We start from the raw sequence: 62,642 nt of genomic DNA, 5'->3' as shown, positions 1-62,642 counted from the left end.
GGTTGGCCCAGGATCGGACATTGTTTCGTTCTGCTGTGCATGGGGTCGCTATGAGTCGGTTCCGACTTGATGGCACCTGAGAACAACAACAACAAAGATATTCGACTGCATGGATCATAGCAAACTATAGGAAACTTGCAAAGAATGAGTATTCCAGAACACTTAATTGTGCTTATGAGGAATCTCATAGATCAAGAGGCAGATGTTTTAACAGAACAAGGGGATACTGGATGATTTAAAATCAGGAAAGGTGTATGCAGGGTTGTATCCTTTTACCATATTTATTCAATTTGCCTGCTAAGAAAATAATTTGAGAAGCTGGATCATATGAGTAAGAACCTGGCATCAGAACTGGTATATGCAATATGCAGTTACTAAAAGTGAAAAGGACTTGAAATACTTACTAATGAAGATCAAAAACTCCATTCTTAAGTATGGATTATACTTCAATGTAAAGAAAATAAAAATCCTCACAACTAGATCAATAAATAACATCATGATATATGCAGAAAAGATTGAAGATGTCAAAGACTTCAATTTGCTTGGATTCACTATCAATGTTCATGGAAGCAGCGGTCAAGAAATCTAACAACATACTGCATTAGACAAATCTGCTGCAAAGGACCTCTTTAAAGTGTTCAAGAGCAAAGATGTCAGTTTGAGGCTTAAGATGCACATGACCCAAACCATGTTCTTTTCAATAGCCTCATATACATGTGAAAGTTGGACAATAAATAAGGAAGACCATATAAAATAAATGCATTGAATTCTGGTGTTGCTGAAGAATATTGATAATACCATGGATGGCCAGAAGAAGAAAAAAATCTGTCTTGGAAGAAATATAGTCAGAATATTAGTCAGAAGCAAGGCTTATAAGACTTTATCTCTTTTACTTTAGACATACTATCAGGTAGGACTAGTTTCTGGAGAAAGAGATCATATTTGGAAAAGTTGAATGTTATTGAAAATGAGGAACACCCCCAGCAAGATGGATTGACATAGTGGCAACAATGATAGGCTCAAACATATCAACAACTGTGAAGATGGTGTAGGATTGGGCAGTGTTTCATCTGTTGTGTTTAGGGTCACTATGAGTTGGACCAGACTTGAAAACCCCTAACAACAACAACAATATCCCTAAAATGTGGGGAAGTATATCATACATGTAAAAGGTCTGAAGGCAGAATAAAACTTTGGTGAATGCATGTGATATATGTTCACTACACATTAATCTGAATATTCAGATTTGAAATTGGATTCTATCTTGAAGGAGCAGAAAGAAACTCACATAATTGGAATGCAGGTTCTGGGGTCCAGGCAGTAAATAATAACATTATTATATTTCACTCTCTCTACTAAGGAGCTCTGGTAGCGTAGTGGTTACGAATCGGGCTGCGAACCTTAAGGTCAGCGGTTCGAAACTACCAGCCGCTCCGCGGGAGAAAGATGAGGCTTTCTACTCCCGTAAAGATTTACACCCTCGAAAACCCTGTACAGGGTCGCTATGGGTCGGAATCGACTTGACGGCACTTATCAACATCAACCCTAAGCAGTCTTAAAGATATAAATTTAGAATTAAAGCAAAGCTACATTGAAACCTCAAAACAATTATGAAGCACTTAAGAAATATGTCATTAAGAAATATCAATTGTTGGAAAAAGCCATCATGATAAAATAGAGAGTCAGAAAAACAAGAGAAGCTCTCAATAAGATGGGTTGACACATGATTTATAACAATGGGCTTGGACTTCCGGTTTTGGTGGTGGCAGAGACAGAGTCAGGTAGGACAGGCTCTGTGGGGGAGGGACTGAAAACCCAGAGAAGCTGCTTTCACAGAACATCCCCAGAGCTCTGGATCAAGCATAAGTTGCAGGTCATCAGCTTCCCATACCCACTGGTGGAAAAATCACAGTATAAAGGAGAATTTTGGGATTTAGGAATTGATCCCGACATGGGACTACCTCTGTGGTCACCCCGCCTGGGCTGAGTTCAGAGGGCAGGGCCACAACCCAACCAGCACTAAAATCCAGTGCAGGAACATTTGAAAAAGGAGGTGTAGGGGGATTCTACACATTTCTTCCTCCTCTTCCCTGTCACGCCTTCACTGCCCAGACCAGACACCTTCAGGCGGGTGGGCATGCGCCCCCAAAAGAGTCCAGCATTGAGCCTGCAGCTTTCCCACAGCACAGAGAGGAACATCTACATTGTTCCCACAGCCAGATTTTTGGCGGCTGCTTATGATGTATGACTCTGGGTCCCAGCCCTAAAGTTAACTTGTGTGGGACCCTTTACTTCTGCCTACCAGCAAGAAACAAGCAGGGCTGGCCTGACAGACAAACCATATGAACAATGTGTAAAACCCTAATATAAAAGGACACAACTAGGGAGGACAGGGATGCAGCCAAGCAGAGGCAGTGACCCAGTGCTAGAAACTGCGGAGCTGCATGTCTGGAGGAGAGGGGTGACTGATTTTCATCTTTCACTTTTCATTTTTCATATCTTTCCTCTTCATTCCGATTGCTCCCTCACTGCCCAGACAAGACACCTTCAGGCAGGCAGGAGCACATGCCCAAAATGGCCCAGGATTGCACCCACAGTTTTCCAACAGCAGAGAGAGAAAACCCACAGGCTGCTTCTTATGACATCTGACCATAGGACCCAGCCCCAAAGTTGACCTGGGCAGGACCCTTTATCCCTGCCTGCACAGCAAAGGCCAGTGGACAATCACAATTTTATTTTTGTTTCTTATTTGTGGTTTCTGTCTCTGCTTCTATATTGTTTCTATCTTTGGTCCTTTTGGTTTCACCCTTTTCCCAGGGGTTGGAGCTTTATCCTCCTACCTTGCCCAAGAAGAGACAGGAACTGTGCTTATACAGCCAAGCTACAAGCAACCCTGTAATACCCCACCATCTGGAAAAGAGCCAAAAGTAGCTGCTGGGCATTACACGTGAAAAAGGAAGGCTATCTCCAGATCATATCCACCAGGAGATGCTTAGTAATCTTAACAACAAAGTAACATGCATCCATTTAAGCATTAAAAACCCACATAACTGCTGAAAATGGCAAAAAAACATAATTAAAGATCTCAACACATGTCCAAAAACAGAAAAAAGTAACTGAGTCAAATGAGCTGGAAGCAGACACTGACTTATCAGTAGAGCAGGCTCTGTATCTGCCTGAGAAGGAATTCAGAAGAATGATATGGAAACCCTCCTAGAATTGAAGAAAGAAATAGACAAATCTACAATTATAGTGGGAAATTTTAATATGCCACTTTTGTAAAGGGATAGAACAACCAGAAAGAAACTCGACAAATTGATTGAGGAACTAAACAGCACAATCAACCAACGTGACCTCATAGACGTGTACAGAGCATTCTTTTCCAGTGCACATGGAATATTCTCCAAAATTGATGATGTGTTAAGTCACAATGAAAGCCTCCATAAATTTACAAATATCAAAATACTACAAAGCATCTTTTCAGACCACAATTCTATCAAACTAGAAATCAACAATAAGAAGACCAAGGAAATAAAGTTTAATACATTCAACCTGAATAACACCTTGCTGAAGAGCGACTGGATATAGAAGAAATTAAATGAGAATTCAGAAAGTTCCTACAAACAAATGAGAACAAAAACACAACATACCAAAATCTTTGGGACACGGCGAAAGTGGTGCTGAGAGGACAATTTATTGCAATAAATGCACATATCCAAAAAGAAGAAAGAATCAAAATTAACACATTAACATAACATGTTATGGGACCCTTTACTTCTGTTCAGCTCTTGGACCGCCTCAATTCTTCCATTTGCTTTAGCTTCTCTATGCTGGAGAGCAAGTTTCAGAGTCTCTTCTGACATCCATTTTGATCTTTTCCTTCTTTCTTGTCTTCTCAATGACTTTTTGCTCTCTTCATGTATGATGTTCTTGATGTCATCCCACAACTCTTCTGGTCTTTGGTCTTTAGTGTTTAATGTATTAAATCTGTTCTTCAGATGATCTCTAAATTCAGGTGGGATAAATTCAAGGTCCTATTTTGGCTCTCGTGAACTTGTTTTCATTTTCTTCAGCTTTAGTTTGAATTTGCATATTAGTAATTGATGGTCTGTTCCACAGTCTGCCCCTGGCCTTGTCTTCACTGATGATATGGAGCATTTCCATCGTCTCTTTCCACAGATGTAGTCAATTTGATTTCTATGTGTTCCATCTGGTGAGGTCCATGTGTATAGTTGTCTGTTAAGCTGTCTAAAGAAGGTATTTGAAATAAACAAATCATTGGTTTTGCAGAAATCTATCATTCATTCTCCAGCATCATTTCTATCACCATGGCCAAATTTTCCTTATGATCTAGCAATTCCTCTACTTGTTATTTATCCACAAGAAATATGAGCCATAACATGAGTAGATATATGCACACCAATGTTCATAGCAGCACTATTTACAATAGCAAAAAGATGGAGACAGTTTAAGTGTCCATCAATGGAAGAATGGATAAACAAACTTTGCTACATACACACAATGGATTATTTTGCTATCCTGAAGAATAAAAAGGAAGCAGCAAGCCACAGCATAACATGGCTTAACCTTGAGGACATTATGCTGAGTGAAATCAGTCAGTCACAAAAGAAGAAATATGGCATAGGACTATTATTGTAAAAGGAAAAAAAGAAAAAGCACCCACACTACAAGGGGGAAGAAAAAAAATTTATTTTTTATTAAAAAAAATTTTTTTGTTGTTGGTTACCAGGGTGTATGAAGTCGGAGGAGGGGAGGGAAGGTGGAGCACAGTGTAGGGAATAGACAGGATAGTTTGGGTGCTGGGTGGAGGCACACACTTGAAGTGGATGGGGAAAGGAAAAACAAGGCAGATGGGAGTATAGCTAGGCAGGTTTACATGGGCTAAATAGGACAGTGGTAAATAACAATGTAAGCCCAACTGTGAAACAACAGGGCTGTGGATACAAAGGTTGATGCATGGTATGAAAGGGTAAAAGTGAGGAAATGATGTTAAAATGCTTGGCTGTCTTTTGAATCTTGGTTTCCTTGCCTACTATTATAAAATAGACACTTGAAGGGGAGAGAGAAGAAAAACCAGAAACATCACCAGAGAAAGCTTGTAAGTCTGTCTTCAGCCTATAACTCAGTGGAATACCTAAAATGGGGCTAGAACTTGCCCAGTGAAGGAGGCTCCATGCAAACTTTGTATTGCACATCCTGATCCCCATCCACAATCTTTTGAGGTGGGACATTTCCACTTGAAAGGACAAGCATACCAGTCTGGAGCAGCTAGAAGAACAGGAGATACTTCTTGAATGAAAGACTAGCAGGAACAAATAAAAAACAATAACAGCAGTCCAATTGACTACTACAAGAACAAGCAAGTTGTTCCCCAGGGAGCCATCAAGGCAAGTGGTCAGGTCCCCTCAAGGCAAACCCCCTTCCAAGACTGAAACTCAATTGGAATTATACTTGCAGGCATGTGGTCCTGGTGCTGACCACGTTGGTCACCCATAAGGGGAAGTGGGGGAAAAACAGCAGTAAAGTTGTGAACTAAGCCCGACCACATTCAATAGACTCCTGTTAACCTGGACTGAGACCTGGTTAACCAGCATTATGATGATACCTGCGGATCCCTGGGCCCAGGGGCAGGGACATGGCCCCAGAGGACTAGAATGGAGTGTGAAGCATCCAGCTGATATGAAGTGAGGAAAGAAGCACAAGAACACCCACACTTGCAGATACTACCCATTTGACCTGGCATCAATGGCTGGATGATCAGAACACGACTAGAGAAAGAAAGAAGAGGAACAAAAAAAAAAAGAAAGAAAGAAAGAAAAGAGTAACCCAGTACAAGTGGATGAAATTGACCTATGCTTGTGGATGCATTATGACAAAGGAGTGGACAAATCTCTACATTGAGAATCATTCCCATTCCCTTGGTACACAGGGTCGACAGGGAGGGGAAACTTAGACATTGGCTACCCAAAATGGGGGGACTACAAAGGCAAAAAGTGACTGACTTACAAGCTTTCAATAGGGAACCTAGCTCCACAGGATACAGGGAAAGGTAGAATCTCCACTGAATTGTTTCCAACCTGTCTGGACCAGATTGATAAAAGGTGAAGGGGATAGGACTCCTGTGGTTCAATAGGGAATGATTGCTATCAGGTCTGACAATGAGTGCTGGAAAGATAAATGTAAATGTTTGTTAACAAAAGGAGAGGAGTGGCTGATTTTGCATTCCAGGAGTGGAGATCCCTGGAAACATCAAGGGAAAAAAGTGAAATGCAAGACCTTGTCTGGAGAGGCAGTGACACTAGGGATGGAGGCAGAGATGGTGATGTGGACAGAAGGAGTGGCTGGGGACTCTAGACTCAGGGAGGCAGAGGGGCTGTGCACTGGCAGCCGGGGGCAGGCATGTGGGGTGTACCCTTTGGGTGTTTGATTATGTATGCAGGGGACTGTGATCATTGCAATTAATCAAAATACAATAGGATGAAGTAAAGATAATGTTCACCCATGTAAGCTAACACATAATTCACAATAAAAGCTTAAACAAACAAACAAAAAAATGGGCTTTTCAATGACCATGAATATGTTACAGAACCAGGCAGCATTTAATTCTGTAATACATAACATCTCTATTCTCAGAGTATATTTGACAACAAATAATAACAAATCATATTATCAAGTGTTTAGGCTTGGGAAGATGTGGTCCCTTAGCTCTCACTATTCAAAAATGGGGAATTTAGGGCTTAAACAGATGATGTCAGGCCCTGAGTCTATTCCATAGCCCAAATTCCACTTGCCAGTATATAAACTTTTCTGCTTAAATGTGTTTCTGGCAGCAGAAACCTACCCACAAAAGACTGGAAGCATCTAAAAAACCTAAGGTTACTTTTTAACAGCTGCCAATCAGTGACTGACAGAACTTGGTACATGAAGACCTCAGTTCCCTCAACCCATGATAGGAATAACTCTTAGGTGCTTGTTATACATTTCCCAGAGGTCTCCCACAGGATTAAATTCCAGTTGCCCACAACAGTAACTTGCTATATGACAAATACTTCATTTACTGCCTTCATTTCTTGTCTTCCTTCCTCATATCCCCTTCCACTGTTCCCTTGGCCCAAATACCCTACTTGCACTCGAATCCTTGCAAGAGAGATTGCTTCTGGGGGAACTTAATCTGATCTGGATTGCTTCTTGGGTGATTTAATCTGAACCAAATATAATCTGACTCTGTTTTTTTCCATTTATCTGATGCCTCCCTGCCTAAATCAGTTCAGAGTTTTCAGGAGACACTGCCAGTAACCATAGGTATATCTCCCCTTCAGAAACTGGGCTGTCTTCATGACTTGTGTAATAGATGTGTGCATTTGTTGCAATAAATTGTCCTCTCAGCACTGCTTTCTCCAAATCCCAAAGATTTTGGTATGTTGTGTTTTTATTCTCATTTGTTTCTCGGACCTTTGTGAATTCACGTTTTATTTCTTCTACTACCTAGTCGCTATTCAGCAGGGTGTTGTTCACTTTCCATGTATTTAACTTTATTTCCTTTATTTCTTCTTATTGTTAATTTCTAATTTGATAGTATTGTGGTCTGAGAAGATGCTTTATAGTATTTTGATATTTGTAAATTTATGTAGGTTTGATTTGTGGCCTAATACATGGTCTATTCTGGAGAATGTTCCATGTGCACTGGAAAAGAATGTGTATTGCACTGTTATTGGGTTGAATGCTCCATACACATCTATGAGGTCCAGTTGGCTGACTGTGTTGTTTAGTTCCTCTGTGTCTTTATCAAGTTTCTTTCTGGTTGTTCTATCCATTTAAAAATCACCCACTATTATTGTAGATTTGTCTATTTCTTTCTTCAAATCTATTAGAGTTTGCTTTATATATTTTGGGATTCTTTCATTGGGAGCATAGATATTTATTATGGTTATGTCATCTTGTTCAATTATCCCTTTAACCATGAAATAATGTCCATCTTTATCTACTATGCTGGTTTTGCCTTAAAGTTCATTTTATCAGAGATTAGTACTACCACTCCTGTTCGTTTTTGACTGCAATTAGTTTGGTATAGTTTTTTCCATCCTTTGACTTTTAATCTGTTTTTGTCTTTGTGTAAAATATGTCTCTTGCAGACAGCATATTGAAGGATTTTGTTTTCTTATCCATTCTCCCACCCTCCGTCTCTTAACTGGTGCATTTAATCCGTTTATATTCAGTGTAATTATCGATATGTATGGATTAGTTGCTGCTATTATGTTTTGTGTGCGGTGTTACTGCTTGCTTTGTTCTGCATGTCTTCCTGTGCTGAGTTCATGCTTTTTGTGTTCTTTCTTGTGCGTTTCCTCATAGTTTTAATGTTTCTATGTTCTTTTTGGATTTTCATTTTCTTGTTATGTTGTGAAGTGTTAATTTTCTTTGAGATTATTTTATATTCCATTAACTTTTCCCTTCATTCAATGCAGTCTGTTTCATCCTGTAGTCTACTTGACCTTCTCATCATCTGGATCTCTGTTCCTACATGTTTACCTTCTTTCATATTATAATTGTTTTGATCATAGACTGACCTCCCAGATTCTCTGAGTTTGTTCTTATAGTTTTGTTCTGTTCTTGACCCTTTGGTCAATTTAGTTCTGGGAGGTGCTGCCACATATGTCAATCTCTGGTTGTTGTCTGTTCTTGTTGGTTCTCAGTCCACAGAATTCCCTTTAAGATGTTTTGTAGCACAGGGTTGGCTTTGGAAAAATCCCTTAGCTTCTGTTTATCCTGTAATGTTTTGATTACACCGTCGTATTTGATTGATAGCTTTGTTGTATAAAGGATTTTTGGTTGGCAGGTTTTTTTCTTTCAGGGTTTTATATATGTCTCCCCATTGCTTTCTTGCCCTCATGGTTTCTGCTGAGAGATCTGAGCTTAATCGGACTTACTTGCCTTTGTATGTATTACTTCTCTTTCCCCTAACTGCTTTCAGGATTGTCTCCTTATCCTTAATTTTGGAGAGCTTGATTATATATGTGTCTTGGTGATTTTCTTTTGGGGTCTATCCTTCCTAGGGTTCACTGAGCTTCTTGAATGCTTATATTTTGACTTTTCAGGATGTTAGTGAAATTTTCTTCTAGAAGCTCCTCAACTATCTCTTCTGTGGACTTCTGTAATTCTTCCTGTTCCCAAAGGCAGATAATTCTTAAGTTATTCCTCTTCATGTTGTCCTACATAAATCTTAGACATTCCTATTTTTTTTTTATCCTTTTTTCTGCTTGCTTGTTTATCTTAGTGGTAGTTAGAAAGTTGTCCTCCAATTCATTAGTTTTGCCTTCCATTTCTTCAATTCTACTCCTTTGCCCTTTCAGTGTATTGTCTATTTTTGATAATCTATTAATTGTTTGAACCTCTTTCTGTAGGTTTTGAATTGTTTCCAATGCTATATCTATATTATTTTATTGTTCCTGTAGCACTTTCCTGACTTCTTCCTTATTTTTCTCAACTCCATTATAAAGTGTTTTGAAACAATTTATAATCACTTTTCTGGATTCCTTCTCAGGGATTTCCAAGACCTGCCCACCTTCCAGAATGTAGTCCAGGTCTACCTCTAGGTCACTTGTCTCAGACATTTTATCTTGTTTCTAGATGTGTGCTGATATGGCATCTATTTTTGCTTTTTGGACATGTTTAGTGTTTAGCTGTGGCCTTAATACTTAACTTGAGTGTTTTGGGTATTTTTTATGCTTTCTGATTGCCTCCAGGTAGTTGTAATCAGGAGGTGGAATCCCCTTTTCACTTTTCTTATTGCTTAACTCACAGTAACTTTCGCAAGTGCTGTCTACCTCCCTGGTGTATGGCAGTTGGTATTGGTTCTTGCCTGGATTGTGGGCCTTTATAGGGTGTGATTGTATATTAACTATATGGCAGAAATTGCTGTCTCTTCTTGAGTAGTATAGAGAGAGAAAGAGCCCCCTATAAATAAAAACAAAAGAACTAAAGAAAAAAAGAAAAAATAACAACAGATTGGATACTGTAGTCTATAGTCATGGGAAAAGGAGAGGAGAGAGAGAGAAGAAGAAAAAAAATTCTGTAGCCTAATATGAGTATGACTTTAATGTCCTCTTTCTTTAATGTCCTCTTTCAGCTTCTTAACGTCTATGCCGTCTGATAAATTTCAAAATGCCACTATCATTGTTATGCTGTACCTCAGGATTTAGTTTTTGGCCTGTTTTGTTTTGAATCTCTCTGCCTCTTTACAACTCCTGTTCTGGCTTTTTCCTTATTAATAAACAGTTGAGGGCTGGCTATGGTTGTTTTGAGCTGCCTTCTTGTAGCGTAGTGGTTATGAATCAGGCCGCTAACCCCAAGGCCGGCAGCTCAAAACCACCATCTGTTCTGCAGGTGAAAGACTAGGCCTTCTGCTCCCTCAAAGATTCACAGCCTCAGAAACCCTGTGCAGGGTCACTATTGGAACCAAGTCCACGTCACCAACAAGTAAGAAGGCAAGTCTCTCTAAATGCTGAGAGGATCTGTGTACATGTGTGGTGGAAGAATCCTCCAGTGGTGGGGTGGAGGGTGTCCACTCACTCAGGCACCCCCTGTAGTCACCAGAATGGAGGTGCCCAGACCACTAGAGCCAATGAACAGATACCAAAAAAAAAAATCTGAACAAAGCAAAACCAAACAGAGAATATTGTCACCTTTGCTCTAAGGTTCCCATGATCATTAATTCCTGGCAGGTCTGTTGTTCCCTGCTTGGTCTTGATGTTTGGTCTCATCCAAGTTGTCGGCTCTAGGCTGCTGAGCCTGGCAGATTCTAAAGTACAAGGTTTCTTACTTCCACTACAAATTTCACTAGCTATAAGCCTTGAAACTTTTAAAAAATATTCCTACCTATTTGGTTAAGAGTTTTGAAGTCCTCCCCTGAACCTGCTTCATCTGGTATTCTGTGGTATTGCTGACAGTGATCTTCACTGCACCTCTACCCTATCCACCAGCTTCCATGTTCTTTTGATGACTTGCGTAATAGAAAACAGAGACAGCACCACTCTATTGCCAGCCCATTCATGATGCCACAACCAAGATTACTGTGACGAAGATTACTAAGCCAAACCAAACTCACTGCCATCAAGTCAATTCTGACTCACAACAACCATATATAGGATTTCTAAGACTAAACCTCATCTTTCTCCCAGGGAGTGGCTGTTAGAGGTGGCCCCAAACTAGTTCATGATAGGCACCCTCTAAGTGGGAGCTTCTTGTATACAGTATTTAGTAAGGATCAATGGGATCCTTTCCAATGTGGAAAGAGGGGAAGAGGTAGAAGTGAGGAAAAAAAGGGAAAAGCTGAGATGTATTTCAAGGCCTCAAATAGTCTCAGTTGATCCTATAAGGGACCAGAGCTAGTAGTCCTTCAGAGTTGCCAGAGGTTGGGCTAAGATGGAGTAATCAGCTTTGAATGTGGGCATTGCAGGAAGGGCCACAGTCTCGAGCAAGATGTTCTCTGTAGCTAAGGCATCTCTTAAGAAACTAGCAGCTGAAGGCACCCCAGTGGTCAAGCTACATGTCCTTCCTTGAAGGGCGACTTGGGATGCTTTATAGTGTCTGTCATATTAGTGGTCCTGATTCCAATCTCACTGTTTCCCACAGTGCTAAAAGCATAATCATTTCAATCCCATATCTGGGCTTGTTTCCCTGGTTCAAATCCTGTCATGGCATCCTATCCTTGAGAAAGGAGTCCAGCTCCTTACGTGGAAGCTTCTCTGCCGGATTCTATCTCCTGCTGTTTGCTACAATTCCCTAAAGGATGCAATGATGCAACCACCTTTGCACTGGAATTTTTTTCTCCCTTCAATCCCTGCAAACTCTTTCTTCTCTTCCATGTTGTTGTCAGGTGCCATCAAGTCAGAACAGACTCATAGTTACCCCATGCACAGCAGAACGAAATAATGTCCGATCCTGGGCCAACCTCGCTACTGTTGCCACACGACACCATCAATGATGCCACCTGCCCAATCCATTTTGTTGGGGGTCTTCCTCTTTTTCTCTGACCCTCCATCTTACCCAGCATGACATCCTTCTCCAGTGACTGTTCCCTCCTGACAATATGTCCAAAGTATGAGAGACGAAGTTTAGCCATCTTGGCCTCCAAGGAGCACTCTGGCTGCACTTCTTCCAAAACAGATCTATTGGTTCTTTTGGCAGTCCATGGCACTTTTAGTATTCTTCTCCAACACCACAACTCAAAGGCATTAATTCTTCTGCGATCTTCCTTATTCACTGTCCAGCTTTTGCATCCATATGAGGTTATTGAAAATACCATGGCTTGGGTCAGGCTCACCTTAGTCCTCAAGCTGACATCTCTGCTCCTCAACACTTACAAAAGTTCCTGTGCAGCATATTTGCCCAATGCAATACGTCGTCTGATCTCCTTGGAATACTCATTCTTCTCAATGTTGTATTGACTTCCATGTATTGACTTGAATATTGCCCAATTAGGTAGCAGTCTTGGCGTGGCACTATAGGATAATCATTGGTCTGCTAACCACAAGGTTAGAGGTTTAAATCCACCACACCCTCCTTTGAATCCGAACCAACCAAAGTCACTTAAAACAAGAAGTAGGAGGTATCTTAGTGCTTCCCATCTGAGAATGAGGATATTGCTGCTACGTTGGTGGTACCTTCTTCTGCTGCACTAGCCACACTGCATTGTTTTTGTACTGGTTTCTAGTATATCCCCACCCTATGAATACCTTGAAGCCATTCCCGGTAGTTCATGAGTTGTGACCATAAGGGATATTGGTGATTTAGTTTGTGTTTGCTGAATGAATATTGGCTGAACTGCTCTAGGGTGGGTGAAGAAAGGTGAAACATATCTCTAAATGAGAACTCAGTCCAGGATTATTACTCCCATCAGGAAATGAAAAGAAAGGAGGGTCATGACAGGAGCTTAGAATCACAGAATTCCTGAGATTGCAAGCAAGGGAGAACCAGGTTCATCGTGGCTTTTGCTTGCAGCTTAGAGGGAAACAGCTTAGATAAAGATGACACTTGAATGTCATATTGACTGGAACTGCTGGTGTTTGAAATATTTGGTGCTGAAGGAAAAATTTTATCCTGACTATAGAGAATTAATACAAGAATATATTCTGTTTGCCAAAAATACAGATAAAGCCAGCCCAATCCAAAAAACTCACTGCCATCTGATTGGTTCTGCATCATACATAGACCCTATAGGACAAAGTAGAACCATTCCTCCATGATTCTGAGGCTGTAAATCATTATGGAAGCAGACAGCCTCATCTTTTACCCATGGAGCAGCGGGAGGGTTCCAATGGCTATCCCTATGGTGAACAGTCCAATGCTTAACCTACTGCATCACCAGGGTTCCAGATAAGGTCAAAGTCCCTTTTACAGTCCTCTTCTTTTTCTCCTCAGAGATGAATTATTACAGGTATGGTGTGGATCTTTCCACTGTGCACTAGAGAACCATACTTATATGAATATGCACACATGTGCAAAAAAATATTAACTGGTCAGAGCTGGGCTGGGCATTGGCCACCAAGTCCACCTAAGGATCAGCCTGGAATCAGTGAGCAGCGGATGGCCTTCAGGAGCAGTCTGGGAAAGAGGAAAAGTCCAATGTCAAGTAGAGGAGACTCCTATGTGCAGAGTTTGTCTCGATGATGAGCTGTGAAGAGTCTATGACTTAGTGCTACCTGACAGAATGACTGTGAAATGGAAAGAACGTTGAATTCCTACTTTGAGGCACTTGTGGATGACAGTGCCTTAGAAAGCCACCCTCAAGCCTTCTCTGAGCCTCAAACCTGTGTTGACCTAACTAATGAAGAAATACTAGTTCTAAAATTAGCCCATCTGAAAATATTCGGGCAGAAGACTACAGTATGGTCTCTTTCATTACCTGGAATATTGGTGGATTGGAACTAAACAACCTGCCAGAGAGAGCTCCAGGGGTATGTTCCTATTTAGCTTTGTACAACCCAAATGTGGTATTTCTTCAAGAAGTTATACCTCCATACTGTAGCTATTTAAGGAAGAGAGCAAGTAGTTATGACATTATCACAGGTATTTCATGACTATTATGTTGAAGAAATCAAGAGTGAAATTAAAATCCAAGAGCTTGTGACTTTCCAAGTACCAAAATAATGAGAAACTTTTTGGGTTTGCATGTGAGTGTCGGAAAATGAACTTTATCTCATGACTCCATATACATAAAGCAACAAAGGGCATGCTGAGAAATGAATCAATCAGTTAAAAATGGTTCTAAAAGTGAGGAGATGCACAAGGATGCCCAAATTTTCAGATAGTGCCCATTGGACCTAGCTTCAATGGCTGGATGTTCAGAACCTAACTAGAGGGAGGAAAAAAAAATTTTTTTTAAAGAAAACAAGTATAAATGTCTGCAATCTGATGGACTTGATCTATGCTTATGGATGTTGTAGCTTAAAATACCAACCAAGAGGAAAAGAATCTTTACAGCAAGGATCATTCCCATCCCCTCTGTACGCAGGGTTGATAGGGATGGGTAACTTAGACATTGGCTACCTGAAATGGGGAGGTGGGGGGGCTGTAAAGACATGAAATGACTGGCTTACAAATCTTTAAGAGGGAGTTTAGATTCAGAGTGTGCAGGACAAGGTAAAATCCCCACTGAGTGGTTTTCATCCTGTCTAGACAGGTTCGGTGAAAGGAGACGGGGACAAGACTCTCATGATTCAATAGTGAGTAATTGTTATCATGACTAATTGCAACTGTTGCAACTATAAAGGTAGAAGTTTTATAGCAAAAAAGGGTGAGTTGTCAATCTTATAGTCCTAGAGCAGAGGACACTGAGGCCATCAAGGAAGAAGAGCAGGAGCGGAGTGTGGGACCTTACCCAGAGAAACAGCGATGCCAGAGATGGAGACAGAGATGAAGACATGGAGAGATGGACCATCTGAGGACTCTAGACTCATGGAGGGAAAAGGGATGTGTGCTGGTGTCTGGGGGTGGGGGGGGGGCAGGCTTGCAGGGTGTGTCCTTTGGCTATTTGAATTATTGTATATTTCTGAGTGTTTTGGTGAACATACAAAAAAAAAAACAAAAAACAACCCAGCAGGAATAGAAGCAAATGCTGTTGAATGAGGAAGCATGCAGGAGTTTGTAATCATTACAATGAATTGAAGAAATGATAGAATAAGTGTAAAATTGATGTTCCCCCATGTAAAGTATCACTCAATTCACAATTTAAAAGAATAAAAAGTGGTTCTAAAGAAAATGCATGAGGCTCCAGAGTCCACTATGGTTATATTTACAAGAGATACAAAAGTAAGAGATCAAGAAGTCACCAAATTTGGTGGTTTACCCAACAACATTTTGGATGTCTGGGCATCTTTGGGCAAACCAGTAGCATTGCCAGTATACATGGAATACACAATGAACTCTAAGCTGGGAATACCCACTACTTGTAAACTTTGTTTTAATTGATTATTTTTCAGAGCAGCAACAAAGAGGAGTCACATTGTACTGCAAATTTTGGACCTACTTGGGCTGGAAAAACTGGACTGTGGCAGATTTCCTAGTAATCACTGGGATCTGCTGTACAGTTTTAGCTATGATATTATGCAATGCTCTTTCAAACACAAGTTTTAAATATACTGTGTAGTTTTGTTACGGATTATTACAAATGTAATTTTTACTCATTTGTAAAGGTAGATTTAATATGGAGGAGTTAGTATACTGGATCATTGCAACAGAAGAAAAAAATTACTTACAATTTTATTTTGTGAATTGTGTCCTGAGATTTCAGAACTAAGCATTGATGTCTACTTAAACTAAAGCATGTTCATTTTCAGAACATGAGGGCCTCTGAATGAAAAAAATACAAAGCACATCAGGGTTTCTAGCAACACTCATGACTGTCAGCTGGATTCCAAGGGGGCAAATATTGTCTCCAGATGAGACTGTACACAGTCAGGAACTAAAATAATTAATATTGTAAATAAGTCCTCAAAAAAATTTTTTTTTTTCAGTGTCATAAATGATTACTCTAAGTCCTTGGTACTAGGTGTTTTAATCATACTTGGCAAATTCAGACAATCTTAAATGAAAAGCCATGATTATCTCTTGACAACAATCCTATATCAGATTTTATTTTTGTCAGTTCAAATTGCATAATTGGTAAGCTGTAAATGAAATCTTATGCTTTAAAATTCCTTGTCTTCATCTCTGCATGTTTGTAGTCATCTCACCACCAGGCAAAGTTTGGCTTGATAATGATTAAAGTCAGTTTTGTAAAGGCATTGGATTGTTTTATCTAAGAGAAAAATAATTGTGTAAAGAGAAATAGCCTTTTATTTCTGTTATTTGAACAACTGAATTCTTTTGCAAGAGGTGAATAATGTATACTTTTAAATATGCTCTAAAAAACATCCCCACCAGAGAAATTTGCCTTAATAATTTTACTTGTTAAAACAAACAAACAAACATACTGGTTGCAGTAACATTTGTAACAGCAAAACTATGCAAGCCTCCCATAACAAACAGAATGCTGATACTCTGCTAAACCAAAGAAAAAGGAAAAAACAAAACCAAAAAAACACTGCCATTGAGTCAATTACAATTCATAGGGTTTCTGAGACTAATTCTGAGACAGCTCTATCTTTCTCCCAAGGAGCATCTGGTGGTTAGTAGTCCAATGCCTAGTCCATAATGCCACCAGAGGTCCTTGGTACTCCACTAGCTTCCCTCAATTACATTTTTACCATTTGCAGGTGGCACAAAAGCAGTCTTCTGCTTCCAATAGCCAGCATTGTGGTTCTTCATCAGAGGACTGCCATTAGGCTATGTAGTCATGTTTGTATATGTGTGTATGCGTGTGTTCACACAGAAGTAGAGGATTCTGGGCCAGGAGAACCCTTAAGCAATGATTGGTACAGGGGTGTGAAAGTTCCAGCAACCATATATTAGGTTGGGAAAAACTTGGATACTTCAGTTACACCCCACAGCACTCGCAGGATCAGGCTGACACTTTATTTTATGGATTTTTGATGAGATGGCTCTTTTGTTTGGCTTCTCTTTCTTTCCTATCTTGCTCCCTCATTCTCTGGCTGATTTCTCTAGGAGCAATTATTGAAAGAATCATTTGTATATTAGTTTTCCCTCATGCCCTGCTTTTGAAATGCCTTGTAAATCAACAATAGAAGAAAAGCAATGGACTAGCTGTTTTTAAGTGCCTTGAGTTGGTTCTGATTTATGTTGTTGTCAGGTGCCATCGATTCAGAACCGACTCATAGTGACCCCATGCACAGCAGAATGAAACAATGTCCGATCCTGGGCCAACCTCACTACCGCCGCCACACTGACACCATCAGTGATGTCACCTGGCGGATCCATCTCGTTGGGGGTCTTCCTCTTTTTCTCTGACCCTCCACCTTACCCAGCATGACATCCTTCTCCAGCAACTGTTCTCTCCGGACAATGTGTCCAAAGTAGGAGAGACGAAGTCTAGCCATCTTGGCCTCCAAGGAGCACTATGGGTGCACTTCTTCCAAAACAGATATATTGGTTTTTTTGGCAGTCCATGGCACTTTCAGTATTCTCCTCCAACACCACAACTCAAAGGCATCAATTCTTCTACGATCTTCCTTATTCACTGTCCAGCTTTCGCATCCATATGAGGTTATTGAAAATACCATGGCTTGGGTCAGGCGCACCTTAGTCCTCAAGCTGACATCTCTGCTCTTCAATACTTTAAAAAGTTCCTGTGCAGTAGATTTGCCCAATGCAATAAGTTGTCTGATCTGTTGACTGCTGCTTCCATAAGTGTTGATAGTTGATCCAAGAAGAATGAAGTCCTTGACAACCTCAATCTTTTCTCCATTGATAAGAATGTTGTGTATTGGTCCAGTGGTGAGGATTTTTGTTTTCTTTACATTGAGTTGTAATCCATACATAAGGCTGTGCTCTTTGATCTTCATCAGTAAATATTTTAAGTCCTCTTCCTCTTCACTTTCAGCAAGCAAGGTTGTATCATCTGCATATCTCAGGTTGTTAATAAGTCTTCCTCCAATCCTGATGCCACGTTTTCCTTCATAGAACCCAGCTTCTCATATTATTTGCTCAGCATACATATTGAACAAGAATGGTGAAAGAACACAAACAACCCTGTCGCACACCTTTCCCAGTTTTAAAACATTCAGTGTTCCCATGCTCTGTTCGAATAACTGCCTCTATACTGACCCTATATTGGGTTTCCGAGGCTATAAATCTTTTTGAGAGCAGAAAGCCTCATCTTTCTTCCATAGAGTGGCTGGTAGACTTGAACCACTCACCTGGTTTGCAATACAGTACTTATCATACAGAACCACAGTGTGCTCAATACAATAGTAGTTGGATGAAATAACTATTGAATATGCATGTTGTTGTTAAGTGCTATTGGGTCTGTAACAATTCACAGAGACCCTGTATAGAGTTTCCAAAACTGTATATCTTTGCAGGAGTAGAAAGCTTCATCTTACTCCCACAGAGCAGCTGGTGGGCTCGAACCTCCAACCTTTGGTTCATAGTCCTATGTTTTTCCTACAGAGCCACTGCTCATCCCTTGAATATGCATAGTACACTAAAACTTTAAGTCGAAGACATATTTTATATGGGAAAACTCATCCACAGCTATCAAGTCAATTCTGACTCAGATTCTGACACATATGATGACCCTGCAGAACAGAGTGAAACTGCTCCTGAAGGTTTCTGAGATTGTAAATCTTTACAGGATAAGACAATCTCATCTTTCTCCTGCCATTGGATTTGAATCACTGAACTTGTGGATATCAATTCAACACTTAGATCACGGTGCCACCAAGAGTCCTTTTATGTGGAAAAGCAAAGTGAAAAGTAATGTGTATGTTAAAATTTAAGGAAATTCACATTAAATTAAAATTTAAGGAAAGTAACACTACTGAGCAATGCTATTGCAAAGTTAAACAGTGAATGCTGGTCTTCCAACCTACACATTTCCTATCTGGTCCCATTCTTCTGTGCCATGTTTAGAGCTTGTTTCTTGTATTTGTCTAAGCAGTAAGCAAGGTAGCTGCTTAACTCAAAGAATGTAGTTCCCACCCATCAAGATCCTTGAAAAATATGAGAGGTTTTCTTTTTGTTTGTTGTTGTTGTTTTTAATCAATAAGAGCAAGATTTTCTTTTTCTTTCCCTCTGAAACAAGTGACTAAGTTGATAGATTTAATAAAATTAAACCTGAATGGATGAATTTAAGCAGAAGTTTTTTTAATCTAATAAATTTTTAATATAATAAGTTTTACCCCAGAATAGATTCACTAGCACCGTCAGCATGGAAGAAGGGTAGCAGGCTTGCTCTGGTGGCTGAAAGTCCTTCTGGGAAGATGAAAGTAGACCTTGGCCAAGTTTGGGTCACCTGAGAGCATCATGTAGTAGAATATGGCCTTACAGGGGGAGATACTAAGGTATATAGAGACTGAGCAGAGCAGGAATCAGGAAGACAAGTGTTCAGCAGTATATTACTAAAGAGGATAGATTGAAAATGGCAAAACCAATTGGAAGCTGAGGCTTCCTGGACCATCCAACCTCAGGGAGAGGATCAGGGGGAATCAAAACAAAACCATTTTAGCCTGATACTGGTGGTAAAGGGTTTAAAAAGAATTGGAAGTAGGAGTCTCTTGGGGTTATTGTCAACAGAAAAAAATGATATGCTGCATTTAACTTTCAGAGTCCAGAGAGGGGAAACTACAAAACTTCATACACTATCTAGCTCTTTGCTAAGAGTCCCAAGTAGGTAGAACTAATCCTGGAGCAGTTGTTGGCCCAGAGCTCAACACAGCTCTTATATCATCCATAGAGACATGACCAATCTTTTCAAACACGTAGTATTATTTTGAGCACATGCAGTTTTTTGAGTGCACTCTATGCAACATGCCTCACACTCTGGGTAACATGGTGGGAGCCATGAAAGCCCTTGATCAGTGTGGCTCCCACAGCATGATGGTAAATGAGAGAACCATGCATGCCTGGATAGCTGTCACCACAGCGCAGAGACCTAAAAGGACCCAGTGTCAGAGGTTCAGGAGATCCTGTACAGGGGTCTTTCCAAAGGCAAAGCAAGGCCCAGTAAGGTCTAGTGGTAAGGCAAAGGCTTTTGGAGTCCTGCAGGCCCTCTGGGTAGGTGGTGACATGTGACAGTGCACTTATCAAGTGACATAAGAAAACACACAGTTTAGGGAAGGGTAAATGTCTCCTCTTTGATAATCTGTTGTTATTGTTTACTATTTATTTTCCATAAATAATAATCATGGCTTTTAGTTTGCCAATCCTGTTTAAGTGTCTTTTTTGTCTAGCTTGATCACAGATGAACATTGTTGTTAACTGCCGTTAAGTCGGTTGGGCTCATAGCGACCCTGTATAGGGTTTCCCAAGAGTGACTAGTGGATTTGAACCACAACGTTGCAATTCAAACTGAACTTGCGGCCTAGTGCTTATCCTTCAGTATCACACTAGTGCTTCAGATGAACGTAGTATCCATGAAATGGCTGCTGTCAGTGCGTGTATGTGCCTCAGTCCTAGGTGTCTTATGGCTGTCTGGAATTTTAAGGTGCAGCCTGTCTTCAAGACAGGCATACATTTACTCTGTGAGATTCATTCCAAAATCCTCTTTTCAATTCTTTTAATTCCCTTTACTTAATGACAGTTTCAATTAACTAAATTATCGCTACAACCCACTGATGGGTCATTGATTGAAGTTTTAAAAACGTCTTCTTAGAATTTATTGTAACCTCATTTTATCCCTCTGAAACCAGTGTTAATAGGTAAACTGTTAATTTTTAAATCAAATCACATAGCATCAGTTCTTCTGTGTTTCCATCCATCCATCCATCCACCTACTCAACTCATCAACCACCTATGTACCCATCCAATAAATATTTATGAACACACAGAAGTTGAAGTAATCTTATGGTCTGTATTGTCTATTACAGAAACCCAGGCTTTCTCATCATCCTGCCCCCTCAAGATGGAAAAACTCAAATCATCAACCTATGCAAGAAATTAGCAAATGACAGATGCAAACTCTAGAAACACCCAACAGAGCAATTAAAAATCCGGTCTAGAACTAACACCTTTGGGTATGAACATTCCACCTCCACCCCTTCTCAAAAAAAAATTCCTTCAGACAGTCACAAAGACTTAGCAAACAAAGCATGCAAAAAAGATAAGTGAAAACAGTCTCTGCCTCCTTTTGAGATGTCAGTATTGGTGGTCCCACATAGCATGCAAATGGAATGAGGAATGAAGAAAACTGAAATCACAATGCAATTCTTGGAGTCTCACTTCCTGCTTCTGAATTTGTTGTGAGTTCTGCTAACCATGACCACAGGCTATTTAAAATTGTACCGTTTGCCTTACTTAATTTTCTTCGGCAGTCATAAATATTAATTAAGTTAAACCACATAGAGCCTGCATTTTATTCCTTTCACTTCCTGAGGACCAATGGCAATTAAGAGCCACAGCAATTTAAGGACTAGCTGGTTCTTTAAGTCTGCCCTGTGACATATATTTTAAAAAATGTTTTTAATTAGGACAGATTTACAAAATCTTAGTGGTTTCTTTTACTTACCTAACTTCTGGCCTGTGGGTATTTCTGATTGAATTCTCTGCTCACACATATGCTGTAAACATCTTCATAACAGGGAATTTGATCCTTTTCTTTAAAACAAGATGCAGAAAAGTATATGTTTAGGTTAATAATGACTATAAATATTTGTGAGCAGCATTTCAGATATTCAGTGGTAAAAACTGTACCCTCAAGTGTGTTTGTTTACAATTGTTTAATGACACAAAGAGAATATGCTAATTGTAAAAAAATAAATAATATATGAATTTAGAAGTGTAAGGGCTCTCCCATTTCCAGGCCCCAAATTCTGGGGATCTCAGTGTTAACAGGTTGGCATGTGGCCTCCAGATTTTTTCTATGCACAAAGAGACTTAGGGTTTAGCTTTTAAAAAATGAAGTAAAATAACACGTTATTGAGTGACGTTGAGTCAATTCCGACTCATTGCAACTCTGTATAGGGTTCCTAAGGAGCAGTAGGTAGGTTTGAACAGCCAACCTTGTGGTTTGCAGTGCAGTGCTATTCTTTGCAACAGCTGCAATAAAAGTAATAAAAGTAAACTTGTAGGATAGACACTAGACCACAAGGTCAGTTTGAACAGCACAGTTGGTGGTTTGAACTTATCAGCCGCTCCTCAGAAATCCTATACAAGACTGCTATGAGTCGGAACCAACTCGACAGCACTTAACAACCATTGTTTATTTGATTGTATACTTCTAGAGTTAAAACCTTGGGCATATCATAGGAAAACTATATATGAACACAAGCACATATACATATGTACACATGCACACATGATACCAATAACCTGTAAACTCTACCTATAAGCATTTTCTTTTTGCCCAGGTTTCTGATGACATCTCTATCTCACTATAGCAATAGTGATAGTTTTGAGAAGGCAATGGAAGACCAATGGTAGAATTCTTGTCTTCCATGCCAGAGACCAGGGCTGGACTCCTGAGCCAATGCACATCAATTGCAGCTACCATCTGTAAGTGGAAGCTTGCATGTTACTATAATGCTGAAAAGTGTTAATAAAGCTTCCAGACTAATATGGACTGGGAAGAAAGCTCTGACAATCCATAATTGAAAATCAGCCAATGAAAATCTACCATAATGTTCCAATCCTGTCGTCCCTTTGGTCACCATGAGTCAGAGACCAACTACATGGTTGGTATTGTTGTTGTTGTTGTTATGTACCATAGCAACCCCATGCACAATAGAATGGTCCTATACCAACCTCACAATTGTTGCTATGTTTGAGCCCATTGCTGCTGCCACTGTGCCAATCCACCTAGTGGGCATCTTACTTTTTTTTCTCTTTCCTTCCATTTACCAAACATGATATACTACTTCAATATGTTCAAAGTATGAAAGATGAAGTCTACCTATCCTGGCTACCAAAGAGTATTCTGGTTGTACTTCTTCCAACACAGATTTGTTTGTTCTTTTGGCAGTCTGAAAAGCTGGATTCAATGAAGAAAAATGTGGTACTGGAGAAAGACTCATTAATGACCTGAGACATGCAGATGATACAACCTTGCTTGCTGAATGCAAAGAAGACTTAAAATACTTACTGAGCGATATGGTAGTCAATAACAAGCAAATACCTTTGTGAAAATGGAGAAAATTGCAAAGTGGAAACCTTGAGTTGGGACCAGGAAGACTAGGTATCTGAGGCAGGCCCTCAATACTGCTCACTGCCATATCTGCAACTACAAAATGAGTTCAACCATGTGAAAGGCCTTTGTGAATCACTAATACATAAAGAGGTCATTAAAATTTGAGTTGTTCCCTCTGATGTCCCTGAGATGCTACTTAACTGGGTAGGCTGTCAGATCTAAGAGGCTAAGCTTCCCCCAACTCCCAGGTGTTCCTCATCATTAGCATCTACTTAGCACTTTATTTTGAAGACTTAGAAACATGAATTTACCAAAGTTTCCGTCTTAAGGAAGGAGCCCTGGCAGCATAGTGGGTTATGCCTTGGGCTGCTAACCTCAAGGTCAGCAGTTCAATTCCACCAGCCAATCTGTGGGAGAAATATAGACTTTCTACTCCCATAAAGATTTACAGCCTAAGAGTTGCTGTGAGTCAGAAGGCACTTGACAGCACATAGCAGTAATGGCAACTCTTAAAGGAAAAAATCAACTCTTAAGATTTTGGCGGATCAATGTTGTGTGGTGCATACAATTTTTTATATGTTGTTGTTGTTAAGTGCTGTGGAGTTGGTTCCGACTCATAGTGACCCTGCACAGGGTTTCTGAGGCTGTAAATCTTCACGGGAGCAGAACACCTCATCTTTCTCTCGTGAAACTGCTTGTAGTTTCCAACTGCTGACCTTGCGGTTCACAGCCCGATTCATAACCACTATGCTTATTAGTATAAAATAATCCATCCAAAGTTAGTTGGCATCGTGTATGTAAATCCTTTAATTTAAAAGAGGCACCTATGGGATGATTTACAGCTGAGTGTTAAAGATACAGGGAGCCCTGGTGGTATAGTGGGTTAAGCATTGGGCTAATAACTACAAAGTTGGCAGTTCAAACCCATCAATTGCTCCACAGGAGAAAGAAGTTTGTCTGCTCCCATAAAGTCTTGGAAAACCTAAGGAGCAATTCTACTCTGTCCTATGTTGTTGTTGATGTTGCTAAGTGATATCGAGTCAGCTCCAACTCATAGGGTCCCTGTAGAGGAGTTCCAAGGAGCAGCTGATGAGTTTGAACCTCCAAACTTGTGGTTCAAACCGATCTTGTGTTCCAGCGCTCATTCTTCATATACATTTATATATGTGATAGAAATGAGAATTTGTCTATAGAAAAAAAAAATTCCCCCCTCACTTTTAACAGGAAAAATGTCCTTTCTGGAATGAACACCTCATTTTAAGTTCTTACAAAGGGAAACATAATTTTATCATTAGTTATCAGTGCATGTTGAAAACTCCTAGTGGGGTGCTGTAGGGTAATGCACTGGAAGGAAAGGTAGGTTTGAACCACAATGTCGGTGGTTCAAACCTACCAGCTGCTCTTCAGAAACCCTGCACGGAGTCACTATGAGTTGGAACAGATTCGACGGCACTCAATAACAACAACGACAACCCAGTGCTTGTCACAAATATAAGAAACATTAAGAAAATTTCTCCCACCTTTGAGGGTCAGATTTTAGCTCCTAAGCAGCTCCTCTCAAAAAAGTTAAGAGTTTGGGAAATAGAGTAAAGGTAATATATGTATTTCCTATTGTTATTGTTGTGTGAAGTGATATTGAGTCAGTTCCAACCTATAGGGACCCTGTAAAGGGTTTCCAAGTTTGAACAGCCAACCTTGCAGTTCAAACAGCTTTGCAGTCTAGCGCATTAACCCACAGTGCCACACCAGGATTCTTACTGGCAGAGGGGGGTAATTTTGGTGTTATCCATGGGTTCAGTTTAATTACTTCTGGTAACACTCTATTCTCATGCAGGAAGTATCTGTTCAGAACAAGGCAAGCTTTGCTTTAAAAAATTCCCATTCCCAGATGCCATCACATATCTTTTAAAGAAGGAAAACTCAAGACTATCTGAAACTCAGCAAATAGGACGTTCCTTACCATTTTCTCTTCTTTTTGCTCTTCTATTTTGTTTCTGAAGTACAAATGAGGATCAATGAGGAGGCTCATGAGATGTTTGGGAGAAGATCAATTCAGTACATTTTTTTTTTAATGGCGAGCCTAGTACAGAGCTGAGGTCTCTTTTTGAAGAAGAGCAAACATTTAAAACAGCCTCAGTGAACATTTTGATTCCACACATAGCCCTAAAATGCTGTGCTCAGGTCTACTCAACTGCTCGGAAAATGAAAGGGTACACATTGCAAGCTAATAATCACCATAGAGCCCCTTTTCACCCTAGTCAATTGGGGAGGTCCCGGTCTAGGGGAGAGAGTGATGGTTCAAGAGCCGAGGTGGGCTAAACTAACAATGTGAGGAGGGTTCCCACACTGCAATTCCTATCCTGCCCCCATTCCTTTCCTGGTAAAATGGATTTCCTCAGGCCTCTCAGACTTTTATGTGCATGCAAAGTCACCTGGGGATCCTGTTAAAATGCAGATTCTGGCACTGGAGGTCCGGATAGGGCACAAGATCTGTGTTTCTAAGGAGCTTACAGTTGTTACCTATGCTGCTGCTCCCTGGACCATACTTTGAGTAGAAAGAAGGTCCTAGATAATGTTTGGTTTTTTCAAAGTAGAAAGTCAAATGACTGGGAAGGAATGTCCTTCAACAGATTACAATATTGCTTCCATAAGGATTGGGGGGTAGGGGAGATCAAGACTCACCTGGATCAGAAGGAAGATGCACAGTCAAGGTCCAAGGTGAAAAAAGCAATTAATGCCATTTGTTTATTAAATAAAAAGATCTTCATTTTTGAAGGACTGGCTCATAATCCAAGGGCCTTGTCTTTTTTAACCCAAATTTCATCCACTCCTCTCCCAATGTTTTCTTCTTCTACCTCAGTCTTCAGGACATTCTGCTTTAAAACATGAACCCATATCACCTGAGTTGGCTAAAATAATCTGAATCCTATGCACTTGGGAAGGTGAACCTGTCTGGGCAAGTATGTATGGGGATGGGTTGTGGTGAGGATGGAATGGAAAACTGAAAAATTGATTGATCTAAATTCTCATTCTATCAAATCCCATCTTCTCATCAAGTGAAGGACATACTACAGAATGAGACAGAGGGGCAGGACTTCAATGTCTGGCTACTCAACCAGGGGTAAACAGACCAATAGCAACACCATCACCTGTGCGGTTGCTAGAAAAACAAAATACCAGGTCCCTCCCCAGACCTGTTAACCAAAATCTGCATTTTAACAAGATACCCAAGGAATTCCTATACAACCTGAGGAGCAGGCCTAGTTAATTTATACCCATCTGAGGAGTCCTGGTGCTGTAGGATAAACACTGGACTGCTAGCCACAAGGTTAGCAGTTCAAATCCAACAGTCACATTTCAGAAATCCTATACAGGGTCTTGATGAGTCTGAACTGAATCGATAGTACTTAACAACAACAAGGGGGTCTCAAGGAGCCTGGGTGGGGCAGTGAGTTAAACAATCAGTTGCTAACAGTAAGGTCTGGGGTTCAAACTCACCAATTGCTCCACAGGAGACAAATGAAGCTGTTTGCTCCTGTAAAGATGTATAGTCTCTGAAATCCTAGAAAGCAGTTAGTTCTTCTCCGTCCTATAAGGGTAATTATGTGTCAAAATCAACTTGATGGCAGTGAGTTTGACAATTTTGGGTGTAACTGAGTCTCTGTTGCTGCATCTCCCTTGTCGCTCCTTGTCCTGGTGGCTTGGGTGTTGCTGTGATTCTGGAAGCTATGTTACAGATAGCTCCCACAAGGAACTCTGGTAGCATAGTGGTTACAAATCTGACTGCTAACCTCAAGGTCAGCAGTTTGAAACTACCAGTTGTTCCAGGGGAGAAAGATGAGGCTTTCTGCTCCCGTAAAGATTTACAGCCTCGGAAACCGAATACAGGGTCACTAGGAATCAGAACTGACTCCATGGCACACCACCAGAGTTACCCACGGTGGATAGGTTTCATCTGAGCTTCTAGACAAAGACAGACTAGGAAGAAGGAGAGACAAACTTCTTTTGGATATTTAATCACTGAAAACCTTATGAACAGCAGTGGAACACTGTCAGCACCAGAATATTGAATACTGAAACATGATGACGAACACCAAAATATCATCAGATATTTGCCAGAAGATGAGCCCCTCAGGTTGGAAGACACTCAAAATATGACTGGGGAAGAATTGCCTTTTCAATGTAGAGTAGACTGTAATGATGAAGATGGAGTACAGCCTTTAGGACCTTCATTCATTGATCAGGCACAATTCAAAATGAAGAGAAACAGCTGTAAATATCCATTAATAATCAGAAAATGGAATGCATGAAGTAGGGATCTAGGAAAATTGGCAATTGTCAAAAATGAAATGGAACACATAAACATTGATATCCTATCCTACGCATTAGTGAGCGCAAATGAACTGGTATTGCCCATTTTGAATCTGACAATCTGACAATCACATGGTTTACTATGCCAGGAATGACAAATTGAAGAAGAATGGCATTGCATTCATCATCGAAAATAAAATAGCAAGATATGTCTTGGAGTTCAGTTTTGTCTGTGATAGGATAATATCCATATGCCTATAGGGAAGATAAGTTAATACCGTGTTATTCAAATTTACACACCAACAATTGAAGCTAGTGATGATGAAATTGAAGATTTCTACCAACTTCTTCAGTCTGAAATTGATCAAGCACACAATCAAGATGTATTGACAATTACTGGTGATTGGAATGCAAACATTGAAAACAATGAGAAAGGAGCAGTAGCTGGAAAATATGGCCTTGGTATAAACAATGCTAGAGATCTTATGATAGAATTTTTCAAAATCAATGACTTCATCATTACAAATACCATTATTAAACAACATAAAAGGTAACTATTCACATGGACCTCACCAGATGGAATGAATACACGGAAATAAATTGACTACATCTGTAGAATGAAATGGTGGAAAAGCTCCTTATCATCAGACAAAACAACTGCTCATGTGCAAAATCAGGCTGAAGCTGAAGAAAATTAAAACAAGTCCTCAAAGTCAAAATATGACCTTGAACATTGCTGTTGTTTTTAAGTGCTGTCTAGTCAGTTCCAACCCATAATGACCTTGTATCCACTGGTGACCATGCAGTTCAAAAGGCTTTGCAGTCTTGAGCATTAACCACAGCACCACACCAGGACCTTGAACATATCCGATGGAATGAATGTAAAACTAGAATTCTCTCATGTAAACTATCATATAATTCACAATAAAATATTGAAAAAAAAGAACATCATATAGGGAAAAAGCAAAAGGTCATTAAGAAGACAAGAAAGAAGGAAAAGACCAAAATAAATGTCAAAAGAGACTTAGAAACTTGCTCTCCAGTGTAGAGATACTAAAGTAAATGGAAAAAAAATGAGAATGTAAAAGAGCTGAACAGAAAATTTCAAAGGTCAGCTCAAGAAAACAAAGTCAAATATTTTAATGAATGTGCAAAGACCTGGTGTTAGAAAACCAAAAGGGAATAACATGCTCATCATTTGTCAACCAGAGGGAAGTGAAGAAAAAATTCAAGTTTCATCTTGGAATATTGAAGTACTCTATCAGCAAAATATTGAATTATACAGAAAACATCAAAAGAAGATGGAAGGATTACACAGTCATTGTATTAAAAATAATTGGTTGATGTTCAGCCATTTTAAGAGATAGCATATAATTAAGAGCCAATGATGCTGAAAGAAGGAGTCCAAGGTGCATTGAATGCATCAGCAAAGAACAAGGTACTGTAAATTGATGGAATACAAATTGAAATCTTTCTACAAACTGATGCAGCATTGGAAGCACTTGTTCATTTATGCCAAGAAATTTGGAAGGCAATGATCGGGCCAACTGACTGGAAGAGACCTATATTTGTACACATTCCAAAGAGAGGTGAGCCAATGGAATGTTAAAATCATCATAAAATATCATTAATATCACATGCAAGTAAATTTTTTCTAAAGATAATTCAAAAACAGCTACAACCATACATTGACAGAGAACTTCCAGAGGTTCAAGCTAGATTTAGAAGAGGGTTTATAATGAGGGATAACACTGCTGACATCAGATGACTCTTGTCTGAAAACAGAGAATAGCAGAAAGAAGTGTACCTGTGCTTTATTGACTATGCAAAGGCTTTCATTTGTGTGGGTCATGACAAGGTATGGACAAAATTATATCAAATGAGTATTTTGGAACACTTCATTGTGTTCATGAGGAACCTATACGTAGACCTGGAGGCAGTTGTTTGAACAGCACAAAGAAACATCGAATTGTTTAAAATCAGTAAAGGTGTTTGCCAAGGTTGTACTAATTCACCCTAATTATTCAACCTGTATGCTGAGCAAAATAATTCGAGAAGCTAGATTATATGCTGAAAAACATTGGAGGAAGACTCACTAACAACCTGCAATATGCAGATGATACAACTTTGCTTGTTGAAAGTGAAGAGGGATTAAAATGCTTACTGATGAAGATCAAAGACCCAGCCTTCGGTATGGGTTGTACCTCAATGTAAGGGAAAAAAAAAAAAAATCCCCACCACTGGACATCCATCTAAATGAAGAAAAAATTGAAGTTGTCAAAGACTTCATTTTGTTCAGATCAACCCTCAATGCTCATGGAAGCAGCAGTCAAGAAATCAAACAACGTATTGCATCAAGCAAATCTGCTGTACAAGAGCTCTTTAAAGTGTTGAAGAGCAAAGATGTCAGTTTGAGAACTAAGGTGCACCTGACTCAAACTATGGTATTTTCAGCAGCCTTATATCATATGAAATTTGGACATTCAATAAAGAAGATAATAGAACTGATGCATATGAATTATGATATTGGAGAAGAATATTAAAAGTACCATGGATTGCCAAAAGAATATACAAATCTGTGTTGAAAATAGTACAGCTAGAATGCTCCTTGGAAGGCTGGAGGGTCAGAATTAATCTCTTACATGTCAGACATATTATCAGGAGGGACCAATCCCTAGACAAGAATATTATGTTTGGTAAAGTGGAGGGTTGGAGAATAAAAGGAAGACCCCAACAAGATGCACTGATACAGTGGAAACAACAATGGGTTCAAATGTGACAGCGATTGTGAGGTTGGCCCAGGACGAGGCAGTGTTTTGTTCTGTTGTGTATAAGAGTGTTATGAGTCAGTATTGACTCAAAGGCACCTAACAACAACAATAACATCTCTCGTTTTTCAAGGAGTTCTACAATTCCTCCTCTCGGATTACTTTTTGAAGTAAGATAGACAAGCAGCTAATTTTTATTTCACATATTTCACAAACACTAGAACTGAGGAGTAGGATAAGCACTGCATTGTTATTCATAAGATTGAGGGTTCAAACCCACCAGCCACTTCTTGGAAACTCCATACTGGGTCCCTATGCATTGGAACTGAATTGATGGTACTTAACAACAATAATAGAGCTAAAAGACCCAAGCAGAACAGAATTTTCTCCATGCTGGACAAGATTCTCAAGTCAACATCCACAACTGCCACCATATATCTACTGCTTACTTCCTTCTTACCTTTCCCAAACCAGGACACTCAAGTATAATTTGATGAAAAATCTTCTACTATAGAAGGGTAACAAATGATGGTGGGACAGGATTGGATGGTGCTTCATCTTGCCTGGTTTCATTCTTATGATACCAGGCTGACTACAACAAAGAATTGAGCCCCTGGATTTGCTATTAATTCTGGGTCCAAATAGGCAGAACATTTCACCTTTGGGGCATAGGAGATGTACGTGCTAGCAGATAGACTAAGATTGGAACGATAAATGTAGATACACTGTTGAAATGGGACTGTGACTCTTAGAAATACTGGGGTTGTGGGTTGGAAGTAGCCTTGATGACATTTAGAGACTTAAAAACTGGAAACTGTGGCAGAGAAGGGAAGAAAACAAGGAAACAAAAGAAGAAAATAGACTACCTCCATAATCACATCTTTATCTATTTCTATAATGGCTTAAACCCCAATATTTGAACATAGAATGAATCCCCATCATCTGAATGTATTAAGTACTTAATGTGCTGGACTGCAAAGTCAGTTCAGACTGCAAGGTTGGTGGTTCGAGCTCACCAGCTGCTCCTTGAAAACCCTATACAGGGCTGCTGTGGGCTGGAACCGACTTTGATGGCATTTAACAACAACAACAAATATTTGCTGAGTGGATCACGAATATATGAACTCTCCTTCATTCTCAATGCTTAATATTTAAATACATTTTGTATCATTTCTTTATCTTTACAAAGAGTCTCTGTAGCACTTTGGAAGAGAAGCAAGAAGCAAATGACTATTAGCAAGCAAAAGGCTCAAAACTCAGGTCTAGTTAACCTCTTGCTGATCTCATATGTGCCTCATCCTATTTATTGAAAATGTATTTGTTTATTCAAGTAAGTAGTGATCCGCTTTTTAATTACCTTTCTTTGTACAGCAAAGATTTCCTAAGAAAAAATGCCTGATGTCTTATCCTTTACCATGACTTCTATTCTTAACAAAGTTTACTGAGATATAGCTCATCTTCAAGAATAACATCCAATTGTTAAAAATAGCTGCCAGAGCCACAAATGTGAAATGCTGTTGAGTTGGTTCTGACCCATAGCGACCCTATGTAGGGTTTCTGAGGAGTAGTTGGTGAGCTTGAACCACCACATCTAATTCAGGCAACCCTCATAAAGCCTTCGTGAGTGGGTTTATTCCCACACCCAACATATTATTGTTCCTATAAGTTGTCATATCTTTATTTTTATCTCTTCTAATAATTTTCCTTACCAGTTATAATAGCCCAATATGTCAGATATGGGCTAAGAACTCAAGAATGAGGGACAGGATGTCAAGTATGCCATAAGTATTTGTCAAACCCTAGATTTAAATAGAGTCCTGGTGGGGTACTTTAAGATAAGCACTGGACTGTGAACCACAAGGTTGCTGGATTAAACCCACCGACCACTTCTTGGAAACCCTATACAGGGTCACTATGAGTGGATATAGACTCAATGGCACTTAATAACAACAGATTCAAATGGGTAAAGCAATTGCCTTCTACCAAGAACAGCCACAGATGAGAGTGGAATAAGGAGCGCCTTCTGAATCCAACCACTGAGAAAGCATGTTCAAGATGAGCAACGCGTAATGAAAATGGAACCTTTCCAATAATACAATAATCACATTATACCTGCATAGAGAAATAGGTAAAAAAAATTTTATCATAACACCCGCTGTCCCAGTCTTTCTCCTTTCTCTACCATAGCTATCTGGGCAGTTTCTACCTGTGATTGAACACACTCCATCCTGATATGGTAGAAAAAATAATATTGCCTTATTTTTCAAAACTCAAACCCTTTGTCACTTTGAATGGTGGCTTTGATGATCTCCTTTAATATATGGAGAACTATTCCAAAGTTTGTTAAAGTTACTCTGCTGTGGTTTCCATGGCGTAAGATCCAATATTATTACATTATGACTATAAAATAATGGAAAACAATATAGTAATAACGATATAAAATTATATGGTCATACTATATTATTGCAGCAAAGTAGAGACTGAAGACATAAATCTACCACCAAACATAGTCAAGAATATTAGCAATGTATTTATTTTCTTATTCATTATTTATTTTCTTGTGCACTTTGGACAAGATAGATAGGTATACTGTATGCAGGTATGTTTTTATATGACATTTACCACAGTCTTTCTTGCTTATCACATCTTTCCTATGTTTTTGCAGAAGTTTGGGACACACGGCATCTTTTTTCATTCCTTCACAGAAATCTTCTGAGATGTTTTGAACTAGCTACCTTTTCACTTGCCTGCTCTATAAAACTACAGAAACCAACAACAACAAAAATTGATGGTATAATTTTTCAAAACTAAATTTCAGAAATAACAACGAGTTGGGCTGCTAACCTTATGGTCAACTGTTCAAAACTACCAGCAGTTCCGCAGGAGAAAGATGAGGCTTTCTGCTTCCATAAAGATTTACAGCCTCGGAAACCCTAAGCAGGGTCACTATGAGTCGGAACCGACTCCAAGGCACACCACCACCACCAGTAGAAAGTGAAATATTGTTTGTAGCCTTTCACACAAGTATATACCTTTCCTTTAATACAGACTTAGACTTCCCCCTGAGAATTGCACCCTGTTAATATGGAAGATGTGGATGTCTGACTTCTACCATGTCAAAAGCTTCTTCGAAAATAAAATATAAATTATTGCAAGACTTTAAGTCACCTTTCCATCTCTTCAGCCATAATCTCACCTGCAGACCTGGCTATGATGCCCTAAACAGGATCACTGGAAACTCTGGTAAGAATGGGGCTTCTTTTCTCCCCTTGACAATCATAGGAGTTATCACTGCTGTCCACTTCACCACCAGCTAGTTTGAAACGAAGAAGAGAGCTTCAAAGGGAGAAGTTTTGCTGAGAGGTGTGGGATCAGAATGTCTTTTCCCAGAGAGAGCAGAAGAGGCCTTGATTTGAGCATAAATTTCCTTTGCGGTTGTGGCTACAAGGAGAATGAAAACATCGCGCTAATCCAAACACAGTCGTTGGTGCACTAAAACTGCTTTTCTAAAGAAATGAGGTAGCACCTAGGTTCTGGAAGAACGGGAGGAAGCAGGCAAATAAAACTTTTGTACCTTGTAGGGCTCTGTTCTAAATGGGGTTAAAATTAGTGTGTGTGTGTGTGTGGGGGGGGGGGTAGAGAAGGTTTGTTTGCAGCCAAAGTGACAAGCGAACTTTTTCTTGGAGAAAAGCTTAGGAAGCAAAGCACAGTATTTCAACTTGAATTTTTCGTGCCAGAAACTCCGAGTAAACGTTTGGAAATCAGAGATGCCGAGACCCGGTGAAGGTGGGAGGTGGGATTGGGGTGTGGGTGTGTGTATGCAGGGACAGGTTAACAGCTCCCCCAAACCGCCGAGTTAAGGGAGGAAAGCGAATCCCAGGCGGTTCCAACTTCCCCTTGGCGACCGGAACTGCCGGACAGACCAGCTTGTGTTTGTGCAGAAAGATCAGAGAAACGCCAAGACATGTCAGGTCTGCTAGGAGAGCTGGAGAAAAGGTGCTGGACGTAAAGGCGGGCAAAGGTAGACCTTGCGGGCAGCGCAGCCTACAGGGGGCGCACAGTCACTGTGGAAACAAACCCGTGCCTAAGGCTCGGCGGGACCTAAAATCCCACGGCGCAAGCAGCTACTGGGCGTTGGCGGCTGGGATGGAGGTGGGGTGGGGATAGGAGTTCGGGCGTGTGGGGCAGGGGCTGAGGGATGGGACAGCAGCGCAAGATGGGACGGTCTTCGTGGCCTGCTCTTGTGATGGTGCCTTTGTTGATAGAATTACTTCTAGAATCGTATTTTCAACCAGGAGCAATTAAGAGAACAGACTGAGGAAACGCATACGTTCGCAAACACTATTACATACCCACACTCACAAACTAGGTTAACCAGAGTATTCTTCAGAGTTTTCTATTCCAGACACACCAGAAAGTTGCCTGTTTGTGGGATGTCTCGTGGATTAATTTGCTCTTTTGCCGTTTATTTTCTACTGAGAAGTGCTCATGGTTATTTATGAGTCATTGTGGGTTGTTGCGCTGGACTGCAAAGTCAGTTTGAGCAGCAAATTCGGCGGTTCAATCTCACCAGCCTCTCCTCGGAAACCCTATACAGAGTCACTATGGGTCGGAACCGACTCGACAGCACTTAACAAGAACAACAACAATTAGGTCCAGTCGATGTTCCCACTAGCAAAGGGCATGAAGGTTCCTGGTGTGTCGATATAGGATAATCACTGGGCTGCTAATCGCAAGGTCAGAAGCCCTCAGAAGCCCTATATATGGTAGCTAAACCAACTCGAAAGGCAAGAAGAAGGAAGAGAGGGCATAGACAGTGTGGTTTGCGTGTGTGTGTGTGTGTGTGTGTGTGTGTGTGTGTGTGCGCGCGCGCGCGTGCGCGCGCGCTTTGGGGGCGGAGGCTACGTTTCTACTCTGGCCTATACGAGAAGCTTTGAAAAATAGGCGAGTTTTCTTTTGGGGTATCCAATGAGTATCCTTTCTCAGGCCCTCAGGAAAGCGGTAAAATTGTCTCTACCCTAGGTCACAGTCCAGGAGAAGATGTATTGGGTCTCTGGCACTCGCTCAATAGATCTGTTAATGCCTTCGCTATAAACTGGCCAAACCATAGATGTCCACAGGAAAGAACGCTGGCAATGGCTGTATCTTAGGTCTAAAGCAGGAGTTGTTGCTTCTGCCAAAACGTATAACATCATTTGCAGCCATACAAAATTACCAACTTAAAAATTTGCCGGCTATATTTGGTCAAACGTTTAATTAACTCACCCCTAATGTAATGGTTGGAACTGCGGTTGCCTTGGCAGGCCCAGACCAAATGATTTCGCCGTCCTTATACTCGGGGTGGGGGACGTTCCCTCACCCTGGTCCAAAGCTCTGCAAGTCCAGAGGCCACGGGTTGGGCCTGGCCTAGAAGGAGTAATATTTCCCCTACATCTGCGTGTTCCTTCTGGCTCCCTTTCCAATCAACCCCCTGTCCAGTGCTGTCTTTCTCAATGTTCAGTGACCTGTCACTTGCCTCTGTCCTCTACTCTCTTCACCACAGCTAGGACAGTTGGACTATAGGTCAGGGGCCCATCATTTCCGAAGCGGAGGGGGAGGCTCAGCCGGGATTTCAGAACCTAGGCCTTCCGAGTCCAGACACCTGTAACATTGTCCCTCACCTCCTAGTCCAGGCTCATCGAGATTTTGGTGGCCAACGCAGGACAGATGACAATCTTTGGACCCATGAGCTGGAGGTGGAATAAAACAGAAGTCTAAAATTGTTGGGGTTTCTACATTTTTTGATATGAAACAGCCCCTTGGCGCGCTGAGAGGACCCAGATCCTCCTGAAGTCGATCTCATAGGTCCTATTATTGATTCGCTTGTGCCTCTTCACCACCACCACCCGTCCTGTTTGTTTTAGTTACGAAACTGTGGGCACCGCAGTTGTGACTGAAAAGTAACCTTGAAACACGCCGGCCTGAATGTCAGAGACAAATCGCAGTCTCCCAACTGTCGACCGCATCTGGCAGAGCTCCCACCCGCCGGCTGCCGCTCAACGGGTCGCCTAGGGCCGGACTCCGAGGAGGCGGAACGCCGAAGCGGTCGAATTATGCGCGCTAGGCTCGCTTGCCGAGAGGGGCTTTCTCGGAGGCGCGAACGCCAAGGTAAAAGTGTGTGCAGTTTTTTGTTTCGTTTCTAGTAAGTCAGAGCTTTGTAAATTGGCTCTGTCATCGATTGGATTGATGTTTTCACAGGGATGGAGCTTCGACATAGAAGAAATCTGGACTAACTCAATACGGCTTTTGTTAGGTCTTTCGAGCGGTAGCGGGCACGGACGCTGCCGGCGCTCCACAACGCACACCCTCTGGCGCATGGCCCTGGGAATCCGGCGGGGTCTGTGCTCTAGGCTGATCCCAGGTGGCCTTCTCCCACCTCACTTCCTAGTTCCAGAAGTCCCCACGGGCCCGGGAGACGACCGGAGTGACTCTGGAGTTCCGCGTGCCTGAGGACAGCCCCATTCCCCTCGACAGACGGCGCGCAGGGCAGGTGCGGGCGCCGGAGAGCTCCTCTCACCTAGGTGTGAGCTGATTATTCAAATAGGCTGTTGGGGTCTGGGGATTGGAGGTCGCCCCGGCGCGCCGCGCTATATCACTCGGCGCCCACGTCACTGCGGCACTTGTCGGCTCCGCGGGCTGCACCTCCTCCTCCTCCCGCCCCGCCCGCACGCGCTTCCCGCCGCCTCCGGGCAGCTAGGCGTCACTGTCCACTCGGTCTCCACCCGGCAGCGGGCGAGCGCAACGGCGGCGGCGACGGCGGCGGCGGGCGCTCCCTCCCAGCAGCAGGGCTCGGCTCGGCCTCCGCCCCTACTAGGCCCCCTCCTCCCGCCCACTTCCAACTACCGCCTCCGGCTGCTGAGAAAGGGAGTGGAGCTGCGAGCTGGGAGCGCGAGGTGGGAGGGAGGGACGGTGCCGGACTGACACTTTTTTTTTTTTTTTTAAGAGGGTGGGGGTGAGGGGGACTGCTTGGTCGTTTGTTGTGGCTGTTAAATTTTAAACTGCCATGCACTCGGCTTCCAGTATGCTGGGAGCGGTGAAGATGGAAGGGCACGAGCCGTCGGATTGGAGCAGCTACTATGCCGAGCCGGAGGTAGGCACTCGCCTTGTCCAGCGGGCAGCGGGGAGGCGGCGTGTACGTCTTCCCCAAATTCAGAACCGCTTCCCCGCCGGCCCCCCGTCCCCGCCCCCAGTCGCTCCGGGCACTCTCCTGTGCTTCCCGCGTTCTACTCATATGGGTCTCTTTTTTATACGACACACTGTTAGCCTTGAGATAATATTAACTTTGTGATCAAATATTGACTTGCGGCGCCTCCAAATCCTCTTCGTGGCCGAGCCACACACTATCCTAACAGTTCTGTTTGGCAGTGCGCGACTGGGGAGGGGTTGGGAGGTCGGCCGGCCTCGGGGGTGGGGTGGGGGCTGAGTGGAGAAGGTGGGTAGGCACTGGGGGTGAGGTGAAGGCACACAGGGAAAGATGCAGGAACAAAAAGAAAAGTTTGTGGTTCCCAAGCGCAAGCGCGTATGGTTCAGATCGCTGCTCCCTTCCTGTTGCCCCTTTGGGCAACCCTAAACTCCGCGCTTTGGTTCCCCAGGGCCAAGCACTGAGGGGCTCCTGGGAAAGTCTCCCCTGGAGCCTGGCCGGTGTGCCCTGTGCTGTGTCTGGCAGGTTGCTCCCTGTGGCCGGGCTCCGGCTCTGCCTACTGGCAGGGAAGTTTGAGAGGCTCTGGGGCAGGGAGCAATCTGGAGTGCCTGACTTGGAGTGCTCCGGAGAACCCCTGTTACAGAATCTGGGCGAGGCGCAAAAGAGCTAGGAATGGGCCACCAACACAGAGCAGTATCCGGCTCGCCACCTCCCAAGGGCCATCCGGGCGCGCTCTTAGGGAACGGACTCGGCGCCCGGGACGGCGAACTGAGAGAGACAGAGAGAGAGAGGGACACTGAGAGAGAGAGACAGAGAAGGGCTTCCCGGGAGGCCTTCGCAAGGCAGGGGCCCCGCGCTGGAAGGCGGGTGGGAGGTCTGGGTGCGCTGGAGCGCGGTGCTAACCTGTGCTCTCCCCTTCTCGGCTCTATCCGCAGGGCTATTCCTCGGTGAGCAACATGAACGCGGGCCTGGGGATGAACGGCATGAACACATACATGAGCATGTCGGCGACCGCAATGGGCAGCGGCGCAGGCAACATGAGCACCAGCTCCATGAACATGTCGTCGTATGTGGGAGCGGGCATGAGCCCGTCCCTGGCGGGCATGTCCCCAGGCGCGGGCGCCATGGCGGGCATGGGTGGTTCGGCTGGGGCGGCCGGTGTGGCGGGCATGGGGCCACATCTGAGCCCGAGCCTGAGCCCACTCGGGGGGCAAGGGGCCGGGGCGATGGGCAGCCTGGCTCCTTACGCCAACATGAACTCCATGAGCCCCATGTACGGGCAGGCTGGTCTGAGCCGCGCGCGCGACCCCAAGACTTACCGCCGAAGTTATACACACGCCAAGCCGCCCTACTCCTATATCTCGCTCATCACCATGGCCATCCAACAGAGCCCCAACAAGATGCTGACGCTGAGCGAGATCTACCAGTGGATCATGGACCTCTTCCCCTTCTATAGGCAGAACCAGCAGCGCTGGCAGAATTCTATCCGCCACTCACTCTCCTTCAACGACTGCTTCCTCAAAGTGCCGCGCTCGCCCGACAAGCCTGGCAAGGGCTCCTTCTGGACACTGCACCCTGACTCGGGCAACATGTTCGAGAACGGTTGCTACCTGCGCCGCCAGAAGCGCTTCAAGTGCGAGAAGCAGCTGACTCTGAAGGAGGCGTCGGGCGCATCGGGCGGGAACAAGAAAGCAGCCGCTGGGGCCCAGGCCTCGCAGGGTCAGCTAGGGGAGGCCGCCGGGTCGGCCTCCGAGACTCCGGCAGGCACCGAGTCGCCCCACTCGAGCGCCTCCCCGTGCCAAGAGCACAAGCGAGGGTCCCTGGGAGAGCTAAAAGGGACGCCAGCCACAGCGCTGAGTCCCCCGGAGCCAGCGCCCTCGCCGGGGCAGCAACAACAGCAGCAGACCGCGGCCCACCTACTAGGCCCACCTCACCATCCGGGCCTGCCCCCCGAGGCCCATCTTAAGCCGGAACACCACTACGCCTTTAACCACCCCTTCTCCATCAACAACCTCATGTCCTCAGAGCAACAACACCACCACAGCCACCACCACCACCAGCCACACAAAATGGACCTCAAGGCCTATGAACAGGTGATGCACTACCCCGGCTACGGGTCTCCAATGCCCGGCAGCCTGGCCATGGGTCCAGTCACGAACAAAGCGGGCCTGGACGCCTCACCTCTGGCTGCAGACACCTCCTACTACCAGGGAGTGTACGCCCGGCCCATTATGAACTCCTCTTAAGAAGAAGGGTGGCTGTGGTAGCCTAGGGGCAAGGACAAGAGAAAGAAAGTGAGGCTGGGGGGAGGAATTGTTGGAGAGATGGGGTGGGGGGGGAGAGAAATTCATTACACTCTGCCTCCAGGACAGCAGTCCGTTCCTATTGTCTAATAAGATGGGCCACCTGGACACCTATCTTATGAGGAGGGTAAGAGGGAAAAGATAAAAAGTCAAAAACAAAAACAAAACACAAAAACCCCTCTTATCTCCACTACTGCATAGACTCCTGCTTCTTTAAGCACCTGCAGATCCTGACTTTTTGATGTTCTTCATTGCTGTTATTGCAGGGAAGTCTTAATTAAAAAAAAAAAAATGTGTGAGTGACTCGGTGTAAAACCATGTAGTTTAAACAGAAAACCAGAGAGTTGTACTATTGTTTTAAAAGAGAAAAAAAAAATGATGTAAAGATCTGTTGTAAATGGCCAAGAAAAAAAAAAAAAGTGCATTCCCATTCTTGACACGGTGAAATCCAGGTCTGGGGGTATGGTTAATTTATAGTTTCTGTGTGCTTTATTTATGGCTAATAAATGTGTATTCTGGCTGCAGGGTCAGAGAGCCACAAATCTATATTAAAGTGTTATTGATGATTTTATCCTTTGAATTTTTTCTTAAAAATTATCCACCACCACCACCCACTCCTCAGCCCAGTTTAGCCAACTTATAATATAAACAGGCCTGGAAATTACTTAGAGCAGAGAGGGAAGCCTTGGACGGTTGATTGCAGGCTTTATTTTACTGGGAGAAAGTGCTGTTTTTCCCATAATTTGATTATAAACCTTTTCAAACATAACAAAGTTGAAATAATTTACAGTGAACACAAATTGACCCACAGTCTCAATTCTACAATTAACATTTTCCTGTACATTTATTCACCTCTCCATCAATCAAAATTATTTTTTAATGCATTTCAAACAAAGTTGCTGGCATTAGTGTACTTCTTCCAGAATCCTTCAACATGTGCACCATTAATCAGAGCTCAATGTTGTCTACAGTTCCATTTTACACTTTACATTTTACACTTTACATACAAATGGAACACTCAGATCCTGTATGGACCATGCCATGGGTTGAAGCCAGGAGAAAGCCTCTGTCCACATATCTGCATTCTCAGAACTCCACTGGACCAATTGAAGTTGTACTGGTGTAAGGCCTCGTATTTGGTTCTTGAGAGAATACAGATTGCATGTGTTCTGGCTGCCTGCCCAAGCTTAGCCTTCCATCAAGTGAGTTCTAGGCTGGCTTTTCAAACTTCTGGTGCTGTGAACTGCGTTTTCACTGCTCTGTACACTTTTACCCTCCTGAGAGGATAGCATCTCGACCCTACTGTCTCAGGCCTCTGTGTACACTTCAAGGTGCCCTGTTAGCCATGCTGTAGATCAAGAATAGTGAGGCTGCTGGTAGTGTCCCCTCTATCACCTGGCCTGGGAAACATTTAGAAGAGCCTCTCCTTGAATTAATGCTAAAATAAGGTATATGTGAGGGTGGGGTGGATGTAAATGGGTTTTCATGATACTGAACAATATAGCAATCTCTTAGCTCACACACACACACTCTCTCCAAGCCTGGAGACTTACTCACCACTAGCCTACCCACACTTTCATGCCCTTGCAAAGCGCCCTATCCTCCCAGGAAGGTCAGGTTGGCAAGCCAGGGTTGCAAACCAAAGAGATGAGGGGGTATTTTGTAAGATTTTAAAGAAAATTCGAAAGGACAAAGACAGAGAATAAATTCCTATACATCTGACTGCCTCTCCCAGACCCTCTGTTAAGTGTCATGGAGTCGGTTCTGACTCATAGCGACCCTACATAGGATTTCAGAGGTATCAAATCTTTGCGGGAGCGGGAAGCCTCATCTTTCACCCTAAGGAGCAGCTGGCAGGCTCAAACCGCGAACCCAGTGATTCGCAGTCCAGTACTTTTCATATGGAGCCACCGCGCTCCCGTCAGACGGCCGAGCAGCCCTAAATCCTCGGGCAACGGCCATAGTAACGCTAGCAGACATGGTCTCTTGCTGAAGGGAACCGGCGGTGGCTTTGCCCCCAGGCATCTGCTGGCCTGCAGGTTGGCTTTTCCAAGGGTAGGAAACAGTGACCTTCAGAATCCTGCAGACTAGGGACCCCTCCCGTGCGCAGCTAGCTAGCAGTGGGTAAGAAGCCTTGAAGGTCTTCAGGCCAGGTTTCTAATCCCTGATTCCTATTTCCTGCACTAGGTCTTCGCGTTTATGGACCATCCAAATCTGAAGGGTTCCAGCTGCGCCACAGCCCTAAAGACTCCCTCTGCATAGCTCTCTTCCACCTTTCGGGGTTCCTGTCCTTCCAAACCCTGGCCTTCCCACGCGCTTGAAGGAGGTTTTTGCCTCCTCCCCCCCTCCAAATCCCCTCTTAGCGTGCCACATTGTCCCGCAGAACACAAGGAAGAGAAATGGGTTGGGGGGGTAGGGGGGGATCCGGAGGCCGAAGTCAGCAATCAGGGCCGTTTCTCCCCCCTGGCGAGGACACACACGTCGTGAGGCTGGCCTGAAATGTGTTTCATTATCACATAAAAGGCTCCCGTGGCGAAGAAGCCTAGAGGCAGGGCCGAGGGCTGAGGGGGACAATGGGCGCTGAAAGCGCTGCTCTAACCTGCTATGTTTAGTATCGTACGTCCATTGTGCATGGGTCGATTTAAACTACTTAGCGCACCCCCCTCAACTGATCCGGGGCGATAAGATGTAGTTCTGCCCGAATACATTAAAAGGATGTCGGGGAGCGGGGCGCTTTCCGAAGCTTTTCTGCCTGTCCTGTGTCTTTCGCCTCCCGCCCCCCGCCACTCCTCCCCTCCCCCTTCGGGCTCCCGGCCGACGCGCCCACAGCTCGCCCTCCGCCCGCTGCCCCAGCTCTACGTGTTGCGGGGAGTAGCCTTTCTTTTGCCCCCTCTCTTTTTCTTCCTTTACACCGCGCCTTCTGCGCGCTGGTTTAAGCAACCGTGATCTGTGAACAAACAAAGTCAGTAAACAACCGAAAAAAACACTCTAGATCCGAATTCCAGGAGGGTAAACTTCCCATGCCACGTCACACTTCAGCAAATTTGCACAGATATTATATTGCCTCCCCCTCCTTTATTATTCTTTTTTTTTTTTTTTTTGCCAGGAACCCATTGTACTTAACTGAATTTTATAACGCTGATCAATATCTTGGTAAAATATTCATTTTTAAACTAGCGGGCAGTGAAATCTTTGCTTTGTGTGCTAAAGTCAACAGTCGCTAGGTTTGAGCTCAAATAAATGCGGGGATGCCTCGGCTCCGAGCAGTCGGCCGCCTCCCTACGCTCGCTGGACGGTCGCCGCCGCCGCCGCCGCCGCCCGCCGGCGCAGGTAGGAGCGCGCCCACTCGGGTCTGCGCCCGGCTCCCGCGGCAGCGTCTGCGTGACTCTCCCCACCCTCCACCCCCCAGTCCCCCGCCAGTGCTTCTCCCTTCCAAGGGCTCCGACGCCTGGGCGGGTTAGGAGATGAAGGTGCTCCTCACTGAACCAGTGAAGAGCCTGGGGGCTTGCTATGTTGCATTTTAGCAAATGAAGGTTGTGGAAGGATGGGGGGACTAAAAATTGCAAACTCAGACTGCGCCTGGTATCTAAATATAGTTGAAAGGGCATTTGGTGGGTTCCCAAAATTGAGGAGGTGGCTACCGGAAACCACGACTGGTCCCTGAAGCCGCTCAGGGCTGGGGAATTGATCTGAAGGCCGCTTGCTTTCCAAGGACAGTGACAGGGTTGGAGGAAGAACGCCTTTGGATTTAGAATCTGGGATGAGAGTCAGCAGGAAACGACAAGCAGGGTGCCGGTGGTCCTTGAGGCAGAGTCCGGAGTGTGGCGGCGCTCACCCCCACAACAACACGGGGAAGCGCCCAGGGGGGTCATCCGTCAGGCCGCGGCTGCAGTGGGCTCGGCGCCACGCGGGAGCTTACGGTGCATATTGCCCGAAACTCGCTGCGTTGGAAACCTCCTTTTCCCACAATTGAGTGAACTGAAATTCACTCTTGCCCCAAGCAGCAGCGGCTGATGGCCCTTACGCACGGGCGCACGCGGTCGCAGGCAGGTTCTTAAGGTTTCTGGCTTAAGAAATGGGAACAGGACATTAAGGCAGAAACTGCTCACCAGGTCGTTTCTAGACCTATTTACCCCGCAACCCAGCCCCCTGTTTTCCCGAGAATCCTTCCTGTCGCGGCTGGTCCTGATTAGAGGGGAGCAGCGCCCGGGAACGCGGAACTTGTGTTCCAGAGCCGGAGGTTGCGAATTGGAAATACAGAACAGAACCGACTGTTTGTCTACCAGACGCCCACGGGGAGGCGCGGCGTCGGAAAACTAGTAGTGCCGCTGCTGTCTGTTGGAAACCTCAGGGCCCCCGTCTTTCTTGGGCAGGGTACAGAAAAGGTATCTCTCCCCAAGGGTCTACCAGATGCCTCTCCCCAGTTCAAAATGTGACTTCTCCGTGGGGTTTTTGCTTTAAATGTCTCGAAAGCTGACGTGGTAGCCGGCCGGCTCGGTTTTTCTGATTATTTCACTGGGCAGTGGGACGCGGTAAGTGCCTGGCCCATAGAAATAGCCCTAGCCTTCCACCCGCAACTGTAAACCTCTTCATGAATGCGCCGCAATCGCCAGATCTGGAACCCAAGTGGGCAGAAATCAGTTCCGTGTTTGGTAACGGACAGTGTTTTGTGGGTCCCTGTATGTGTGGAGAACCTGATTGCTCTTTTCCCTCTTTTCCTGGCTGGCTAGCAAGACCGTCGCCCTCCAACACCCGGCTTTAGCTCGAGTGGCTGGTTATCTCTCCTGAGCAAAATGGAATGCCTGCAGGACACTGAGAGGCTAATCGTTTTTAAATATTTAATGCCTTCCAGATTTGCTGGTAATGCGCGGCCTCCAATCCGTCAATTACTTGTCATTAGAAGTGTGTTGCCCCACAGCCTTCTCGCAGGCCTTTGATGGCGCTGGGTCACCTCGCTCAGCCCACTCCACGGCTGAATTAAAAGGTGTCCTGCCTTTGAGAGCCTGGTAGCAGACTTTGAAAGGAAAACCCTCACTGAAGAGATATATAATCTTCCAAATGGCCAATTTAAAGGTCTGATCTTTATCGTTTGCCTTCATCGAGTTTTATAAAGTGAAGCCATTTTTCCCCATACTTTGGAGGCCTTTTAAAATGGAGTGAGGAGGAAGAAGAGAGACAGAGGAAAAGAGAAAGAAATCTAGAAATCAAAATAGGGCTTGGGGATATGGGGGGGAGGGGGAGAGAAGTTTATTTGAGGAGGTTCCTGGCTGTACCACAGGTAACTGGTATTTCTTAAGGAAATGGCACCATTTTAGGCAGTGGGTACCAAGAGGTTTGGGGCTTTTAGGATGTTATACTGAGACAAAGTCTAAAGGACACAATAATTTTGGGGGAAAGTGGTCCAGCCCTTTCTGTCTGCCAATTTTACACCTGCAAGAGGGAGGAAAGTGAATTTTCCTGGAGTCCCCCAAACACCGCTGCCTGATGCTGCAAAATGACAGGTGCATCCTGGCAAAATACACTCAGACTTAGACTCAGTCTTGCCACAGAAATGAGACCCCTTACTTCCCCTTTCCCCCACACTAGCCTGGAGTCCAAACTTGCTGTCTCACCTGTGGCAAAAGAACAAGGTTTCAGATCCCAAGAGCCCTGGCTGTGTCAGGGGCCGCATGGACACCAGTTCTGGACTCTACACCATGAATTGACAGGGCAAAATTAAAACTGAGGAGGAAAATAACCCCCAATGTTTTTAACTACACCTCTTGTTGCTTTTATCCCCCCTGGACAAGGAAGCTATATTTAACCTTTTTTGCCTTCAAATACTTATATTTTACAGCAGACTTCAGATCTCTCTCTCTCTCTCTCTCTTTTTAATAGCCTATTGGTAGCGTAGTGATTACGAATTGGGCTGCTAACCTCAAGGTCAGCAGTTCGAAACTACCAGCTGTTCTGCGGGAGAATGATGAGGCTTTCTGCTCCAGTAAAGATTTACAGCCTCAGAAACCTTGTACAGAGTCACTATGAGTCAGAACCACCACCACCATACCCCAGAGATGAAATAAGGGAAAAAGAAGAGTTTGAGAGTGGGGTGGTTAGAGAAAAGGTAAAAAGAAGTAAAAAACTGGATGGAAAAAAGTAGAAGAAAGTGTGCCTATATGACTGGGGAGCTGTGTGTTCTTTCAGCCTCAGTGCCAGATATGACTTCTTTCCAAGGCATGCCCATGCACTCATCTGGGTTTTGAAAAACAATTCTTTTTTCTTTTTTTTTTTTCATGAGATGCACCGGATATGGGCAGGGTGTTGCAGCCACCTCCAGAGACAAGCAAACAAAAAATAGCATAGATTAGATTTGTCAGTCCTTGTTTGGTCTCTTTTTCCTTTAACAAAATTCCCCATGAGTTCCCCAGCCTCAAACACCCTAGGGGATGCCACAGAAGCCTAAATCCTGCGCATCTTCCCCATTCTGCTCTCTGCCTTCCTGCTCACTCTCTTATTCCTTTCTCTTTTCTTCTTTAAAACAATCATGTGTGTCCCCCAGCCCCCACCCCTATTGTATCTGTTGGTGACCTAACACGTTCACACCAAAAGCCACACACAGAAAACCAACAACGTGGAATGAGGGAGAGAGCAATTATGACTGAGGCTAACAAGCGGGGAACACCCAAGTTGAGGCCGGCTGTCTCCCGGGAGACTGATGGAGGCTCACTTTACAAACTGTCATTCCAAGGGGTTCCTATTGCCAGACTGGAGGTGATTCTGAGCTTCCCCTCCCCCTTAGTGCCTGCATCTTTGGGCATAGTCCACATCCTTTGTATACCCAAAGCAGACGCTTTCACCAACAGGTAGAAAGGACAGGGTGGTTTTACAGAACAGTCACCAAACCGAAGACACCATTTCTCCTCACCTTCACTACAATATGCTTACTGTAATGATTTTATTTTACCTTAATTGTTGTTCATCAGAGCTCAGAGCTTGTTGCTAATATGGACTGTTCAGATGTCACTGTCACTCCTCCTTCACTTGTTAAGTGCCGTCGAGTCGGTTTCGACCCATAGCGACCCTGTACAGGGTTTCCGAGGCTGTACATCTTTACAGGAGCAGATTGCCTCATTTTTCTCCCGCGGAGCAGCTGGTAGTTTCGAACTGCTGACCTTCCGGTTCGCAGCCCGATTCGTAACCACTACGCTACCAGAGCTCCTTCACTAGTAGACTCAAATTAAAAGACATTGATTTATTTGCCCTGTAAATTTCTCGCATTCTCATATCCTCTCACTCCCTCTTTACTCTTACATAACTGAGAGAGTTGAAAGAAGTAGCACAAACTAAGTCACATTCATGCAAAGCTAGAGGTCTCCTATTTGACCAGGGCAAGTGCCTAGGGGTTAGCATTTTCTTTAAGTTAAACTGTAGGCAGCCAGCGGTATCCCTAACAATGTCAGGGCACCACTCCAGCAACACCTTATATTTGACCTAAACCTCACTGAAGTAGCCAAGGGAGGAAATTCCTTACTACAGGTTTGTATGTGTGAGGAAAAAGACTTGGGTATGATGTACATTAGAACATTGGAATGATAATTGTCTGCACTGTTTCATTTTGCTTGCTTAAATTCATCTACTTTCACCTGCTTCAATGGCTGAGGACTAAATTTTCTTTAGAAATGAAGCAGCTTTTCCATTGTTTTATTATTCAAAAAGATGAAAACACAGATTCAAGAATAAGCTGGATGTTTTAGGGCTAGGGCTGGCTGGTGTGACAAAGCAAATCAAGGTCGGATGCATGAGTGTGAATCTCAACTTACTATTTCATTACAAATATCTCAATTCATTGTTATTTCTCTTTTAATAATGCAGGCATATAATGGGTCGTACTGGGAAATTTTTGCTCATGTAAAAACCTAACATTCCTAATTTGAAGACTTGTTCGTTGCTTGAAACAAAATAAAGCATAAACACTGTAGATGTTTGGGGAGAGAGCTTGGAGGAAGTTAAGGCATGGAGTGGGGAGTTGGAAAATTGGGCAAGGAGATGATTTTATACATTTTTCTATAAAGGAATGGGTTGAAATGTCAGCTAGAGTAGGACCTGGTCTTGGGGAGCTCTGAATGGTGGCTAGAGGCATTTTGGAAGAGAAATCAAGATGCCACCATGTGCACACTGGTATGAGACACAACTTTCTGCTCAAACATTCTGCTGTTTGTAAAACTCAATCTAAGAAACTGAAAATAAAGGAGGCCAATTCCTCTGTTTATTTTCTACTGGGTCTGCAATTCTGAGTTACATTATACACATTAAACTGAGTGTTCACACACAGAAAGGAGTTGTAACAACTGCATGCCTTCCTGGCTGAGAACATTTACACTTTATCCCCTGTACCCAGAAAAGTGAGTCTGTTACTTGCTAAGATTTCAGTTCTGCCATCTTAGTGGCCCTCATGTTGACCCCCTCCCACACATACATCCTTCCATCTTCCCCCCCACTTTTTTTTTTATCACACCTGTATTCAATCTCCATCACCTCTGATTGTGTTTATATGTGCCAAACACCAGACAATGTATTCTCATGAGCATCATCTCCTTAAGCCTCACCAGACCTATGGCTTGTTATTATTGTTATGTGAGTCCATTCCAAGTCATAGTGACCAAAAGAGCAGCTGATGGGTTTGAACTGCCAACCTTGTGGTTCGGTTCACAGTCCAGTGCTGACCCTACAGAATCACACCAGGAATCTTTGGGTAGGTGTCAGAATTTAGGGGATGGACTTGTGGACTGAGAAAAGTTAGGGAATTTGTTCCAGGTGGCAGAGATTGACTTTAGCCTCAAGTCTTTGAACCCTCTGTTCTTTCAATTTCAGTAAGTTTCATATGATTATATGCACAGACCTCAAGTGGTAGGATGCCTGCCTTCATTAGAATCTCAGCGTTTGGGAAGTGTGTTGCTGTTGGTAGATAAAGAAGCCTGAGGTATTAGGGGACACTGGAGAGAAACAAGAAGGCCCCTGGGAGAGCAAGGTCCCAGGACACTTGGAAGGATGGCAAAGACCTCACTTATTATTTTAGGAGAGGTTAGGGTGGATTATGTCAGGGGCCAAATAGAATTCTTATTTTCTTTGAGGGGTGGTAATTCCATGAGACTGTAGTTCCTCAGAATCAGATCTGTGCCACACTCTCCTCTTTGAAGCTTGAGGGAGGGAGGGTTGACCAATGCTGGAAAGGAGGATACTGCTAAAGAATCAACAGCTAAATGGATCTTGCATTGTGATTAGAGAGAAAATGCCAGGAGAAGAGTAAAATGTCAAGGACAGAGACAATGGCCTGGCATTTGTGTTTAAATCAATCCACATAGCTAAATTATAGTTTGATATAGAGCCTACTGATCTTCTTCCTTACTAGGGGTTTTAGGAGCAGGGACAAGGACTGCCCGGGGAAGCTCTTGCCTCTGACCTCCTCCTGACCCGCACCTGGTGGCTTGACAAACACAGGTGACAACTCTGCTGGAATGCACGAACCGCCCACTCACTGGTCTCCAACTCTTAGTCCCCCGTCCCAGCTTTGTGAACACAAGGGCCCCTCCCCCACTGCTGCCTCCCTACCGGGTACAGGTATACAAATGCAGATCAGGGATCAACACCTACCTCAGAGATCTCCTCCTGAACCGGACTCTGACCCAGCAGACTGGCCCAGCATTCACTGTTGGAGTGGGAGTGAGGCAGTGAATGGTGCGCAGGAGGCAGTCCCACACCCAATAGGCCTGACGACTGGGGTAAGAACACCCCCACCCATCTCCATCGAAGTGCACGACATGCGTGAACATGCATTCCAGGTGGTGGCTTGCCTGATCCTGGTCTTGGGCACCTTTCATGACCTCGTGCTGCCCTCTGCCCCACTAACAAGTTTTCAGACTCGGTTTAGAGGCTTCCTTTTCTTTTCAACACACCAGAACTGCTGAGTTTTAAAGATGCATGATTTCCTGGGGACGTAGCAGCTCCCTTGGATTTCAAGGGAGAATAACATGATGCTAAGGCTTACGAATAGGGCTGCTAATCTCATGGTCAGCAGTTCGAAACTACCAGCTGTTCCGCGGGAGAAAGACGAGGCTTTCTGCTCCCGTAAAGATATACAGCCTCGGAAACCCTGTACAGGGTTGCTATGTGTTGGAACCGACTCCACGGCACATAACAACAACAAGAAGGCTGGCTGCTCTAGGATAAGCAATGGCCCGCAAGGCCTGTTTAAACCACAAAATCGGCGGCCCAAACTCACTAGCCTCGGAAACCCTATACAGGGTCGCTAGGAGTCGGAAGTGACTCCATGGCACTTAATAACAACAAGGCTATATCTGGGGTCTCAGAATGACCAACCCTTTGTAGTCTATGAACAGAGCCCTGAACTGTAACCCCATTCCAAACTGGGTAATTGAGGTGTCAGACCCACTGGGGGCACCACGAATGACACAGTTCTCGGAATCCCATTGCACCCTGGCCCTCTGAAGCTTACCAGTGAAGAAGAGGATGCAACTGTGAGGAGAGACCTTAAACCATACCATCTATGGGGGCTCTCCAACTTTGGATAGTGGCGACTTTTCCATTTTAATTACTCCCCACCTCTCCTAACACCCCAGCAGAGATTGCTAATTAAAGGCCAATCTCTCTTAATTTCTTTGCTTTAAAAGGACATTTCAATTCAGCCAGGCAGACAATTAAATCCCCCGTGTGCCTCTCCCTTCCTGGAGCTCAGGAACAAGATGCCTCCCTATCTCTTCCAGCATCGAACAAGAGGAAGGAACTGATCCCAGGTGCTAACCTGCAGTTATCAGAATGCCAGACTCACTTAGGGAGCTCAACTCTGGAACCTGAAGCGATCCCTGCATTGATTGTGTAAAGCGCTGTTTAGATTTTGCCTGTGCTCAGTAAACAACTAAACGTAACTGCGCTTACTTCTTTGCATTCAGCAGAATCCTCTCTATTTCTCTCTCTCCACCTCCTTCCTCCCTCAGACTCTGGGCTTTAATCGTATAGGGACTATCAGACCACATCCTTTATAACACCCTTAGTCACATCCCAGCAGCTGGGTCTGTGGGGTGTGTGCTATGTCTCTCCCAACAGACATATCATCCTGAGTCCCTAAGTCTGCAGGGAGGGCTACCTAGAAAGGGAGTGTCTCTTTAGACCCCCTATCTTTCTGCTTCTCAAAGTCCCCACCCAACTGAAATGCCTGCCAGGTGCTTCCCTAGGCAGTCTCCCCTCATCGCCCTCCCCCAATCTCAGCCCAGGCCCCAGTTCCTCCTCCACAAGCCTGTTGTAGCTCAGATCCAGCTGAACAAAGTGAGCTGGCTTCCTGTGATTTCAGAAAGCTGCTTCTGGATAGAGCAGCTCTGGTCCTGAGTATAAACCTCTTTGAAGGGAAAGCACAAATTAAAATGGCAAGCATAGTCTTCTGACTATCCAACTTTTAAGGTTCTTAACAAAATCTTCACTTATTCTTTAATTCTTAATAGAAAAAAAAAGAGAAATTGTCTCTCATTGTCAATATTTTGCAGTTATCTGAACAGATTGCTTGTTAGTAATGAGGTGGTCTTCCTTTAAGTTCTGTCTCTAGAAATATGTTTGCTATGAAGTGATCGTGTTGAATATGAACACTGTGCAGTCTACCTGTGAAAGAACAATAATAGTACCAATTTGGAGGGAAAAAAAAAGATCATTTAAAAGAAATTCATTAATTACCAAGAAAGTCAAATAATGATAAGGAACAGTTTTCCTGAAAGCCATCACCTTAGACAGGCTGAAATAAGAATGTTTTTCACAAAACGAAGCAACATTCTCTTAAAGTCCAGATTATTTCAAATGAAATTCCTTTCTTGTTTACCTAACACCTTTCACATGATAAAAGATATTTTTTAAATTAGATCACCTCAATTTAAAACACAGTTCCCATTATCAGCCAGCTTCAAGCAAAAAACTTTGTAAGAAGTCACACATTTAATTACTAAATCTTTCCCACAAGATGCTCAAATCCTAATATCTTTTTATTTCCTTTATCGCTAATCTTGCCCATGAGCTCTTCAGTTTTAGAAATTTTTTAAAAATGAAATAAAGATAATAAAATTGTCAGCAGAATTTATATCTTTCACACTATGGAATATTCCGCAGTAATGGACAGCAAGTAAATACATATATTTTCTTTGAAAGGAGAGCCAACTCTAAAAAAAGAAAGCTATTTTTTGTGTCAAGGACTCTTGGACAAATACATAAAGTATTGGCCACTGCTTTGCTCCTTTCCTCTGTGGTACAATTTTTTTTTGGAGGGATATAAAATGCATTTTGGATTTTGCTATATTTATTACATGCCAATTGGTTTTCATGTTTGATGAAGCTCCACTGTTTTTTAACAATGTAGTAAGTATATCTATGGTGCTTCTGAGAAAATGAAACAGGTTCATGTAGAAAGTTACAGGATTTGGTATGACCACTCACAGGCAGATCACCACATTTCAGTTCCACTGCAAATTTTGTACAAAAATCTGTCGTGACTAAAACCAATTACCTAATTTCACTTGCAACTTTCCTCTATATTTTACATTTGATAAAAATAGCTCAATGATGCGAATTGAAACTCTCTTTACAAAGACAGGCATTTTATAATTCGCCACATGAAATTTACATTTAAACATTTCTGAGGAAAAGAAAAATTATTTCTCATTTTTGGATTGTTTAAAACTATTAATAAAAATAGAAAAACATTATGGATCAAATAGAATTGACTATATGTTGAATTGAAATTTGTTTTCTTATCTCCTTTCTTTTTCAATATTTTGTGCAGCCTCCTCATCTCTAGGCAAGCTCAATCATTTAGATATTTTTTAACAGCCGGCCACCTCTAGAATCCAGACAAAGCCGCGCTAAAGTTTGGAGAAATAATTCAACAGAAACTTGCAGTTATTATTGGAACACGGGGTGTAACCTCCCATGGCACTCTGAGAGAGCGACATTCTGTTTGGTGCAAAGGGCGAAAAACAAGACCTAACGGTGTTTGCATATGTATTCAGCCATGAAATTGAATATTATCAAAGTTGAAAAATGCAAATCAAATTAAAACCAGAGAAAATTGTCTTTGGAGTTACAGCGGCGTGGAGTTCCCAAGTATTTGCTTAAATTGACGCATTTAGAAAATGAAAAGCATCTAAATTGCCCCCCACCTTCACTACTTACCCCTCCCTTCCCACCCCTCTAAGCGGGATACGGTTGTACTGTTCTTTAATTCTAATAGGAAATAGACTAAGACTTAAAAACAAAACAAAACAAAACAAAACTCTCCCAGGAATAAATTAACGTTGGAACATACTTTTGTCCTTAAAAATGGAATGTCTCTTTATCCTCAAGTGTTTCTAAAGTCGGGCCTGCCTTGGAAGCTCCGTGCTAAATGAGCCTGAGCCGCTGGCAGCGGCGTCCCTTTGCTCCCTTTTAAGGGTTGTGGAACCCGCGATTGTCCAGAAAGTCCCCGAAGCCAAGTGCCCAGGGAGCCCCAAATCCGGCGTGGGGTCGCGAGCGGAGGGAGTTCATAGCCTCGCACCGTCCGCCGTACCGGCCGAGTGGTTCTGCGAGCAGGGACCCCCTCAGGGACCACTGGGGTATCCCACCTCGGCGAACCCAGGCTGCTCAGAACTTGGGGCGGGGGCTCACTTCGTAGGCGCAGGAATTCCCAGGGGCTTGTTGGAGAAGACTACATCGAGAAAACACCAGATAATTATTATTTAAGGGGGGGCGTGGATAATATAAAGAAGCAACAGATAATTTTCTTTCCTTCTTTCTTTGAAATCTAGAGCGCAGGGAACCGACTCTAAGATCCCCACCCTCCCACAAGGCCTGTGTCACCCCAGCCTTCTTGCCCCGACCCACCCCTCCTCCTCCATCTCCTTTTGAGCAAACAAATGCGGTGCCGCAGATGCCAAGGTGAGTCGCCTTCGGAGAGGGCCAGCCGAGCGAGCGCTGCGCAGGGACCTCAGCGCCGGAGGCCTGTGTCCAGCGTAGGCCGGGTGCCCGTGGGCCGAGAGGTCTGGGCTAGCCACGCCCACCACAGGCTTAGCTGGATCTGTGGAGGACACTGGGGACACCAGCAATGGCCAGGACTCGGTGACCTTGGAAAGATTTCCCTCTCCTTGGGCGACTTCTGTGAGTTTTCACTTCGGCCTCAACCTGCGTTTCTTTGAGTGTAGACACGGGTCTACACCAACCAACGTGACCCTCGTGTCAGATCCAGGATCCTGAAGGTTGAAAGGCTTCTCCTCCCTTAAGCAGGGAAGACAGTTGGTGATCTCTGCGTCATTCGTTCCTCCCGGTGCCTCCTCACCTTCTCTTCAGTCCTCATAGATTTGAAGGGCAACCTCAGTGGCAGAAACACAAGTAACTCCTGTCTGGTCAACTCCATCGTGGGTGGAGTAGAGAGTAGGGAAAGCGCTTTTTATTTGAAAGCTGCTCCTCATATTTCTTTTCCAAGAATCAAGACAGCAAACTCAGCCATGGCTGAGAAAGCAGACTAATATTCCCCGGAATTTTTAATTTGCTCGCCCTCAGCAGAAGCTGTAGATTATGGTCGTGTTTTGTAAATTCAAGGCCCGAGATTCCCAGGGAGAGTTGTGTGGGACAAGTTTATGTTGGTTGTTTCCAAAATCAAGCAAAGGAAACTGCAGCCAATTAAAATGAAATATTTTTATTCGCCTTGAACATTGTCAGTGATTGCTCCCTGGAGATCCACAATTTTCCCAAGCCTGTTAACGGGTGACAATGAATGAGTGCCTGGCGTAATTTAATTTTCCTGCCACACTAAATAAAGCTACATTGTAAACCTTAGAGCTACTCTTACTGATAGGATCTCCTTGTTTTTCTATTTGCACCATAAAGACCCCCAAAAGTGACACTGTATTGTTACCTCTACTCTTGAATTATTCAAGAACTTAATGACATTTTCCATTTTAAAAAGGGAACTAATTGCCATTGATGCAAAACATGTGACCTTCTCTGGGTGCCCAGCATGAGAACGTAACCATCTGTATGGGAATACAGAAGCTGTAGGAGCAGGTAAAAATATTAGAAAAATGTCAACATAAGTGAGTTCAAAATGGACACTAAAATTAAGCATATTATTTAATTCCACTAGCCAGCCTATAGTTCTACAAAGTTCTCTTTACCTAACCTAAAATTTGCATAAAAGTTCAGACCAACTCATGTCTTTTTTTTTTTTTTTTTTGACACTACCTTTTAGCTAGAGCAGGAACATTTAAAAATTTGAAATCAGGTACCCCTTCATTAATGTGAAATTGTGTACCCCTCTTCCTCTGACTTTGTTAATTCAGTTACTTTCTTACTCAATAGGAAAGAGAAAACCGGCTATAGTAAAGAAATTGCCCCCCAGTATTTGCTGTTTGGAGTCCTCATGTGGCACTGTGGGATAAAGCACTGGACTGCAAGTTAGTTTGAACCACAAGGTCGGCAGCTTCAAACTCACCAGCCACTCCTTGGAAACCCTATACACGGTCACTATGAGTCAGAACCAACTCCACGGCACTTAACAACAACAGAAATTTGCTCTTTAGGAGTCCTGGTGTGGCATTGGATAAGCTCTGGATTGCAAGGTTGAACCATATGGTCAGCAGTTCAAACCAACCATTTGCTTCTCAGAAACAGTGTATATACAGGTTCACATTGAGTCAGAATCCACTCCATGGCACTTGCTACTTGAATCCATCTTGAGTTACCAGCATTGAAATTCTTCAGCACCAGAATTCTCACTCTTCAAATTACTTGTTAATAGGTATGTATTGCCTTCTATATCTTTCTTTCTTTTTGTCCTTCTGCCCTTTTGTTTCTCTGTATCTTTCTTTCTTTTTGTCCTTCTGCCCTTTTGTTTCTCTGCCCCTACCCATCCATTGCCATTTAGTTGATGATTCCAGAGGGAAATGGACTTCTTTTAGGTTATGTAAATTAGACACACCAACAAAGATATGTTGATGCTTTTTTCTTGGTATAGAAGTGAAAACTCCGCGATCAACCAATTTTCATCAATTTTAAAAGCGCAAGAGGAGTTGGGAAATTGGAAGCAAAATGCTGGGTTGCAGATACTTCATCTGAACTTTTAAGTGATGTTTGAGATGAAGAATCCTCATCTCAAAAGACAAGGGAAGTTCCTTTTGAAAGGACACTTTCAATAAATAAACCCTAGATTAAGTGAAGAGTTCAATATCTATGCTCTTTGTATTGGGCTGTGAAACAATTATTTCTATTTGACAGCATTTCTGGAAAATAAAGTACATTTGAGTTCCTACAATGTTTTTAATGAATCCCACATTCTATCTATATTTGGTACAATTGTTGCTGTAGCATGGAGTCATATGCAAAACAAAATTTCCCATTTGTGGAGCTTTACCAAATACCCTTTTAAAGGAGATTGTCTTTAAACTGATAGCATACAAGTTATTTTAAGAAATGACTGCTCTCCTATTTCTTTAAAACTCCATTTCTTGTTATATGTACTCTTGTGTGTAGCAACATAGTGAGAGAAATGGAATAAGATGTTATTCTTTTTGTTAAACAAGGATATTTGAAAACATTTTCACATCAAGTAAAGTTGGAACCTGTATGGAAGGAGTGGTGATCTACCTTATTGCATGATTCCTATGATAGAAACAATACTTTATAGGTCAAATGTTATATTTAGTTTTAAGGATTTTTTTTTTTTTTATTTAGAAATTTTCTACACAATGAAAACATTTTTAAATGGCATGATGTGTCTCTTCCAATATTCTTTAGTATTATAGTGCAGTAATTTTTCCATAGTGACACTGTGTTTAAGGTGAACATTTTATTTAACTTTGAAACTTTCACCATGGATAAATCACATTTATTTTTTCTTTTTAGCATTAAAGATAACTATCGAACTCTAGGATGATTTGAAGGATATTTAAGTAGCAGGAAAGTTCTGTACCCTCTTTAAGGCACAGCATAACCCTAAAAGCCACATACAACTGACTCTCGAAACTCACCCTTGTGGATAAGATTTCTGTGTTGTTACTTCATAGAGCCAGAAGGAAGGGTTTTGTCCTCAGTGAGCTTGGAGTGGATGGGTCTAGGGGGTGTGCCTGAATTTCTGGTTTAGGGCCATGTTTCACCCTACTCCTAATACTGCATCTTCTCCCTACACCCAAAAAAAGAAATGATGGACAGCATTTCCATTTGGTCTTTAATAACTGCTAAACGAAATACCTCTCCTACAAGTTGAGATAGTGTTTAAGCTCTTTATCTGTACTAAACCTGGAGCAAAGGGACACACTGGGTTCTGTGGTTGCAGAAAGCACATTCCATCATGCTTGGTACCTCTTGATACTGTTTTACATCAAGAGTACTCTTCTCTGTTCTTTGGTTACTTTTTTTAAAGATACTATGCACACATTGGAGTCCTGGTGTGCCACTACGGGCTAATGTGCTGGACTTCAAGGTCGGTTAGAACAGCAAGGTCTGTGGTTCAAGCTCACCAGCCATTCCTTGGAAACCCTATACAGGGTCCCTATGAGTCAGAATCAACTCAACAACATGCACACATTGAAAAAGGTAGAATGAGGCAGTTGTTGAGGAGAAATAGTTTAACTTACGATATCTATTGTTAAATGCCATCGAGTCAATTCTGATTCATACGGTTCTGATTCACAGTGACCCTGTATAATGTTACAGAAGAGTGGCTGGTGGGTTTGAACTGTCTCCATGTGGTTAGCAGTCCATTGCTTATCATACAGCACCACACCAGGACTCCTATGGTATCTAGACAGATATATTATCAAGCTAGCCTGCATTTATTCACATATAATTTCTTCAATTTTTCAGGTTCTAAAAAGTGTTTAACAACCATAGTCTGATGATAGCATGGGAAATTTTGCCCACTATTTTGCCCCCAGGCAGGAGGACCAATAATATTTTTAAACACCTTATCTCCTTGCTTAAATATTTTAACTGCTAATTCATGGTTTTTTAAATACCAAAAAAATGATGATTTGTCATCAAACTGTCTGTCTTGTTATATTTATCTGAAAATATCTATCTATGTGCATGTAGATACATATCTACACATGTGTGCACATATAGGAGGGTGTTCCAAAGATTTATGGTGAAATTAGTTATTTTATATATGCCCATATATCCTGGTGTAGCACTCTAGGATAAACACTGGACTGTTAACTGCAAGGTCAGCCATTCAAACCTACCAGCTGCTCCTCGGAAACCCAATATAGGGTCACTATGAGTCACAATCAACTCACTGGCACTCAAAAACAACAGCATAATACACTTCTGACTGTCCATTTTCCTTCCTTGGAAAAGACAATAAGATACCTCGACTATGACTTTGTCACTAAAAATTTTTAAAAATCATCTTTTCCTGTTTAGTGACTATTTACCTTATTAACTATTTATATATCATATCAGTATTTTGGTTATGCAGGAACATTGCTCTAAGAAGACAACTGTGGTGTCCTTCATCTATGCTGTTTTCCAGTATGGACCAGACTATTCCAGTGTGTTCTCTTGCCTTCTGGTGGTCAGTGAAGGCACAAGGCTTTCCTTTATGGTGGGTGATACAGATGCTTCTTCGGGGACAGTTGGAACCATGGATTACTTAAACCATAGATAACATCTACCTTGTGTTCACTAAGGCTGAGCTCTCTAAGCAAGGAAGCATTGTTTTTATGAGGTGAACATGGAGACTTTTCAAAACATATCATCAGGATTCATTATTCTCTTCAAACAGAATTTCAATGATTGCATACCTCTTCTTGGCTGCCTTCTTATGTTTTCACTAGATTTGCTTATTCACAGCTTCTGAAATTAAAAAGAAGATGGAAAAAAGGGGTTTGTTGTCTTAAAAGCCCCAAGTGACTGGAAGAATATGCATTCTGCCATGCTGTACTATAACCTTCACAAGAGTTTCCCTAAAGGGCCATCCCTCTGCTATCAGATTGTTCCCGATGTTCCCTTTTGCTTTTTAAAGAGGTCTCCCACAAATATAAAGTAAGAAAGGGGACATAAACCCTACTTGTTCATAGAGTGGTGATGGTCTAAGGCCAGATGGATATTGCGAACGAATGTGGGGCTTTCTGGGTAAGGGAAGAGTGCAGACTTGTATGGAACCAACAGACCAATAACTATTATAATTGGTCAATACAAAGATATTAAAATTTAGATAGGATGGTTTATCCTGCCACCAGAATCACAGTTGTAACAATCAGTTGTCAAAGTAGACATTATATCTCCCCTGCAGTCACTGAAGCTTATGATAGATAAATGTTATTACTGTGTGCCAGAGAGTAACTGACTCATAGCGACCCTGTAGAGTGTTTCTGAGGCTCTAACTCTCTATGGTAGCAGAAAGCCTCATCTTTCTCCCATGGACTCAAACAGCCAATCTTGCAGAAAACAGCCCAATCTGTAACCCACTATGCCACCAGATAAATAAAAGTGACCAATTTTTAGAGATTCCTGGACTAAGACTGAGCTAATCATTAAAACAATAGTTTTCATAACCAGAAGAGGCCCATGAACTCAGAGTGATTGTTTAGGGTTAAAAATGCTCCCTTCCACTACATCCCAGGCGGGTCTTTGTAGGCTTACATAACATGGTTAGGAGTGCCACATCATAGAAAGGCGAGTGGTGAGCAGGCAAGAGAAGGCACACTTCCCCCATGAGTCCTGAATCCAGACAGAACACAAGGACAGCTCAGTCACACCCAGCATTCCCTCTGTCTTTAAGGGACACAGATGTGACTGTGACAGTGACATTCCAAAGGGAGAGGAGTCAGTAAGGGTCCATGGCATTTGTTGTTGTTGTTAGGTGCCATCGAGTCGGAACCGACTCATAGCGACCCCATGCACAGCAGAATGAAATAATGTCTGATCCTGGGCCAATCTCACTACCGCTGCCACACTTGACACCATCAATGATGCCACCTGGACGGTCCATTTTGTTGGGGGGCTTCCTCTTTTTCTCTGACCCTCCATCTTACCCAGCATGACATCCTTCTCCAGCAACTGTTCTCTCCGGACAATATGTCCAAAGTATGAGAGACAAAGTTTAGCCATCCTGGTCTCCAAGAAGCACTCTGGCTGTACTTCTTCCAAAACAGATCTATTGGTTCTTTTGGCAGTCCATGGCACTTTCAGTATTCTCCTCCAACACCACAACTCAAAGGCATCAATTCTTCTACGATCTTCCTTATTCACTGTCCAGCTTTCGCATCCATATGAGGCTATTGAAAATACCATGGCTTGGGTCGGGTGCACCTTAGTCCTCAAGCTTTCATCTCTGCTCTTCAACATTTTAAAAAGAGAGGAAGGACAGAAAAGGGATGGGAACTCAACCTACTCAAAGCAAAAAAGGCTAACTCCAAACCGCTCAGATCCAACTGTTCCTTTTAAAGACTGAAGGTCATTCTTAAGCTGGACATTGGCTGCATGGGTGTTTCAAATATAATGTGATTTTTCAGTGTGCTTTGTCTCCATGGAGAGGCTTCAGAAGGCCCTTCAAGTCCTTAGCTTTAAATCCATGTTAATAGGGGAAGTCTGTTTTTTGGAGGGGGAGGGGTTTGGTTGGGAGAAACATTGACCCAGACTGTACTCTGGGTAAACTAGGGCCAAAGACCTGATTCCTTCTGCAGGGTACTTATTAACCACTGTTCATTCACGGGATCAATATTTCCAGCAAAAGAGTCACTATTTGAGATACAGCTAGCTTTTTCCTTGACACAACCATTTATTTTATAAACGCTTTTGCTAGAGGAGAAAATGCAGTAGGAGGGACTGTGTCTTTTATCTCTGGAATATGCAAAGCGCGTTTATTTTCAGCTTTTATCTCTGGAATTGTATGTTGATCCCATACATATAGATTGATTTTGTTCAGGTAGATAATGAAAAGTCAAGTGGAAAATTACACAATGGCACTTACCATCCTAGTCTTTTGGTATATAAATTGGTTTATTATTTCATTCTATTAAAGAGGTTCCCCCCAGTCCCCAGGAAAACTTCTAAATGCATCACATTGTTAGCCTCACTGGTTTTTTGTTGTTGTTCTTGTTTTATTTTGTTTTTAGGTGGGGGAGGAGGTGGGGTGTTACTGAGGGGGGCAATTTCCTTTGCCTTTTGTGCTAATTATATCAGCTAAATTCACTTTCCAAGAGGGACTTTTGCTGCTTTTTGCTCTTCCCACCCCTCTTTAGGGTCATGGCTGGTGATTTCAGGGACTGAGACTTTTCTGTTTAGAACAAAGATGTTCTTCATATACCTCCTGTTATGTATATGTATATGTATATATATATTTTTTTTGTTGTTGTTGTTCTCTAGGTAATTTTAAGTTATGTCGTGATGACTGAAAGAGGTGTACCTCCCTCCCCCAACACCAAAGGTCAGGGGTGAGTGGGTGGCAGTAGGACTTGGAGCCACAATTCTGAAGGAAGCATTATTAATAAACATCTTCTGGACATGTGGTAGCCTGTGGAGCTTGCTCCAGCTTAAACCAATTAATTCAGGACACTGACATAAACTCTCCAGGTCTTTGACAGCTTGGAGCTGAAATAAAAATGCTAGTTCTCCGGGGAAGAGAAGAGGATGGCTAGCTCTTTTCTGGACTGTTTGCTTATAGGCCCAGAGAGCAACCTTCCTTGCAGAATGAAATGCAAGGGCACAAACAATGTACCAGGGAGAGAATAGGAGATGGGAATGAACAGTTTGAACTATTTGCTCAGCAGAAGGGCGGCCACAATGCCGGGCGCGGGTGTTCCCAGGCGCCCACCATGCTTCTCTGCCACCTTTTGTTGTCCCCTGTCTCCTTTGGCCAGATAAGAGCACAGCTGCAGTGCTGCAGCTAAGTGAGGCTTCACTTATCCCCTTCAATCTCAGGGTGCCTTTACTGTAATGGGTAAGCTTGGCCCCTTTTATTTTACAAGGGGATAGGGAACGGGCAAGAGGGAGATTGGAGGTGGGGGCTGTCACTGCCCATGGCTGATTCTAGGGTTTTTGTGTCCCCCTTTCTTTCTTAAATCAAAGCTATGATCCAACACAATCTTTGTAGAGCATTTAAATCAAGGGTTTGGTGATTTATACAAGTTGCCTTTTGGAGAGAGTAGGGAGAAGCATGTGTCGAGGGTGAGAGAGGGGATTTGAGGAAGAGTTTAATTTATGAAATAAAGGGACATTTTTGAATTGTCATCTTAAAAAACTGTGTTCAGTTATGATTTTTCACTTCTGAAATAATTTTTGGTGACTCTTCTTTTTCATATTTATAATTTAAGCATTTCAAGGAATAGAAGCTTCTGAAATCACAGAAAAAAAATAGAATGAACTGGAGATGGGTTATAAAATGCACTTTCATAATGGCCATAAATTACAGCTGTAATCAGAGTAAATGTCATGGAAAATATCATCAAAGTGTTATTCCAAACTTGTTAATTAAGAATCAGATTCTATTTTAAATATCCTAAGAGAAAGAAGACACGATAACTATCAAAATAAATGCATCGTATGGCTCATATGAAGCTGATTTTCAAGTAAAAAATCTAACAGTTTTGTGCAGTAGGGTGCATGTTCTGACTCCATGGGTCTTGCCACTGATGTTGGTTTTAGGGGCCTAGCTACAATACATAATTCTATTGTAATGAGATTTATTTAACCTAAATGGTTTTATGAGGTGAAAAGGCAAGACGTTTAACATCAAAGAAAACTAATGGCTTACTATAATTCCATTAAACATTCACAGGCTGGACACACACCTGCAGGAAATACAGTTTTCATGCTGTTTT

The 62,642-nt window shown here is 42.9% G+C and overlaps 1 protein-coding gene and 1 pseudogene across 1 annotated transcript; both read left to right on the top strand.

Annotated features, from left to right (window-relative positions):
• Window positions 1–11,496: 11,496 nt before the first annotated feature.
• LOC102840811 lies at window positions 11,497–37,296 on the top strand (annotated as a pseudogene).
• Window positions 37,297–37,378: 82 nt separating this feature from the next.
• Window positions 37,379–39,762, top strand: FOXA2 (forkhead box A2). Its single transcript, XM_006860655.1, has 2 exons — window positions 37,379–37,465; window positions 38,452–39,762. Exons 1-2 carry the CDS (start codon window positions 37,379–37,381, stop codon window positions 39,760–39,762), a joined length of 1,398 nt encoding a protein of 465 aa, XP_006860717.1.
• Window positions 39,763–62,642: the final 22,880 nt, after the last annotated feature.

The sequence above is a fragment of the Chrysochloris asiatica genome, unplaced genomic scaffold, assembly GCF_000296735.1.
Source record: "Chrysochloris asiatica unplaced genomic scaffold, ChrAsi1.0 scaffold00039, whole genome shotgun sequence".
Classification (NCBI taxonomy): Eukaryota; Metazoa; Chordata; class Mammalia; order Afrosoricida; family Chrysochloridae; genus Chrysochloris; species Chrysochloris asiatica.
This window is presented reverse-complemented; position numbering and strand designations above follow the sequence as displayed.

Bases quoted from the DNA above. Each gene is read 5' to 3' on its own strand.
- FOXA2 (XM_006860655.1), top strand. From the start codon at position 37,379: ATGCACTCGGCTTCCAGTATGCTGGGAGCGGTGAAGATGGAAGGGCAC. The intron at 37,466-38,451 runs GTAGGCACTCGC...CTCTATCCGCAG, and splicing joins GCTACTATGCCGAGCCGGAG to GGCTATTCCTCGGTGAGCAA.